At 44.5% G+C, this 71,134-nt stretch overlaps 1 protein-coding gene, 1 long non-coding RNA gene and 2 pseudogenes across 3 annotated transcripts; 3 read left to right on the top strand and 1 right to left on the bottom strand.

Moving 5' to 3' along the window:
- Positions 1 to 33,342: 33,342 nt before the first annotated feature.
- On the top strand, positions 33,343 to 37,178 carry LOC110203127 (class I histocompatibility antigen, Gogo-OKO alpha chain-like; annotated as a pseudogene). The gene is made up of 8 exons (XR_013484137.1): positions 33,343 to 33,406; positions 34,392 to 34,661; positions 34,826 to 35,076; positions 35,274 to 35,533; positions 35,666 to 35,767; positions 36,288 to 36,320; positions 36,500 to 36,544; positions 36,719 to 37,178. The product of XR_013484137.1 is annotated as a class I histocompatibility antigen, Gogo-OKO alpha chain-like (transcript).
- On the bottom strand, positions 37,179 to 57,259 carry LOC110203130 (uncharacterized). Its single transcript, XR_013484138.1, has 3 exons — positions 56,925 to 57,259; positions 42,967 to 43,044; positions 37,179 to 39,748 (listed from the first exon to the last, which is right to left on the bottom strand). It is a non-coding gene; the product is annotated as an uncharacterized LOC110203130 (long non-coding RNA).
- On the top strand, positions 55,522 to 60,048 carry LOC110203128 (class I histocompatibility antigen, Gogo-OKO alpha chain). The gene is made up of 8 exons (XM_020979607.2): positions 55,522 to 55,627; positions 57,259 to 57,537; positions 57,705 to 57,983; positions 58,180 to 58,455; positions 58,604 to 58,696; positions 59,176 to 59,208; positions 59,396 to 59,440; positions 59,623 to 60,048. The coding sequence occupies exons 1-8, from the start codon at positions 55,564 to 55,566 to the stop codon at positions 59,625 to 59,627; spliced, it is 1,074 nt and encodes a 357-aa protein (XP_020835266.1). The 5' UTR covers positions 55,522 to 55,563; the 3' UTR covers positions 59,628 to 60,048.
- Positions 60,049 to 64,090: 4,042 nt separating this feature from the next.
- On the top strand, positions 64,091 to 64,825 carry LOC110203129 (large ribosomal subunit protein eL37-like; annotated as a pseudogene).
- Positions 64,826 to 71,134: the final 6,309 nt, after the last annotated feature.

Raw genomic sequence — 71,134 nt, 5'->3', positions numbered from 1 at the left:
GACATGGAGTATCTTGTTAGTGGAAGAACCAGGAGGAAGCCGGGGACTGAAAAGTATGTGACAGGGAGTAAGGTGCAAGATTAGACAGGTAGGAGCTGTCTAGGTTACAGAGGGCTTTGAATGCCAAATACAGGATTTTGTACTTGATCCTGGAGTTTACTGAGAATGGGGGTGACATAGTAGGATCTGTGCTTTAGGAAAATCTCTTTAGTGGCTGAATGAAGGCTGGACTGGAGTGGGAAGAGAGTTGAAGCAGGAAGACTCACCAGAAAACTATTACAGTGATTGAGGCATGAGGTGACGAGGTTCTGTACCAGGGTGCCGAGATGAAACAAAGGTAAAATCAACAGGCTTTGCCAACAGAGTGAGAGGTAGTGAGGAGTCAAAGACAACATCTAGGTTGAGAGTCCAAGAGAATGGGAGGATGCTGGGGAGAGTGTTTACAGGGGAAAGATAATGAATTTTGATTTGGACATGTGGAATTAAAGATCCAATATGAGATGTCTGAAAGACAGTTGGAGATACGAGATTAGAGGTCAGTAGGTAGGGGGGGACAGACTAGTTTGATTGGTTTGATAGTTGAATCCATTGGAACTGATCAGATCACCAAGAAAAGTGTAGAGGAAGAAGACAAGAGGACCCAGGACAGAGCTGAGTGGAACACCTACAGTTAGAGGGCATGGTCTGGATGAGGATCCAGTGAAGAGAATGAGGATGAGTGGTCAAACAGGTAGGAGAACCAAGACAGGATGGTATCCCAAAAGCCTAGGGAGAAGAGAGTATCAATGAGGCAAGGGCAATTAATAATCAAGGGCTGCAGAGTAGTTGAGGAGAATGAGTGAGGATTGAGAAAAAAAACCATTGGATTTGGAAATTAAGAAATCATTAGTAACTGTGGAGAGAGCAGTTTTAATGGAACAATGAGATCAGAAGTCAAGTTGTAAAGGGCCAGGAAGAGAGTGAAAGGAAAGTGGAGGTAGCTACTGTACTTGGCTTTTTCAAGGAGTTTAGACACAAAGAGCAGAAGGACATAGGATAATAGTTTATCAGTGACAAAAGGACCAAATCAGCATTTTTTTTTTAGGATGGGGGAGACCCGGGCTTGTTTGTAGTCAGAAGAGACAAAGAAAGATTGAAGGTAAGTGAGAGAGTGGGGTTGACTAAAGGGACAATCTGTTGGAGGAGACAGGATGGAACAGGATCACTTGAGTAGGTAAGGGATTTGCTTTGGCAAGGAGTAAGATCATCTCATCATGTGAGATAGGAGTTAAGGAAAAGATAGTGACAGAGGGAATCTGAGTAACAGGAGATGAGTGAAGAGGAGAGGAGAGGCAGCTCATGGTGAATACCCACATTTCTTCCCCTATAAAATATGAGGCAAAGTTCTCAGCTGGGGGGAGGGGGGAAGGAAAGTCATGGAAGGCTTGAGGAGGGATGGGAAGTTTGGAAGAACAGCTGTAAAGATTGGGATAGTGAGTTGATAGACAAGTATAGAAGGATTGCCTGGCAGCATAATGAGGACACTGTGTAACATTAATTTGCAGTGGATCCAGTCGTAATGCTTGAGGGACTTTTTCCACCTTTGTTTAAACATCAAATGTGTAGGAGTGTAGGTGGTGAATAGTTGGAGTGGTCCAAGGCTGAGGCTTGGCAGGGCATAATCAGTGAAATGATAAGAAGTCTAGGAATTTTTTTTTCTTGGCTGGGCGATGGGGTTAAGTGACTTGCCCACGGTCACACAGAGAGTGTGTGTTATGTGTCTGAGTCTGGATTTGAACTCAGGTCCTCCTGACTCCAGGGCCCATGCTATATTCACTGCACCACCTAGCTGAGTCTAGAGATTTAAAAGAAAAGGACAGAGTACAGTTGAATTATGTCATGAAAGGGTCAAGATGGGGAAAAAAGGAAAGTGGCTAGTACAGAGGAGATTGCCTGGGAAAGAACAGAGGGGTCAATGGATTGGAAGTCACAGTGTGGATGAAGACTTGGATATTGTAAGAGAAGGCAGAGGGAGAGGAGAAAAGCTAATAGATAACAGTCAGATAAAGGGATTTTGGAATTCTTGAACATGGAGGTGGTACATTTTTGGGTGATGGAGAGATCAAGAGTATGACCATCTTTGTGTGTGGTTGAGGGGGGATGGAGAAGTAGGTTAAGGAACTAAGTGGTTAGGGTATTTGAGAGAGAGAGTCAATATGTGTGTTGAGGTCCCCAGTACGAGAGCAGGAATTGGGGAGGAGATGAAAATTGTGAGCTAAGTAGAGGTCCCTAGACAACAGCTACCGAGATTTTGATAAGGTAGAGATAAACAGTGTGAACCTCAAAAGAAGAGAGATTACTGGGTGATGGAGGTAAAGGGATAACTTGGAAGGGGTAACATGGATTAAGGAATATTCCAACTCCCCCACCTTCACCAGTGAACCAAGAAGAATAAGTGAAGGAGAAGCAAGCAATGAAAAGGATGGCCAGGTGGGGAGCCACATTTCAGTAGTAGGAGATGGAAGGAGCAGAAGAGGGAAAGACTAAGTATGAAGGGAACAGGAATTCTGGAGGGCACAGTGGAAGGGGTGGGTGATGTCTCAGAAATCAGATGTAGAACCCTAAGGGGAATGAAAGATGTCAAATCTGAGCCCTTCCTCAAAATGGCGTTTCTAGGAGAAACTCACCGATAGAAGAAGGTGCCATCAGGGAAGCAAGAAGTTTCCTTTTCAATAAGTTTTTTTTAAAAATTTGCCATTTTTTGCACTTCTTTCCAAAAAAGGATTTCTCTCACTTTTCATTACCCATCTTCTCTTTCCATTAATTCTAGACCTTCACTCTCTGCTTCATGACCCCTAAAATTATTTGGTTTCTCTTTCTTTTCTCTGTATTTTTCTTAAATTTCCAAGGTATTCATTTTAGCCTCTTCCATCTAGGCATTTTCTGCCATTACCTTGTAGGACTCACCTCATGGATTCCCCTTTCCCACAGCGCCTCATTCCCAGAAAAAATGTCAGTTATTACAAGTGTCGGAAAGGATACTGCCCCATAGTAGCACTCTTCCCTGCAACTCTGATCTATACTTTCTCTTGTTGATCTTTATTCCTTATATTTTCCTGGAAATCTTCCTGTGTCCATGTTCTCCCAGTTGCCCCAAGAGATTCTAACTCCCCTCCCTCCCAGGACAAGTAGTCTTTTCAAGCACCAAATCCTCCAGGCTATAGACAATATAAGGTTCTTATTTCCCTTCATCCATGGGTGCATTCATCCTTGGAATGACTTCCCACCACCAAAATAAGGCATCCTTCCTTTCCTGACCCCTTTTCATTCTTTCTTCCCTCCTCCTCACTCTCTCCCCTGTAGACTCTTCTCTTTCCAAGATAACAGAGGTCACCATCCCCTCATTGCTAGCCTTTGATTTGACCCTGGTGCATCACACAATCCTATCTATCCCCCTACTCCCCTCATCCCATTTTATGCACCCTCTTATGCTGTAAAGTAATCCCACAAAAGACATATTGATTCACTGTAGGCAGGGTATTGCTGAGTTCTGTCCAAAATGATCCCTGTCCACCTTTTCACTGTTACATCTATCAGATTTCTGCCTTCACCCATCTTTCTGTGAACATTTAGAAATTTACAAGCCTTTCTGTTGTCACTCTGTTGCCATCCTTGCCTGCTGTATTTCTTTTGTTTGGAGTGTTTGAGAAGTAAATCTCCTCAGTTCTGATTTTCTTTCTGAACATGTTTCAAACTTTTCATTATTGAACCTACTGAGCACCATCGTTCTTCAGAACACATTCCATTCCCTCCTTTTTTTTTTCCTAGTGGGTTTGAAATAGTCTTGCCTTATTAAAGTGTTTTTTCCTTTGTATTTGAAGTTTTTTTCCTCATGGCTTTAGAAACCAGTTGTTTATAAATTCAGTTGTTAAGTTTAGCCATTATGTGTCTTAAAGTTTACCTGAGTGATGCCTAGCCCCACACATACATGGTGTGCTGTCCTGCTGACCCATCCCACTCCCTGTATTCCTCATTTCTCTGCCCCAGTACCAATTCAGAATCTACTTTCTCTAGCATTAGCATCTCAGAAGTTTGCAGCGCTGGGGCTTAGTGATTGCATGGGCCTTGACTGCCAACTTGGTCACAGATCTTTAGAAGCAAAAGCCCGGAAGGAGCTGCCAACTTCTGCAGCCTGGAGCCAGGGTCTCTAGGGCACTAGAAAGAGGGAAGGGCAGTGGTGTGTAAGGGTGGATTTTAACATAAGCCTTTGTTATATCTTGGATCTTCTAGTGCAACCATGCTACTAGAAATATGGGAGGTGGAGTAGGGGCATTGAGTGAGCTCAGGGTCAGTAAGCATCAGTGCCTGAGTCTGGGTTTTTTATTTTTCTTTGTATTCTGGGTACCCTAGATCATTGGAGACACCTGAAATAGTTCTATCTTTGCTACATAATTTCTATTTTGGAGAGGTTTGAGACCTATAGGGAATCAGAAAAAATGTCTAGTCTGCCATCTTGCTGTTCATGTGACCCCAAAGAAGGAAGTTTCAGGGCAAAAAATCAGGTGGGACATGGTGACCAAGTCTAGAAAGTAAGAAGTAGAGCCAATGGAGGAAGAGCCACACAAGCAAATGGTACAAAGCCACATGTAACGTGAGCTCAGGAGAGCCCCTAATTGGGAAGTTGCAGGCAGGAGAGAGATCACTAACTTCTGGAACCAGAGAACCAGTTCTTTATCACTTCTCCCATCTCCAGTCATGGCACACATCTTGTTGGTCACATGATCTAGAAGACCTTGTAATGGCTTTCTAATTGGCCTTCCTCCCTTCTTTCCAGTTGAGGGAATTTTCCACACAACTGTCAAATGGATTTTCCTGGGACTCAAGTCATGTTACTCCCTGGCCACAAGCCATCAATGACTTCCTATTGTCTATTTTAAAAATTCTAAGGTTGTCATTCAAGGCCCTCTTTGTTTTCATATACTCCCATGCTAAATACAAACACAAAGATTAGTTGTTCCTCATCTTGGCCTGCTCTCCTCTACCCATCAGTCCTCTGGGTCTGGAACATCAATCTTCTTTCATTGCACTCTTCCTTTTTGAACAAATTGCTGCTAGAAGCCACTCCTCCATGAAAATTTCCCTGATCTGACCATCCAAAGCAGCTCAAAGTGAAGTCATCTCCCTCAGCTTTCCCATACACTTTGTATCTCTGCTTTGAGCCATTCATAACACATTTTAGTTCATAATTTTCTATGCCTCTGCCATAAGCTCCTGTTACATCCTTCGATGTCAGGGACAAGGTTGTCACCCATTTTTCTCAAGCCTAGCACACAACGGGTACATAACTAATTCATAACTAATTATAATAGAATAATAAAAAAGAGGATAGAATTAGGATTTCAATAGGTAAATTAGGGAGGAGAGGGGTAGAGGACTGGGATGGGTGGTCCACTTGGCATAGAGATGGGAGAAAGCAGGATAAGACCTGAGAAAGTGAACAGTCTAGTCTAGCTAGAAAAAAAAATATCTCATTTAATGAACCAAAATTGCTGGTAGGAAAACCAGAAGAATGACGGTAAAAGGGTGGAGATGATAGTGCAAGGAGCATTCCAAGAGCCCTAGATATAGACAACTTGTGCTCACCTAGAAATATCATAGGTCTAGTCAATTGCTGGTGGCAGATAGCTTTCCCCATCTGATGGGAATGGGAGACCCAGATGCCATTTGAGATTTACTGAATTGTCCAGGGAGCTTGTCCAGGGACTCCATCATGAAGATAATTGTAACCTCTAACCCCATGTTTAGATAAAATGGAGTGGCTTCATTTTAGTGATCCAGTTCTATTTTAAATGTACTTGCTTTGGAAATGTGAGCACAGATTTATTTTGATTCCTTAGTAATTCAAAGCCTTCATTATTGGGCCTAGCTTAGCCCTAATCTTATCCTGAACTTGTGTCCGTGAATATTCGAGGCCAACCATACAGCCAGATCCATTGACTGACTGAGTATCCTATCACCCTCCGAGTGAAGAAGGTGACCAGGAGGAGAGTCTTTCAAAACTTTCTTTTTAACGTGTAGAATTTTTAAAGCATTAATATTTTAATTTTTCCCAATTACACGTGAAAACAATTCTAACATTCTTTTAAAAAAATCTTTTGGGTTCCAAATTCTCTCCCTCCTTCTCATCCCCACCCTCATTGAGAAGGCAAGCAATTTGTTCTAGATGGGAACAATTTGTTCCAATGACCATGAAGGCGGCTGAAGCAGGCACTGGGAAACACTTAGAGCTTGGTCAGACATCAAAGAAGCCAGCGTCACCGCTGCCTTCCAGGCTGTTGGCAGCGATCCTGACTTCTGTCTCGCCCCTGGACTTCAGTGACTCTGGAAACAGTGAGGCTGATGACTTTGTGCAACTTTGCCTCACTTAAATCCAATTCCCAGGTCATCTTCAGAAATGAAGGACAAACAACAGCAACGACAAACCACTGACCCCAAGGACGTCTGACACATTTAGAGAATCAAGAACGTCCCAGACTAAGCCTCCTGATCTCGGCAGATGCAAGTTCAGTTACCAGAACATCCGGCAGGAGTGACCCCTTCCCATCTCCAAAAGCCTCACCATGGCAAAGGCCACCCACATCCAGACAAAGGCCTGTGGAGTCTGAATGCAGATGGAAGCGGACTGTTTGCTTGCCTTTTCTTTGGTTGTTTTGTTTTATTGCTTCTTTCTCATGATTCCTCCCATTAGTTCTAATTCTTCTACACATCATGACTAATGTGAAAATATGCTTAACATGAATGTATATGTAGAGCCTATATCAGACTGCATGCTGTCTTGGGGAGAGGGGAGGGGAAGGAGGGGAGAAAATTTAAAACTCAAAATCTTAGGGAAGTGATCGTTGAAAACTAAAAATAAATTAATTAAAAAATTTAAGTAAAATATTAGCAAAGTTAAAAAAAACAAAGGAGTAACTCCTTCAGTGTCATCACTTCTATAAGGTTATTAAGGATCTCATTTTTTAAGGCAACAGTGCTGTAGCTCCTTGACTCAGCTCCACTTGAACTTATATACCATACCCTCGTCCAATGTGATGGGAATATCTTTCCCCACCCCCTCAACAGTGTATTCTTCTTCCTCTCTTTCCACTCTCTTCTCAAGATCATCAGGACATAACAGAACCCTGTAAGAAATGTGCTGATGTTTGGCTTCCACAGGATGGTGAAACAGGGGGCCCCGGAGGAAAGGGGAAGCTTGCCCCAGCCAATCAGATCTTGAAGCAAGAAGCTAGTTTAACCACAAAGTTCTTGTTAGAGGGGCCCAGACCCTAAAGCAGCTCATACCAGGTGGGGTCACAGACCAGGCACCAGCTTTTTGCAAGTGTACATGCTTAATAAGCCTCATACATATTATCTTTCACACCCTGAGGGCAGACTGCCACCATTTTCGAACATGGGACACATGATCTGGGTGGGGTAACATGTGAAGGAGCAACATGGGATGGGTGTATAAGGAAGATTGTAACCCAGAAGGGCTAGGACCAATTCCAGCTCTGATGGGAGGAGCAGGACCATACTAACAGCAGAAAAGCTCGCTCTTGCTTTTGTCAAGTGTGCCTCTCCCACCTGCTTCTTGCAAGAGTCATAATGAAGGATTCTTCTTTCACCCTGGACTTCATTTTGTTACTGAGAGCGAGATTCCACCCAGCATTGCAACTGGGATAGCAGTGGGCTGCAGCAGCTCGTCCAGGCTACCTTCCCAACCCTGCTGAGGGGGTCCGAGGGGCTCTTTTTGTAACAACCTTTCCAAGATATGTCCAATTAGTCTCTCTCAGTGCCTCCTAATGATAGGGTTCAGTTGGATAGAAACATTTTAATGCTTTATTAAAAAGCCTTACTTTATTTCTTTCAGGAAGTCTAGTTCATTGTGCCCAAGCTAGGTTTTTCTGAAGCTGTGCCTTTTTTTTTTAAGTAATCTTCTTTGAGGTTTTATGTTTTGAGTGTTCTTAACTCTTTATGTTGGGATTTTTTGTTTGCTTATTCTTCCAGTCTACTTCCTAATTTCTAATCTGATGTTAGAACCAGGCTCTGTGCACTTTTGGAGGTAATTTCCGGGCAGTTTCCATTGCTGCTTTCTTGGAATATGGAGTCTTGTTTTTGTAGGATCTCAGGGACAGCTCAGACTGGGGACCTGCAAGCTTTCAGAGCCTCTAAAGTCATCTGACCCAGGGCAAAGTCTGATTGCTGCCCCTTCTTCCTGAGCTCTGAAAATTCTTAACTTGGGTTTAGGTCCTGAGCAACAGTAGAATGCAGCTTGACTCAGCTACTATTAAAGTACTGAACTCTATGTGCTGAACTCCATTTTGGTTTCTGACCTCCACCTTGTATGTCCTTCTTCACAGAAGTAGGAGTTCCCGCCTTAGAAAACCCGCCAAGAAAGATATCTGCCAAGAAAGATACCCGCCCCCTATCTATTTCATGTCCCAAAGGCAGGATTAACCAATCGCTTGTTTGGCTTCTGTAACTTCCCCCTTATGCAACCCCTGACCATTTCCTCTGTGTCCTCTGCCTTTATAAACTCAAGCTCTACCCCTGATTGGGGCTACTCGATCTGGGTGTGTACCCCTTGCAGCCTCTCGCTAATAAATCCACATTTCAAATTATGTCTGGGTCTCGCTCACTGATTTCTCGGTACAACACCATCAGCCACCTGGGAAGCTCTGCTGGTTCAGACAAACAGAATGGTAGGCTCCCTTTAGGTTGAGGAATCCTGCCCTTGCTATTCCTCTGCAGGCTTCAGACTGGAGTAGAAGCTGGAAATGGGAATCCACCAGGTCTGAGCTACACGGCTTCTTGCTGAGGGCCTGTGACCAAATGCCACGCTTGGGTTCAGGTCCCTTTGTCAATCTGCCCTGGATCTGTTAACTCAGAACTTGGTAGTGGGAGACCCAGCTGCAAGTTGGCACCTGTTACCTCACCCTGAATGTGGTACTGTTGAGGTTCAGGGAACTGTATGTTGAGGTTTAGGGGTTATGGGACCCCAAAATAGCAACATGTGGGTCCTGCCCAAATGAATTTGACCCAAGCCTTCTTTGAGCCAAAGACAAGGTTTCTTAAAGATCCACCATGTTGGCCAGACTCTTAAGGAATCTGAACATTTATGATGCTTGTATTGACAAGCTGGCTAGAGTGAATCTCAGCCATTGGCTACACAAGAGTCTAAGAAAAGAATCTGAGCACCTTAACAGAGACAAGATGGACCTTATATACAGAAAGACTGTGGGAGAGATCTAGGAGTGGTCAAGTAGTCTGGGGTCACTGGAGGAGGGGTCTAGGGAGGATCTTGATGGGAATGACTGGGAGGTTGAAAATGGGGTCTAGAAAGGAACAAGGGTGGGAAGTAGCTGGGGGATCATTGGGAAGTAATAGATAATGGAGGGCTAGGCTAGGTTAAGGGTAACAGAGAATTGGGAGATTGGGCATAGGTGATAATGAAAGGCTAGTTGATAGGATTACAGCTTCAGGTGAATGCTAGAGGCTTCCTTGACCAAGTGGGAAAGTTCAAGGAGAGGTCAAGGTGGGGTTTTTCTAGGGCCAGTAGACAAATGGAACCCAAATCCTTTTTGGGGTAAGGGGCAAAGCTTGGGCCCATACCCCTTCAATACCTCAGTATGTGTCTGGAATCTTCTCTTTTTTAAAATATAAATTTATGTATTTAAATATTCACTTCCACAAGTTTTTGAGTTCCAAATTTCTCACCCCAACTCCTACCCCAAGATGGCATGCATTCTGAATACCCCTTCCCCTGGTCTGCCTTCTCTTCTATCTCTCCCCCCTCCCTTCTCTTATCCCCTTCCCCTTCTATTTTCCTGTAGAGCAGGATAGACTTCTGTACCCCATTTCCTGTATTTCTTATTTCCCAGTTGCATGTGAAAACACTTTTTTAAAACATGTGTTTTCAAAACTTTGAGTTCCAAATTTTCTCCCTTCCTCCCTCCCCACCCACCCTCACTGAAAAGGCAAGCAACTCAATATAGGTTGTACATGTGCAGTTATGCAAAACACTTCCATAGTAGACATGTTGTGAAAAACTAACTCTATTTCCCTTAATCCTATCCTGCCCTCCCATTTATTCTATTCTTTCTTTTGACCCTGTGCCTCCTCAGAAGTATTTGCTTCTGATGACCCTCTTTCCCAATCTACCCTCCTCTCCCTGCTCTCTTGTCCCCTTCTCCCCCTATTTTCCTGTAGGGTAAGACAGATTTCCATACCCAATTGAATGTGTATATTATTCTCTCCTTAAGCCAAATCCTATGAGAATAAGATTCCCTCATTCCCTCTCACCTTCCCCTGTTTCCCCTCCACTGTGAGAGACTTTTCCTTTTTTTGTGAGATAATTTACCCCATTCTACCTCTCTCTTTCTTCTTCTCTGAGTATAATCTTCTCTCATCCCTTAATTTTATTCTCCAGATATGACCCCTTAATCTTCAACTCACCCTGTGCCCTCTATCTATCTATCTATATATACATACGTATAATTTTTTTCCTTCAACTACCCTAATACTGACAAAGTTCTCATGAGTTACACATATCCTCTTTCCATGCAGGAATGTAAACAGTTCAATCTTAATAAGTCTATTATGATTTCTCTTTCCTGTTTACCTCTTCATGCTCCACTGGAGTCCTGTATTTGAAAGTCAAATTTTCTATTTAGCTCTGGTCTTTTCATCAGGAATGCTTGAAAGTCCTCTATTTCACTGAATGACCATTTCCCCCCCCTGAAGGATTATACTCAGTTTTGCTGGGTAGGTGATTCTTGGTTGTAATCCTATCTCCTTTGCCCTCCGGAATATTATATTCCATGCCCTGCGTCCTTTAATGTAGAAGCTGCTAAATCTTGTGTTATCCTGATTGTGTTTCCACAGTACTTGAATTGTTTCCTTCTGGCAGCTTGTAATATTTTCTCCTTGACCTGGGAACTCTGGAATTTGGCTACAATATTCCTAGGAGTTTTCCTTTGGGGATCTCTTTCAGGAGGAGATCTGTGGATTCTTTCAATTTCTATTTTGCCCTCTGGTTCTAATATTCAGGGCAGTTTTCCTTGATAATTTCTTGAAAGATGATGTCTAGGCTCTTTTTTTGATCATGGCTTTCAGATAGTCCAATAATTTTTAAATTCTCTCTCCTGGATCTATTTTCCAGGTCAGTTTTTTTCCAATGAGATATTTCACATTGTTTTCTAATTTTTCATTCTTTTGGATTTGTTTTACAGTGTCTTGATTTCTCATAAAGTCACTATCTTCCAATTGCTCTATTCTAATTTTTAAGGAAGTATTTTCTTCAGTAATCTTTTGGACTTCCTTTTCCATTTGGCCAATTTTTCTTTTTAGGGCATTCTTTCTCCTCATTGGCTTTTTGGACCTCTTTTGCCATTTGGGTTAGGCTATTTTTTAAGGTGTTATTTTCTTCAGTATTTTTTTGGGTCTCCTTTAGCAAGCTGTTGACTTGTTTTTCATGATTTTCTTGCATCACTCTCATTTCTCTTCAGTTTTTCCTCTACTTCCCTTACTTGCTTCTCAAATCCCTTTTGAGCTCTTCCAAGGCCTGGGACTGATTCATATTTTTCTTGGAGGCTTTGGATGTAGGAGCTTTGATTTTGTCGTCTTCTTCTGGTTGTGTATTTTGATCTTCTTTTTCACCAAAGTAAGATAATATAGTCTGACTCTTTTTGTGCTGCTTGCTCATGATCCCGGCCAATTACTTGAGTTTTAAACTCTTTGTTAAGGTAAGAGTCTGCTTCCAATGTGGAATGTACTGTCCCAAGCTTCAGGGGTTTGTAGCTGTTTTCAGAGATACTTGTAGGGACCTGTAAATTTTCAGTTCTTCCAAGGTGGTATGATAAGGGGCGAGGTGTTTACTCCTTTCCTGGTCTGTGACCACAAGTATTCCTTTCTGTCCCGTAACTGTGAGGAGGGGTTTCTCTCCACAGCCACTACAAGCTCCACCACGCCAGCGTTCCTCCTCACCCCAGCACCACCACCCAGAACTATGACCCAGATCCACATATGGGCAAAGCAAGAGATTCCTGCCTCAGCACTGGCAAAGAGATCCTTGCAATCCCTCTCTGATCAGCCACTGGATTCCCCCTCAGTCTGTGGGCCAGAAGCTTGGGAAGCAGCTGCCCCCCCAGCCTGGAATCTTCTCTTGCCTGTGTGCACAGCCTCTTCCTAGGTGCTGGAGTGGCCATCACAGCCAAAGCTGTACCCCCATTGTCAGTGTCCACAAACCTTTGTCTACCTATCCTACCTGGACTGGACAAATGACTCACTGTGACTTTTAAGTTGGATTACCCCATCAGGATTTGGTTTAATGGAGTTTTCCGATCTTTTTGAAGTTTTGTGAGATTATAGGGTAGAGTGTATTGTATTTCTCACTGCTCTACTATCTTGGCTCCCTGTCTCATTCTTGATCATTCTGGGATAGCATTGTTTGGTTTGTTGACTTTCTCCTTCTGAATCATTGACTCCAAATGGGTACTGGTAGCTTGTTCTTGAAAGCTCAAAGCTCATCTCTTCTGTTAAGTTCCACTGGCTCTTGTGCAGAAGCTGGTTGTTAATACTGGGACCAGTCCCCAGAAACAAGGTTAGGTTGTTTAGGAGCATATGATAAGAACATGCTAATCTATTTTGTAAATCCTAGCTGGCCAGGGAAGGTCGGCTGAAGAAGTTTGCAGCTACAGGTTGATAGAACATTGTGTATCCACAGGGGATAGGGCTGGTGCTGGGAGGCTGTCAGTGAGGATGGAACAGTGTATCCAGCAGGGCTAGCAGGAACCAGGAGGATGCAAAGCCCAGAACCCTGGCCACTGTGTCTGGTCTGTTCCAGGCCAAGGCCAACAGGGATCCATTAGGCCGCTCACCTCAGAACTAGGGCCCAGCTGTGGACCATCACCTTCACCACTGAAGCAAACTTCATGTTAACTCCCACCTGAGAGGGCACACCCACACCCCTCCAGGCCTGTGTCTCTACAATAGTGCTGGGCAGCATTGGGGGCTTCATACATGTATGCAGGCCAGTGCCCAAAGGTCTCTGCTCACATAGGAATGATGGAGTGATGTGACTTGGACCTCTAAAGGAAAAGATTGTCTCTGGAAACAACCCAGTCCTCAGATAAAAGACCATGCCTCTGGCAAAACTTTTTATAAATTTCCCCATACATTAAAGCAGCCCAGATCACTGGTGCCTCAACCCAAGGCAACTGGCCCACCCACCCACCTAGATCACCTAATTAGCCTATTTGACTTTCTTGGCCCATGACTATTTGCATATACTGACCATTCCTTAATCCCATCTACATCACACAATTAGCTTCCTTGATATTCCTTACCTTGGTGCACCTGGCTCACTCCAGACTACTTAACACTCCCTAATCCTATCCTGATCCTTTCACTGTCCTTTTTGTATAAAAGCATCTGTTTCACCTCCATTAAGTTGCAGGCTCACTAGTAATCTTGCCTGCTTCTATCTGGTTTACAATAAACCTTGGCACTTGACTGGAAGACAGTTTGAGGTGTCAGAAGGATTCTCTGGTTCTATGCACCCCCTTCTCGTTCTGAGCAATAGCAGATCTAAAATGAGACATGGGTTTTGGGTCCCTGCCAGCTGGTTCTCTTTGGAGGGATCAGGACACTTCAGCAGAGGTTTTTCAGAAAGCAGTTCAGGAACAAAGGAAGAAGAGCACCCACAGATAAGCTGATTCCAATTCTGATGTATGCATTTACAGCTCCTATAACCACTGGGCTGGAAGCAGCCCAGAGGGCAGAATCGAGCTCATTGGACCAGAACTGGCTCACCCCAATGTCTATCCTCTAAGTAAAAAGTCTGCCTCATGACATCACTGTGAAGAGGCAGAGAGGGGGCATGGAGACCAGACTCCAAGGGATTAACTTGCTTTGCCCAAGGTTGTAAAGATGAGATGCATCAGAGATGGATCTGAACTCTCTGGAGCCCGATTCCAGGATTCCTTCCACTTTACAATACTGCTGCACTTCCCACCCCCAAACCTCAACTTCTGTGTACGTATCTACATAGTTATCTATATGTCTATACAGATATCAATGTATATACACATGTCTTTTTTCCCTCTTTAAGAGCAAATCATGTGGAAAAAAAATCATAGTAAGGATCTAGAGGGAAAAAACCCCCAATAACTTCTAAAATATTGCAAAGAAAGCTGAAATAATTTTACATTTTAATTCACACTGGGCTAGTACCTGTGAAATGGAACTTTAGAAAAAATTCTTTCAGTTTGAAGAAACTCAAACTCTTTCTTCCTTTTCTATTAAAAGAAGAAATCAGAGGATCAGGCATCTTAAACCTCTTCCCCCATTCTACATCACATATTTTGAGGAAGGCTGGGAATGATGCTGGGGGAAGGATGCTTCTAGGCTCTTAGTTCCTAATTGTTCCTGGGGATAGGAAGGTGGGCAGGCAGAATTTGCAGGTGTAGCTCAAGTCTACCTGTTCTGTGCCAATCTTTTTGCTGACTCCAGTCTTCCATCTCCAACTGCCTTTCAGACATCTCAAAATGGATGTCCAGTAGACATCTGAAACTCAATATGCCCCAAACGGAACTCTCTCCTCACACCTACCTTCCCTGTTACTGTAGAGGGCCTCACTATCCTCCCAGTCCCTTGGACCCACAACAGTCATCCTGGACTCCTCACTATCTCTCACCTGCCCACGTCCAATCTTGCCAAGACCTATCAATTTCACCTTTCCACAGCTCTGGAAGACCTCCCCTTCTCTCCCCTGACCTTGCCACCACTCTAGTGTGGTCATCATCACCTCACCCTTGGCCTATTGTAATAGCCTGCTTGACGGTGGGGTGGCCGGAGGAGGCAGGCACTACATACTGGAAAATAGGGCAACTCAAGAAAAGAGCGTTAATTTACCTCCTGCGAGGAGAAAAGCTACAGTCAAAATGATCTGATTACTCACATTCATAATTCAGCAGAATTCCATCCGCTCAGTTCTACATATTTTAAAAGCTATTTTGAAGGTAAGTGTGTTAACCTTGAAGTAGCTTATAAATCTTGGCCACTAGAGGAAAAAAAAATTCTCTTCAAAGGAAGGCAGAGACTGAAACCTCTTAGCTCAAACTCATCAGGCTCATCAACCTCAGGATCAACATTTTCTAGGAGATGAGCCCATCTCCTAGATCTGTTCAGTCACAGAGGGACCCCCACTCAGGAATGTTGACTACCCTACCAGTGAAAACCCTTGATAACAAAGTTGAAGAATTTGATCAAGGAGCTTACACGGATCTTTGGGCTAGGAAGAGGACTGAATATCCTTCATAGGAGGGAGAAGAGTAGACCCAGGGGACATGAAAACTGTTTTTAAATATTTGAAAGGCTGGTCATATGGAAGAGGAATTAGACTTCTTTCTCTTGGCCCCAGGGAGCAGAACTAGGAGCAGTGTATGGAAATAACAGGAAAATCTGAAAGCCCTGTAGAAGTATGAGTCATATATAACTAGATAATGACAAAATCAGAGTTGAAAGACACCTCAGGGGCCAGCAAATCTAACCCAAACCTGCCAGTCTATCAGTCAAAAAGCATTTATTAGGCATATCCCAGGCACTGAGCTAAGTGCTGGAGATATAAAGAAAGGCAAAAACCAGTCCCTTCTTTCAAGGAGCGCTCAGTCTAATGGGAGAGACACGTGCATGTGACCTTGTACCAATGAGCTACATACAGCATACATAGGAAATAACTGATAAAGGAAAGGTGTTAACAGTAAGGAAGGCAGGGAAGGCTTCTACAGGAAAGGTAAATGATGGGACTTTAAGGAAGCCTGGCAAGCCAGGAGGTGGAGATGAGGAAGAAGAGTACTCCAGGCATGGGAAACAACTAGCATGGGTCACAGTGGAGGAGTAAGGTATAAGAAGACTGGAAAGGTAGAAGGGAGCAAGGTGTGAAGGGCTTTGAATGTCAAAGGATTTTATATTTGATCCTGGTCATAATGGGGAACTATTGGAGCTGATTGAATAGAGGGTGATGTTGTCACATCTGAACTTTAAGAAGATTAATTTGAGAGTCAAGTGAAGGATACATTAAAGTGAGGAGAAACTTGAGGCAGGGAGATCCAACTTCAGTCTACTGCCGTAGTCCCGGGTGTGAGGTGATGAGTGCCTAGACTAGAGTGGTGGCAATGTTAGAGGAGAGAAGGGGGAATATTGGAGAGGTATTAGAAAATGAAAAGCCACAGGATTTGGCACCAGAGTGGGAGACAGAATGTGAGGAGTCAAAGATGATACTTAGCTTGTGAGCCTGGCTGACTGAGAGGAAAGATATAACGAAAATGTTTGTTTCCATAAGATTGAAACAACCACTAGAAAAGTAACTAAGTAAAACAGGATACAGCTGGTCTTGTTTTGCTGTTAGAAGTCAGTAAGTAGGACAAAGGGAAAGCTTTGCTTAGAGTGTGCATGCTTAATAGGCTGACGAATACTAACTTTACCTCTGAGCAGGGCTAAAACACCATTTTCTGAACATGCGGATGTATGGTGAAGGAGAGAGGACATGTCAAAGTGTAGATGTGTAATAGGCCTGCTGGAAAATTTTACACACCAGAGCACTCAGCAATGATGAAACAGAGGAGGGACTTTTTGGCCAAGATTAGAGATAAATAGTGAAGTCCTGCTTTGGTACAGTGTGTCCTAGTGTATAGGACACCCTCAGTTGCAACTGCTTAATAAACTGAACTTTTAACTTCACCCCTCCTGAGTCCAAACAATTCCTTTGGGAATTCATCCAGGATCCAAGCCTCGACATGGAGAGGCGATCATCACCACAGGGCAAGGAGGCACGCCCCGATGAATGTTTAAGGGCATTGAGGATTGAAGGTGAACTCCCTTACCATCTGACTGTGGAGACCCGAGACAAATTGAAAAGGAATAGTGAACTGAAAAGTGGAAAACAGGCACAAAGAACCATGGCTATTGTGTAAGCTTGTATACAGGACAAGGTAAGAAAATTTGGATTATTAAGTATTACCTTCTCAGTGGGGGAATTATCCTACAGGGATCAGAGACTGAGAGTGTGAGGCGTACTTTGGAAGTATGGGAATGCAGGGCTTACTCTGCAGGTGCCAGCTTAGACTTACAAACCTAAACCTCTAGTTAAGAGGTGGGAATTTGACACTCAAGATGTGGGATGGCAACGTAAAAGCAGTGACTTGCTTGAGCTCTCCCCTAAACCCCTCCAAATACCTGTAAAAAATGGCTTTCAACAAATTCTAGAGCAGCAGAACCCACAAAAAGATAGAGTGAAACAAATTTCCAGCCCAAGACAACCTAGATGGTTGATTAGAAAGATCTATCGTGCCAGGCTGGGAAAGGAAAGCAGTTCAGTGTGGGCACACAGGCAAAGACCAGGCCTCAGCAAACCTGGAGGTCTCAGGGGACTGAATCATGGGCGTGGCAGTTTCCAGACTTCTCAATCCACAAATGCCAAAGATAACTTAGAAGGTCAGTAGGAAAGGTCTGTTGGACCTGGGTGAGAGAGAAACTTGGTTCCAGCCCCAGTCCCTGTGCAGCCCTGAGGCAGTGGTTTCTTCTGAAGCTCTTGTCCCACAGACTGAAGAGGAATTGAGTGGCTGATCAGAGGGGGATTGCAGGGATCTCTTTGCTGGGTACCAAGGCAGGAATCTCTTGCTTTGCCCTTGGCTGGATCTGGGTCACAGTTCTAGGAGGCGATCCTGGTCGAGGAGGAGCGCTGGCATGATGGAGCTTGTAGTGGTGGTAGAGAGGGAATCCTCCTCACAGTTCCAAGGCAGAAAAGAGTCCTTGTGGTCACTCATAGACCAGAGCACAGGCCAGGAAAAGAGTAAACACCTCACCCCTTATCATACCACCTTGGAAGAACTGTGTTTATTTACAGGTCCCTAGAAGTATCTCTGAAAACAGCTGCATAAAACCCCTGAAGCTTGGGACAGTATATTCTCCACACTGGAAGCAGACCCCTACCTTAACAAAGAGTTCACGTGTATGACATATGCTATATCAATTGCTTTATTTATTTATGCTTTGTCAATATGCTAAGTATTATCATTGTCCTAATGTGTACATCTAACTTTTCTTGTTGCTTAATCTTACTGTTATTCTCTGTTGTGTTCTTCCCCTTTCTATTCCTTTCAAAAAGACTGGAAAAGGCTCAGTGTTGATACTAAATTGTATGGTGAAGTAGGGCAAACTTAATATCACTTAATAGTTCTTGGGCCTCATGGGTATTGCATGTGTCATCCCACATACCAAGGAGGACCCAACTCATGAGAGTTTGTCCATCAGAGGGGGATTCTCTCCCACAACCTAGATCTAGTTATGCTCCACCCTTGACAGGAAGCTTTGCAGTTGTAGCTTTAGCTCAGTTAACTTGTGTCCCCCTAATAAGAAGATACTAGAATGGACAAACCCCAGCTCCATGATTTTCACTCTCCTAGGAAGTCACCAAATTTTGTTTAAGGTCAAAAACTCCCAGGGAGTGTGAGAGCACACTGACCCAAGCTGCCTGTGTTACTGTCAGTATGCCACTACCATCTTTCTCTCTCTTTCTTTCTTTCTTTCTTTCTTTCTTTCTTTCTTTCTTTCTTTCTTTCTTTCTTTCTTTCTTCTTTTTCACGGCAATTGGGATTAAGTGACTTGCCCAGGGTCACACAGCTAATGTCAAGTGTTTGGTCTGAGGTCGGATTTGAACTCGGGTTCTCCTGACTTCAGGGCCGGTGCTCTATCCACTGCGCCACCTAGCCACCCCCCCATCTTTTTCTTTATGTATTACCCAGGACCATGGCCTCTACTGTTGTTCTTATAGTAACCCCTGACTTTGGCAAAATAACCAATTGCATCCCTAACATGACCTTCCCTGATATAACTAGGAGAGATCTCTTCATCTGTGTCAGAACTTGCCCCTATAACAACTGCGCAGATCATGAGCCCAAGTGTGTTTCCTTAGCAAACCTTGCCAGAAGTGGCCTAGATTGGATTAGATGTGCCAATACTTTTGCTGCACAAAGGTTAGGTCCCACCAGATTTTCTTTTCTTTTTTTTTGGTGAGGCAATCAGTGTTAAGTGACTTGCCCAGGGTCACACAGCTAGTAAGTATTAAGTGTCTGAGGGTGGATTTGAACTTAGATCTTCTTGACTCCAAGGCCAGAGCTCTATCTGCTGTGCCACCTAGCTGCCCCCTGCCCCCCCCAATTTTACATGAAGTTTAGGATTCTCAGGACAGTTCTTCATATGTGGAGGCAAGGCTCATGCCTCTCTTCCCTCAGCTTGGTTTGGAATTTGAGGGATCACCTATTTACCCTGTCCCAGTCTGTTTAATCACACCAATAATTGATTATTAACTGATTATTCTGACCATTAACTGGTTGGAAGAAGTGCTACTAGAAATCTGGGTGGATAGTGGCATTGCCATGAAAAAAGGAGAAATAACTAGTGAGTAACCTTGTGAATGGAAATAAGTTAGGGATGAAGATCCTCTGGTCCCTATTCCCATCCATAGAAGTGGCAACGTTAGAGTGGGCTCCTAGAAACCTCTCACTGGAAATTGAGAAATTTGCCCAGGCCACAAGTAAATCCATTTTCTCCCTTCAAATTGAGGTGGATTCCATGGCACAGTTGGTCTACAAAAGCATTATTAAATTATTAAAGCATCACAAGGAGGGACCTTTATGATAATCAATCTCTTTATTCTTATACTCACTGGTCAGGGAAATTGTGATAACCCTTAATGAAATTCAACAGGTTACAGCAGAAAAACAACTACTTAAACAAAATGACCTATGGTGGAATCTTTCATGAGTCACTTGGCTGCTTTCCTATTTCATTTAGTTGCAGGGTAATGGGTTATTAGCCGTCACAGGCAAATGTGCTTTTTTATTCTTTGTGTATGGCTTTTATTTTTGGCCTCTGTAGTAACTGTTGCCCTAAACTTGGGAAAGGGTGACACCTGGTGGTGTTTTCTTGGTAGCAATTGTGATTCTGGTTATGAAGCTGTAATAAAACTGACAGATTTGGCTTATAGATAATTAATTAATGGAGGAATGGCTTGGCTCCTCCCCATTAAGCAAAGGGGGAAATTGACAAGCTAACATGAAAGTCAATTACAAAATGGAGTTAGTTTGGTGTGGGAAGAGAACCAATCATGAACACTGGTTCTGTCTGATGCTGCCACATGTATTATCTTCCATATTGATTTTCTGCAAATCATCCATGGTAAACTAGAAGGTATAACTCATCTCCTTTTGAAATGCTTTTCGGCCATCCTCCCATTAAGACAAGAACTTTCCCCCTGGATCGTTATTAGGAGGAGATATTTCTGTTGTCTCATATACAGAAACTACAATCAATTCCTCTACTTGGGATACCTGCCCGTGAGACTGGCTTGCAGCATTTTAAATTTTTTTTAATTTAATTTTTTTAATATAAATTTATTTATTTTTAGTTTGCAATATTTACTTCCACAAGATTTTGAATTCCGAATTTTCACCCCATCTTGCCCCTCCCCCACCCCAAGATGGCATGCATTCTGAATACCCCTTCCCCTAGTCTGCCGTCCCTTCTATCTCTCCTCCCCCTTCTCTTATCCCCTTCCCCTTCTATTTTCCTGTAGGGCAGGATGGATTTCTGTACCTCATTTCCTGTATTTCTTATTTCCCAGTTGCATGTGGAAACACTTTTTTTTAAACATGTGCTTTTAAAACTTTGGGTTCCAAATTTTCTCCCTTCCTCCCACCCCACCCACCCTCATTGAAAAGGCAGGCAAGTCAATACAGGCCATACATGTGCAGTTATGCAAAACATTTCCATAGTAGACATGTTGTGAAAAACTAACTCTATTTCCCTTAATCCTATCCTGCCTCCCCATTTACTGTATTCTTGCTTTTGACCCTGTCCCTCCTCAGAAGTACTTCCTTCTTATTACCCCTTTCCCAATCTGCCCTTCTCTCTATCATCCCCCTGCTCTCTTGTCCCCTTCCTCCCCTATTTTCCTGTAGGGTAAGACAGATTTCCATACCCAATTGAGTGTGTATGTCATTCCCTCCTTAAGCCAAATACTATGAGAATAAGATTCCCTCATTTCCTCTCACCTTCCCCTGTTTCCCCTCCACTGTAAGAACCTTTTCTTGTCTGTTTTGTGCAAGATAATGTACCCCATTCCACCTCTCCCTTTCTCCTTCTCCTAGTATAATCCCTCTCACCCCTTAATTTTATTCTCCAGATATCACCCCTTCATCTTCAACTTATCCTGTGCCCTCTATCTATCTATCTATCTATCTATCTATCTATCTATCTATCTATCTAATTTTTTCCCCTCCCACTACCCTAATACTGACAAAGGTCTCATGAGTTATAAATAGCATCTTTCCCTGCAGGAATGTAAACAGTTCAGCCTTAATAAGTCTCTTATGATTTCTCTTTCCTGTTTACCTCTTCATGTTCCACTTGAGTCTTGTATCTGAAAGTCAAAATTTCTATTGAGCTCTGGTCTTTTCATCAAGAACGCTTGAAAGTCCTCTGTTTCACTGAATGACCATTTTTTCCTCTGAAGGGGGTAGGTGATTCTTGGTTGTAATCCTATCTCCTTTGCCCTCTGGAATATTTTATTCCATGCCCTTCGGTCCCTTAATGTAGAAGCTGGAGATCGGTGGATTCTTTCAATTTCTATTTTGCCCTCTGGTTCTAAAATATCAGGGCAGTTTTCCTTGATGATTTCTTGAAAGATGATGTCTAGGCTCTTTTTTTGATCATGGCTTTCAGATAGTCCAATAATTTTTAAATTCTCTGTCCTGGATCTATTTTCCAGGTCAGTTGTTTTTCCAATGGGATATTTCACATTGTCTTCTATTTTTTCATTCTTTTGGATTTGTTCTACTGTGTCATGATTTCTCATAAAGTCACTAGCTTCCAATTCCTCTTTTCTAATTTTTAAGGAAGTATGTTCTTTTTTTAAAAATTTATTTTATTTCTTTTTAATTTTTTTTCCATATGCTTTTGAGTTGAAAATTTTTTCTCCCTTTTTCTCCCCCCCCACCTTTCCCAAGACGGCGCACAATCTGACATAGGCTTTACATTTACATACCCATTAAACATATTTTCACATTAGTGAAGTTGTAAGTAAAAATTAAAACCAATAGGAGGAACCATCAGAAAGATGAAACAAAACGCAACTGAAGGTAAAAATAAGTGAGAGCGATTCGATTTCCATAGTTCTTTCTTTGGATGTGGACAGCATTTTCCATCCCGATGCCTCTGGAGATGTCTTAGATCCTCGTAATGCTGAGAAGGGTTCAGTTTAACATTCTTAGTCATTGCATAACGTGGCTGCTATTGTATACAAAGTCCTCTTGGTTCTGTTTACTTCACTCAGCATCAGACCATATAAGTCTTCCCAGGTTTTTCTGAAGTCAGCCTGTTCATCATTTCTTATAGAACAATAGTATTCCATTACATTCATATACCACAACTTGCTCAGCCATTCCCCAATGGATGGGCATCCTCTCAATTTCCAATTCTTTGCCACCACAAAAAGAGCTGCTATGAATATTTTTGTACATGTGGGTCCTTTTCCCATTTGTTTGATCTCCTTCGGATACAGCCCTAGAAGTGCTATTGCTGGATCAAAGGGTATGCACATTTTTGTAGCCCTTTGGGCATAGTTCCAAATTGTTCTCCAAAATGGTTGGATCATTTCACAACTTAAGGAAGTATATTCTTCAGTAATCTTTTGGACTTCCTTTTCCATTTGGCAAATTTTTCTTTTTAGGGCATTCTTCTCCTCATTGGCTTTTTGGACCTCTTTTGCCATTTGGGTTAGGCTATTTTTTAAGGTGTTATTTTCTTCAGTATTTTTTTGGGTCTCCTTTAGCAAGCTGTTGACTTATTTTTCATGATTTTCTTGCATCACTTTCATTTATCTTCCCAGTTTTTCCTCTACTTCTCTTACTTGCTTCTCAAAAATCCCTTTTGAGCTCTTCCGGGGCCTGGAATGGATTCATATTTTTCTTGGAGGCTTTGGATGTGGGAGCTTTGACTTTGCTGTCTTCTTCTGGTTATATGTTTTGATCTTCTTTATCACCAAAGTAAGATAATATAGTCTGATTCTTTTTGCACTGCTTGCTCATAATCCCAGTCAATTACTTGAGTTTTAAACTCTTTGTTAAGGTAAAAGTCTGCTTCCAATGTGGAGAATTTACTGTCCCAAGTTTTGGGGGTTTGTATAGTTGTTTTCAGAGATCCTTCTAGGGACCTGTAAATTTTTAGTTCTTCCAAGGTGGTAGATAAGGGTCGAGGTGTTTACTCTTTTCCTGGCCTGTGCTCTGGTCTTTGAGTGACTGGCCACAAGCAGTCTTTTCTCTCTTGGAACTGTGAGGAGGGTTTCCTCTCCACTGCGCCAGCGCTCCTCCTCACCCCAGCACCGCCACCCAGAACTGTGACCCAGATACAAGGACGGGCAAAGCAAGAGATTCCTGCCTCAGCACCAGCAAAGAGATCCCTGCAGTCCCCCTCTGATCAGCCACTTGATTCCCCCTCAGTCTGTGGGCTGAAAGCTCAGGATGCCTGCCCTCTGAGCTCTGGAACTGGTTGTGACCTAACTCTTCTCTCACCAAAAAAAACAGCCTTTTCCCACTGACTTTCTAAGTTGTCTTTGGCATTCATGGATTTAGGAGTCTGGAATTGCCACAGCTTTCCGCAATTCATTCCTCTGAAGCCTGCTCCAGGTTCCCTGTGGCCTCCGCCAAACTGCACTCCTGTCCCTGTCCAGTGCGATATGCCTTTCTGATCAACCATCCAGGCTGTCTTGGGGTGGAAATTTGTTTTATTCTGTCTTTTCTGCTGCTTTCGAATTTTTTTAGAGCCATTTTTTTATGGGTAATTGGAGAGGTTTGGGGGAGAGCTAGGAAAGGTGGCTTAGCTGTACCAGATTTTAAATTGTATTATAAAGCAGCAATAATCAAAACTGCTTGGTACTGGCTAAGAAATAGAGTGGTGGATCAGTGGAATAGGTGAAGTATGCAAGACCCTACAGTCAATGACTACAGTAATCTACTATTTGATAAACCCAAAGACTCCACCTTCTGGGATAAGAACTCACTATTTAAGAAAAACTGCTGGGAAAACTGGAAAAGAGTGTGGCAGAAACTAGGTATAGACTAACATCTTACACCATATACCAAGATAAAGTCACCATGGATACATGATTTAGATATAAAGGCTGGTAGTATAAGCAAACTAGGACAGCAAGGAATAGTTTATGTGTCAGATTTATGGAGAATGGAAGATTTTATGACCAAACAAGAGATAGAGAACATTATGAAATGCAAAATGGATACTTTCAATTACACTAAATTGAAAAGTTTTTGCACAAACAAAACCAATGCAACCAAGATTAGGAGGGAAGCAGAAAACTGGAAAAGAATTTTCACAACCACTGTCTCTGATAAGGGCCTCATTTTCAAAATATATATAGAGGGGAGTTAGGTGGCACAGTGGAAAGAGCACCGGCCCTGAAGTCAGGAGGACCTGAGTTCAAATGTGACCTCAAACCAAACATTTAATACTTACTGGCTGTGGGACCCTGGGCAAGTCACTTAACCACAATTGCCTAATAAATAAATAAATAAACAAATAAATAAATAAAATTAAAAATAAACACCTAAAATATAGAGAGAACTAAGTCAAATTAGGGTTAGGGTTACAAGTCATTCTCCAATTGAGAAATGGTCAAAAGATATGAACAGGAAGTTTTCAGATGAAGAAATTAAAACTATCTATAGTCATATGAAAAAATGCTCTAAATCACTAGTGATTAGAGAAATGCAAATCAAAATGACTTTGAGGTACCACATCACATCTATCAGGTTGGCTAACATGACAAAACAGGAAAATGATAAGTGTTGGAGAAGATGTGGGAAAATTGGAACACTAATGCATTGCTGGGGGAGTTGTGAATGGATCCAACCATTCTGGAGAGCAATTTGGAACTATGACCAAAGGGCTATAAAACTGTACATACCCTTTGTCCCAGCAATACCACTTCTAGGTCTGTATCCCAAAGAGATCATAAAAATGGGAAAAGGACTCACATGAACAAAAAATATTGATAGCAGCTTTTTTGTGGTGGCAAAGAATTGGAAATTGAGGGGATGCCCATCAATTGTAGAATGGCTGAATAAGTTGTGGTATATGAGTGTAATGGAATATTATTGTTCAATAAGAAATAATGAGCAGGTAGACTTCAGAAAAGCCTGGAAAGACTTATATGAACTGATGCTGAGTGAAGTGAGCAGAACCAGAATATTGTACACAGTAACAGGAATATTGTGTGATAACTAACTTTGATAGACTTAGTTCTTCTCAACAACGTAAAGATCTAAGAAAATTCTAAAAGACCTATGATGGAGACTATGGAGTCTGAATGCAGATTGAAGCATATTATTTGCTCTCTCTCTCTTCTTTTTTCCTTCTTTCTTGTGGTTCTTCTCACTGGTTCTAATTCTTCTTTATAACATAACTAATGTGAAAATATGCTTAATATGAATGTATATGTAGAGTCTGTATCAGATTGCACACTGTCTTGGGGACAGAAGAGGGAAGGTAGGGGGAGAAAATTTAGAATTCAAAATCTTATGGAAGTGAATGCTGAAAAGTAATAATTAATTAATTGATTAAAAAGTAAAGAATTTCTTAAAAATTAGAATAGAGCAAATGGAAGCCAATGACTTTATGAGAAATCAAGAAACAATAAAACAAAACCAAAAAATGAGAAAGAAGAAGACAATGTGAAATATCTCATTGGAAAAACAATGGACCTGCAAAATAGATCCAAGAGAGGTAATTTAAAAATTATTGGAGTACCTGAAAGTCATGATCAAAAAAAGAGCCTAGACATCATCTTTCAAGAAATTATCAAGGAAAACTACCCTGATATTCTAGAACTGGAGGGTAAAATAGAAATGGAAAGAATCCACCAATCACCTCCTGAAAGAGATCCCAAAATGAAAACTGCCAGGAATATTATAGCCAAATTCCAGAGTTCCCAAGTCAAGGAAAAAATATTGCAAGCAGCTAAAGAGAAACAATTCAAGTATCATGGAGCTACAGTCAGGATAACAAGATTTAGCAGCTTCTGCTTTAAAGGACTGGAGGGCTTTTAATATGATATTCTGGAGGGCAGAGGAGCTAGGATTAAAACCAAGAATCACATACGAAGCAAAACTGAGTATAGTCCTTCAGGGGAAAAATGAATATTCAATGAAATAGAGGACTTTCAAGTATTCTTGATGAAAAGATGAGAGCTAAAGAGAAAATCTGATTTTCAAATGCAAGACTCCAGAGAAGCATGAAAAGGTAAACAGGAAAGGGAAATCACAAAGGACCTAATAAGGTTAAAGTGCTTACATTCCTACATGAGAAGATGATATTTGTAACTCATAAGACCTTTCTCATTATTAGGGTAGTTAGGAGGAGTATATATAGACAGAGGGAACAGGTGTAAGTTGATGATGGAGCGCTGATATCTAAAACATAAAATTAATGGTTGAGAGGGAAATGTACTGGGAGAAGGAGAAAGGGAGAAGTAGAAGGGGGTAAATTATCTCACATAAAAGAGGCAAGAAAAAGCTTTTACAGTGGAAGGGAAAAGGGAGGAGGTGAGCGGGAGTGAGTGAACCTTACTTTCATCAGAATTGGCTCAAAGAGGGAATAACATACACACAATTGGGTATAGAAATCTATCTTACCCTACAGGAAAGTAGAAGGGGAAGGAGATAAAAGAATGGGGGATGTGATGGAAGGGAGGGCAGATTGGGGGAGGGGGTAGTCAGAAACAAAACACTTTTGAGGAGGGATAGAGTGAAAGGAGAGAGAGAATAGTAAATAGGGGGAATAGGATGGAGGGAAGTACAGTTATCAGTAACTGAAAAAAATTTTGAAGCAACTTTCTCTGATAAAGGCCTCATTTCTCAAACATAGAGAGAACTGAATCAAATTTATTAAAAAAAAGAGCCATTCCTCAATTAATAAATGATCAAAAGATATGATCACTTTTTAGATGAAGTAATCAAAGCTATCTATAGCTACATGAAAAAATAGTCTATTGATTGGAGAAATGCAAATTAAAACAGTTCTGAGGTACTACCTCATACCTATTAGATTGGCTAATAGGACAGAAAAGTAAATGAGAAGTGTTGGAGGAGATGTGGGAAAAATGAGACATTAATGCACTATTGATGGAGTTGTGAACTGATTCAGTCATTCTGTGGTGCAATTTAGAAGTATGCCCAAAGGGCTATAAAACCATGATACCCTTTGACCTAGCAATACCATTACTAGGTCTATATTCCACAAAAACAACAGTACCTGTGAAAAAAATTTGGAATCAAGTTTCTCTGAAAAAATCAAATTTATAAAAAAAAATAAGAGCCATTCCCCAATTAATAAATGATCAAACTATATGAACAATTTTCAAATGAAGTAACTATCTACAGCCATATGAAAAAATGCTCTAACTTACTATTGATTGGATAGACACAAATTAAAGCAATTCTGGGCTACTACTTTATACGTATTACATTGGCTAATAGGACAGAAAAGGAAAATGAGAAATGGTGGAGGGGATGTAGGAAAAATGAGGCATTAATGCACTGTTGGAGTTATGAACTGATTTGACCATTCTGTAGAGCAATTTGGCAGTATGCCCAAAGGGCTATAAAACCATGCATACCCTTTGACCTAACAATGCCACTACTAGGTTTGTATCCCAAAGTAAAATACTAACTGTGAAAAAAAAAATTGAATCAAGTTTCTCTGATAAAGGCCTCATTTCTCAAACATATAGAAGACTGAGTCAAATTTATAAAAAATAAGAGCCATTCCCCAATTGATAAATGATCAAAATATATGAAGTTTTCAAATAAAGTAACTATCTACAGCCATATTTAAAAAAATGTTCTAACTCACTATTGATTGGAGAAATGCAAATTAAAACAATTCTGAGGTACTACTTTATACATATTACGTTGGCTAATAGGACAGAAAAGGAAAATGAGAAATGGTGGAGAGGATGTGGGAAAAATGGGGCATTAATGTACTGTTGGTGGAGTTATGAACTGATTCAACCATCATAAAACCATGCATACCCTTTGACCTAATAATATCACTACTACTTCTGTATCCCAAAAGATATTTTAAAAAAAGGAAAGGAAAAGGCCGTATATGTACAAAATATTTATACTAGCTCTTTTCCTGTGACAAAGAATTATTATAGTATGTGATTATGATAAAATCCTATTGTGTTATGGGAAATGATGGGTGAGATGCTCTTGGAAAAGCCTGGAGAGATTTGCATGAGCTGATGCAAAGTGCAATGAACTGTGTACAAAGTAAAGCAATACAATACAAAGATCCAAGACAACTCTGAAGGACTTATGATGAAAAATGCTATCCATGTCTAGAGAAAGAACTGATGGTGTCTGAATAAAGACTGAAACATGCTTTTTTAAAACTTTCTTTATTTTTCTTGAATTTTTTTGATCTATTTTCTTTTACAACATGACTATTATGGAAATATTTTGCATGATTACACATGTATAACCTATATCAAATTGTTGGCCTTCTCAATGAGGTGGTGGTAGAGGGAGGAAAGGAGATAATTTAGAATTCAAAATTTTACAAATTAAAGTTAAAAATTTGTTTTACTATGTAACTGAGGAAAATAAAATACTAAATAGTTTTTTTAAAAAATAAAAATTTTGCATCAATATCCATTAGGGAAATTGGTCTACAATTTTCTTTCTCTGTTTTAGCTCTTCCTGGTTTGGGTATCAGCACCATATCCATGTTCTAAAAGGAATTTTGTAAAACTCCTTCTTAGCCCATTTTCTTTCTTTCTTCCTTTCTTTCTTTCTTTCTTTCTTTCTTTCTTTCTTTTCTTTCTTTCTTTCTTTCTCTTTTGATTTATCAATAATCACTTCCACATGCTTTTGAGTTTAAAATTTTTCTCCCCCTTCCTCCCCACCACCCTACTCAAGATGGCACATAATATGATATAGGCTATACATTTACTTTCCTCTTAAACATATTTTCACGAGTGATGTTGTAAGTAAAAATTAAAACCAATAAGAGGAACCATCAGAAAGAGCAAACAAAACTCAACAGAAGAGAAAAAATAGCAATTCAACTTCCATAGTTCTTTCTTTGGATGTGGATAGCATTTTCTATCACGAGCTCCTCTGGAGATGTCTTAGATCCTGCTGGGATTTTGCTGGGAAGGGTTAAGTTTATCAATATTAGTCATCACACATGTTAGCCCATTTTTTCCCCAAATAGTTTACATAGTATTGGGATTAATTGTTCTTTAAATGTTTGGTAGAATTTGCTTATGAATTCATCTGGTCCTTGGGATTTTTTCTTAGGAAATGAATTGATGGCTTGTTAAATCCTTTTTTCTAAGATTGGGTTATTTATTTTATTTCTTCTTTTCTTAATCTGGGTAATTTAAGTTTTTGTAGGTACTCATTCATTTCATTTAGATTGTCAAATTTATTGGCATGTAATTGGGCAAAATAGCTCCTAATAATTGTCCTAATTTCCTCTTCATTGGAGGTGAGTTCACCCTTTCATTTTTCATACTAGTAATTTTGTTTTCTTCTTTCCTTTTTTAAATCAAATTAACCAATGATTTATCTATTTTACTGGTTTCTTTTTCATAAAACCAGCTCATTTTATTTATTAGTTCAATGGTTTTCTTGCTTTCAATTTTATTAATCTCTCCTTCGGTTTTTAGGATTTCTAAATTGGTATTTATTTGGGAATTTTTAATTTGTTTTTTTTCTAGCTTTTTAAAATTGCATGCCTAATTCATTGATCTGTTTTTTTTCTCTATCTTATTGATATAGGCAATTAGAGATATAAATATTCCCCTAAGTACCACTTTGGCTGCATCCCACAAATTTTGGTATGTTGTCTCATTATTTCATTTTCTTTAATTAAATTATGAATTGTTTCAATGATTTGTTCTTTGATCCACTTATTTTTTAGGATTATGTTAATTTTAATTTCTTTCCATTGCCCATTACTGAATGTTAATTTTTATTGCATTATGATCTGAAAAGGATGCATTTACTATTTCTGATTTTCTGTATTTGGTTGTGTGGTTTTTATGTCCTAATATATGATCAATTTTCCTCTTTCTTTGATCCCTTTGGGGTAGTGACCTAGAAGTAGTCCTGCTGGGTAAAAGGACATCACACATAATAGAATCACTTTGGAGGCACAATCCCAAACCGCTTCCCTTGATGACTGGGCCAATTCACAGACTCACCCAAAGGGCACCAATGGGCCTGTCTCCCTGCAGCCTCTCAACATTGGTTGTTTTCTTTTCTGGACAGTCTAGAATTCTTAGCACATTAGCCTGGTCCTTCTCTTCCCTAAACCCTGTAGATGGCACCAGAGAGCAGCCTTTCCTGCTAATTATCAGCTGCTGGAGGTTGGCCAAGTAATTTCTCTAATCTCAGATGCCTCTTTTAGGTTCCCTTTTAACTCTGTCCCTGAAGTCCTTTTCTTTAGAGCCAAATCAATGACTAGCCCGGGCTTCCTTCCTTAGGCAGCTGTTGCACTCCATGTCAGAAGGCTTTGGCTCTCCCTCTCCTCTCTCCCCATCTCCGTATCTCTCTCATCTCTCTCCATTCCTCCCTCTACCTCTCTCTGCCTCTGTCTTCCTCTCTCTCCCACCCTGTCTCTGTCTCCTTCCCTTCCTCCCCCCTACCCTTTCTGTCTGAGTCTGTCTCTGTGTCCTTCTCTCTGTCTCTCTCCCTCCCTCCTGTCTCTCTCTGTCTCTGTCTCTCCTTCCCTTTCTCTCTCAGCACTTGCTGGACTCTGCTTCTTAGTGCTTTCTTTTGGGAAGCACCACCTCTAGGGCCCTGGGCCTACAGTGCCTAGAATGGTTCCCTGCATCCCTCCAATTGACATAGCCAAGGTCACTTACCCCAAAACCTGAAGACTTAGCACTATATTAAAACTCATATTAAACAAGGGGAATATATATGCTTTGGGTCCTTTTCTCCTTCTTTCTCCCTCTCCTATTTGAATGACTGAGGAGAGAAAATGGCCTTTTCAGTTGCAGGCATGGATGCTGATGGTTTGGGTTAACTCAGAATCAGAGATTAAGAGTTCTCAAGTACCTTAGGTATCTACTCCAGTTCCCATCTGAGCAATAATCCCTTTTATATCTTAACTATGTGGTCACTTGAGTCTCTGTCTGATGACCTCCAAGAAACGTGAAGCTATGACTTCCAGGGGAGTGTCACTGCACTTCTAGACAGACCTAATCCCTAGGTGAAATCAGCCTCTCTGCAATGTTCACTCAGGTCCTATCTGTGCCCTCTTGCATTCACCGAACAGTCCTTCAAATAGTTGAAGACAACCATCTTTTCCCCTCAGTATCTTCTCTTCTCCTAGGGAAACAACCCTAAGTCCTTCACCCAGTCCTCCATAGCAAGTCTCTGGTCCCCTCACCATTCAGGTCCTTGTCTTCTGGACACACTGTCTACACCTTTTCTAAAATGTGATGCCTCAGACCGAATGTAATCCTCCAGATGGGGCCTGACCAAAGCGGGGTTTTGCAGAACTACTGCTTAAAGGAGTCTGGGGTGCAGGGGAGGGAGAGAACACTGAAGATTCTGAGAGAGGACAGTGTTAGCAGCTGAGGGAGAGAAGGGCTGAGGAGGCTGCACCCTAGTTTTTCACAGAGATGTCACTGAAAGGATTAAAAAATCTCAAGACTTGTCTACATTTTCCCTATAAAAATGGCACAGCACACAGCTGTGCTGTGCAGAAGGGAAGCACAGTGGAAAATGACAAGAGTTGGGAGGTTTTAGGAGGAATTTTTTTAAGCTCCATTGAGATGAAAAGAAGAAAGATGGGAGAGAACTTGGTCTGAAGGGTCTGGTAGCAGAAAATGATAAAGAATGAAATTATTCCTCTCTTTCCTTGCCTTTCCACATAGTGCTGACTCCAACATGCTTTGAAGGGTTCGGGTGTCCTTCACTAGAGGAGGCTCATTCAGGACTGTCTTTAGACCAGCCTGGGGTTGGGGAAAGAGGATTGAGTTTGCAATGATAGAATGGAGGTGCAAATCTCAATTTTGCTACTTCTTTTCTTTATGAGCTTGGAAAAACCTCTCAACATCATTGGCCTTCAGTTTCCTGCTCTGTAAAATGAAGGAGATTATCTCTAAGATCCTTTCAGGGGTAACTTTATACTCTTTAAAATTTGGAGTTTAATAGTTTCCTAGATCAGGTGATGAGACAAGAAAGAGAGAAAACCCAACCAAATATGCCCAGGTTCCTTGTTTGTGAAAAAATGGTCACTGGGGATTCACACCTTCATATTTCAGGCAGTTCAGAACCAACCTTAGGCTGAAAATGTATCCTGCCCATTTTAATAATTAAGCTCTTTCCTTTTGTTGTTACTGTGTCTGACTCTTTGTGACATCATTTGGGATTTTCTTATCAAAGAAACTGGAGTGGTTTGCCATTTCCTTCTCCAGATCATTTTTCAGATGAGGAAACTGAGGCAAACTGACTCAGTGACTAGGCCTAGATCGTAACTCGGGTCTTCCTGTCTCCAAGCCCTGGGATCCATCCACTGGGGCACATACCTGCTGCTTTTAAGTGAGACAAAGACTTCTACTCCGATTCCAAATTCCATTTACTGGACTCTGATTTAGTCTTTATTCTTAGGTCTCTTGCTCACTTATCTACACAGCTACTAAGACTTCCCTGAGTCACAGATGAGATGGAGGTCATTAAAAGGAGGTGGCAACACACCCCTCCACAAATCAGCCTGCAGATTTCTTCAGTCCTCAGACAGCCTCAATTTTGGGTGGGGACAGTGTCTTCCTCACTTCAAGGAGGGGAAAGGGCCACACTGAGGAGGGCTGGGGGTCGGAAGGCCAGCAGAGAAGGGCTAAAGGCTGGGACCTTTTTTTCTCTGGTTCAAGCTGGGAGCACAAAAGCCTCGTGCTCCTGGAGGGCAGAAGGCTCGGGGGCTCCATAGATTCAGAGGCTGTTCTGGGGATGACACAGAAAGAGGGAAGGTCTGCAAAACTGGGGATTTCCTCCGAGTCAGTTTCAGTTTTGGTCTCCTAACCTGTGAGAGCTCATTCTGCCCAGCCACCAATGACGTTTTTAGTCTTTCGTTTGCTATTGGCCGGCGGAGCCTCCGTGAAGCCAACCACAAGTTAGGGATTCGCCCCTCTACAAATCCGGCGCAGACTGGTCTCAGTTCTCTCTGTGGACCATGGAGCCTTAAGTGCGTTGTCTCTTTTTGTTGGGGACCCTGGCCCTGAAGGAGACCTGGGCAGGCAAGTAGAGAATCGAATTAAACGGCCGCCTGGAGACTGGACATGTGGGTGGGATGGGGTTTCCTAAAGAAGGCTCCTCCGGCACCAGCCCAGGGTGGGTTTCCAGGAAACCAGGTCCTTAATGTCAGGTGAAGTCAGGGTGGTGCTGAAAGGAAGAAGGGCGCGCGCGCGCCCGCGCGCGTGTGTGTGTGTGTGTGTGTGTGTGTGTGTGTGAGTGACTCGGGGACGAGTCCCTTAGCTGGGCTTTGGCAGAGGGGGGAGGGGGTGTTGGTGTCGGTCCCTTAGTTTGGGGGGAGTGGATTGGTGGGTGGGGGTGAGGACGAGTGGCATTGAGCAGAGGAGCCAGGAGGGAGAATGGGTGCGACAGTTCTGGGGGGGGCGTTAAGGAGCAGAGGTGTCCGGGAGCCCCGCCCCCCATCCAAGGGCGAGGACAGAGAACCAGGAGCAGCTCTGTTAAAGAGCTTCACGGAGGATCGTGGTGGGGGGGGGATGAGGCCGGGGGCAAAGGAGGACTCTAGGTGGTGGCTGGGGGTGAGGAGCGTGAGAGACCCAGGAGCCGGACCAGAGGTTGGGACCGGGGGACGGGGCAAGGTCCTTGCGAAGGGGCACTAGGACCTGCCAAGGCCGTCAGTGAAGGCGTTTTGCAGATCTCCAAGCGGGATCGTCTCGAGAGTTATTACTTCCCGGCGCCGTGCGCCATCAGTGTCGGGGGCAGAGGGGCTGGGATGCCGGGCGGCGGGGTGAGGAGTCCGGGGTCACACCCCGGGCGTGGCGGGGTCAAGGGTCACAGTTTTTTTTGCGACGGCGCCAAGGTCGCGCCCCGAGTTGGCACGGGCTCACACCTCCGTTGCGACCGGGTCAAGGGTCACGACCCCTGATTGGTCCAGGGTCGAGGGTCACCCCGGCCTTGGCCTCAGACACGGGGCCTCCGGGGCCGGGTCTACGCGGTTACCTCCCTGACCCCAGCCCGGGTCCCTACGTCCAGGCTCTCGCTCCCTGAGGTACTTCGACGCCGCCATGGCCTCGCCCGAGCTCGTGGAGCCGCGGTTCCTCGCCGTGGGCTACGTGGACGATCAGCAGTTCGTGCGCTTCGACAGCGCCCGCGCGAGCCCGAGGATGGAGCCGCGGGCGGTGTGGATAGAGCAGGAGGACCCCGATTACTGGGAGGGGCAGACGCGGATCGTCAGGGCGAACGCACAGAGTTACCGCGTGGACCTGCAGACCGCCCTCGGCTACTTCAATCAGAGCGAGGCTGGTGCGTGACGTGGGCGGGAGCGGAGTGGTGAGGGGCGGGGCCGAGCCGGCCCAAGGTCACGGAGGCTCCCACGGGGGGGGATCCCAGGGCTGGAGGACCCGCGTGGGGGCGGGGCAGGGGATGGGCCAGAGTCTGGCTGCTAACCCGGGCCGGGGGCGGGGCAGGGGTCCACACCCTCCAGCGCATGTTCGGCTGCGAGGTCTCCCCCCCCCCAGCTCACCTTTAAGCGCGGGTTTGGTCAACACGCCTACGACCTCCACGTGGACGGTGGCGGTGCCTCAGGCCGTGAACACGAAGCGCAAGTGGGAGGCAGAAAAGAGCATCGCGGAGGGAGTTAAAGCCTACCTGGAGGAGACGTGCGTGCTGTGGCTGAAGAAGCACCTGGAGATGGGGAAGGAGATGCTGAAGAGGACAGGTACCCCGTGCGTGGCACTCAAGGCCCCCGCCACCCTTCTCCCTCCCCTGCAGACTCAGCCCCCGGGCTCCTGACCCCCGGGCACTCCTTCTACCCCAGGGCCCGGATTGCGGGGTGTCCCCCTGCCCCCACACATCCTTGTGCTTCTGGAGGGAAAGGAAGGAGAGCCTGGCCATGCCGCTGACCTTTGCCTCCAGACCCGCCCTCTGCCCGAGTGACCCGCCACACTGCCCCCCACGGGGAGGTGACCCTGCGGTGCTGGGCCCAGGACTTCTACCCTGAGGACATCTCCCTGACCTGAGGGATGGGGAGGAACAACTCCAGGATACAGAGTTCATTGAGACCAGGCCCATGGGACGGGACCTTCCAGAAGTGGGCAGGTGTGGAGTGACCTCAGGCCTGGAAGGGAAATATACTTGCCACAAGGGACTGCCTGAGCCCCTCACCCTGAAGTGGGGTAAGGACCGTGAGGAGGGGCTGGGGAAGGCCATCCCCCACACCCCCAAAAGACCTGGGGGAGGTGGGGGAGGGGTTAGTGACTCTGAGGCCCCAGAGGGATCAGGCCTCTCATTGTGCTTTTCCATTTCAGAGCCAGAGTCCTCCTCTATCTGGTACATTGTGGGGGGCATTGCTGTCCTCCTCCTCACCATTGCAGTCATCGCTGGATTTGTGATCTGGAGGAAGACTTCAGGTGGGCAGGACTAGGTGGGGGTCCTTAGGGAGCAGGCTCTGTGGAGATCCTGGCTTCCCCTGACCCGCAGCTTGTCTTTCTGTCCCCAAGTCCTCTTTTCCATCTAAGGGACTCTCAGATGGGTCCTAAGACTCCAGCTGAACAAATCCCTCACTAGAAGCCATTTATCTGGAGGATGCCTGGCAGGGGTATAACAGGCTGGCCTAGTGGGGAATCTCCTTCAGACTCAGATCAGAAATGCATGTGGGGATCTCTGCCAGAGGGCCTGGGTGTCCCCCAGCTGGGAGCTGTAGACCAGCCTTGGGAACCCCTGGAGGCAGGTCTGGAGGTGGGGAAGTGCCCACGTGGGGGGGCCTCTTTTTTCTCTTCCTGTTGGATCCAGAGGCTAGACTGGAGTGGGGGATGGGGGTGCAGTCTCAGTTGTAATTTGTTGTGTCTCCAAGAGAAACCAGTGAACTCCTGAGACCTTAATGTGGTCTGCTCTCCCGGATTCCTCACTGGAAATATTTTTGTTTTCCAGGTGGAAAAGGAGGGGAGTGTGTTCAGGCTGCAGGTAAGTGAAGGGTTGATGTGGAGGGTAGAAAGAAGCCTATGGTATCTCAGGGACCTGAGCAATGAGAAGGCAGAGGAGAGGCTTAGCCAAGTAGCCTTTCCTTGTGTCTCCTTCTCTTCCCATATCCTGGTTCTAGAATGTATGTCCATGACTGGGTCATTTCCCTCCTTTGTCTCCAGGCAGTGACAGTGTACAGGGGTCAGATGTCTCCCTTCCAGCCAAAGGTGGGCCTGGAAGGATAGAAGGGCTGGGGTAAAGGGGGCCAAGCAAAAAGGAGGGTGGGTGAGAGGTTGGGCTGAGAGTTGGATGGGTGGTGAGGCAGGCCCTTCAGAATGATGAGAGGCTGGAGGCCAGAAGGGACTTGGAGGGTCTCCCTGAATCTGTCTTTCCTTCTTCAGCTTGAGAGAAGTGCTGGTATGGACCTGAGGAAGAAAACAAGTCTCCAGTCCCTGTGTTGTTCCTGTGGACCCCTGGCTTTTCTCCCCAGCACTGGCCCCTGGGATCGTCTTTGGACTCTACTGGCCCAAGTCCAGGGAAGCATCATTAGGGCCCTCACCCTGTTCTCTAAGGCCTCCCTCCCCTACCTTGTTTCTAGGTATCTCACTCTGCAGAGACAACCAGCAGTGAGGGCCAGGGGGTTTTGGCAACGAGCCCTCCTTCACATTGGACGTTGCGCTGACCTCTGGGATCTTTTTCTGACTGCACAAACAGCCCAGTGAATTATTGCTCTTGAAATTTCAGGTTTTCTCCACAATCTCAGCGAAGCTTTACATTTGGGTGGGGGATTTTGGGGGACAGGATGACAATGTGGAGATGTTCTGGCCACATGACAGGAAAATAAAAGAAAGTTTGGAGACATCTGGGAATCCTTTTATTTGCTCTGCTGAGTCTGTGAGTGCAGGTGGGGGCTGGGGCTGAGAAGGGAAGCAGCCTGGGGGAGGGCCAGTGTATTGTACATGGTGAGGGTGCAGATGCTTCTCTTTGATTTGTACTGCTGGGGTGCACTTGTGGACATGGTATATTGCGACTTGTTCCAGAGCTTCTCCTTCTGCATTCTCCTCCTGGAACTGGAATAATGCCCAAGCAGGCTGTGGGCCCATAGGCCACTGTCAGCATGGACTTTTAGGGAGTTCCAGTTATATTTTGTTGGCATTTTCCTCCCCCCTTGTGTGTGTGTCCCTGCTTTTATTTCACTGCAGGGGCTTTTCCCTAAGGGCTTCTGTGGTCTCTGCTCAGGGCCCTTCCAGGACCTTGGGGCTCCATCTCTGTTGGTAATAGCCACTGCAGGGAGTGACTGCCTGGTCCCCCTTTTAGACTGTCCCAGAGTGGGGCTCTTCTTCCCCTATGAGGAAAGGAAGGGCTTCCGTTTGGAGTTAATGAAGGAGGGAATATCTAGTTTCTAAATAGAAAGAAGCCCCTGCCCCCTCTCTACCCCCTGGAGTTCCGATCCTGTACGTGGTTAGAGCCAGTTGATTGATCTCCACGTATGACTTCCCTCCTCCCCTGCTTTCCTTTCTCCTTTGGAATGATCCACGCTGCTGGGAACATTTGCCTTTCCCTGTTTTGTTCTGCCCTAGCATTTGTTTCCAAAAAAGAAGAATGTTTTAAGTATTTATATTTCTCTCCCATCATATAATCACCATCTCAGCTTAGCACCAGACAATTAACTTTTCCTTGTCCGTGGCCACCCAAGTTTTGCTCCCTTGTTCTAAAATCCCTGTGTGAGAGTTTCCCATTACTATTATTAATTGATCTAAGGAAGGTAGTCTCAAAGTGGTAGAAGCAGCAGAGACTTAGGCCCTACTGTCTCTTAGCTGATAATGTGATAATTAAGAGAGAACATTTGCTACAAATATGTCAGGTCAGATCCTGGGTCATGCGGACATGTGTTGCTTGTACCACACTCTAAGTGGCTAGGATATAGCTTTACAGCAGAAGGTTCCCAGCCTCTCTCTGGGCCTCTTCATCTAAGAAGGCAGGGGATTTTGTGATAATAAGTGGATGGACGATCTCCCCTGGGCTCTAAGCCATCTTATCCCTTGGCCAGACATGATTTAGGGGCCCTGGGGTTGAAGTAGGAAAAGAGCTTCAAGGGGGTGGAGCTATCTTCTTCTTTGAGGCCTGAAGCTTCCTCTTGCCTTGGTCATCCAGTTGTGGAGGGTTGTACATGGGGGACTTGTCTTTTCTCACAAGACTTCTGTCCCCATGTGGCTTACAAGGAGCAGGACAAAAATACTGCTTTTACTTCTCTAATGAATAATTAGTTCACTGAAATATGAAACATCTCCCATAGAAATGGAGTTGCTCTTCTGACCTTGACCTCCAAACTCTGTGACCCCCCTAGAGTCCAGCTTTCCAAATCCCCTTCTTAACCATCACAGGTGTCCATAAGCAGGAGGGGCTGCTCCAGGAGGCCCAGCCTTGGAGGGACTGAGTGACGCACCCTTGTGGGCTTTGTTAGTGTGAGGATTCCATGCAGGGGTAGGTTTGACCAGAGGGCTCAAATGCACAGCCTGCTGCCTGGCTGCAGTGTGGTGAAATGCTTTGGGAAGCAGGTTAGAGTAGTTGGGAGATATTTAACAAAGACATGAAAACACAATAAAGCAGATTACCTTTCATTTTAAACTAAGTCAGTATATGGCCTGTAGTGATCCTTAAGTATAGACACATGGCTCCCCCATCTATTTGGGGGCAGCCAGGTGGTGCAGTGGATGGAGTGCAAGGTTGCAGCATGAAGATTCATGTTCCTGTGTTCAAATCTGGCCTCAGACATTTAGTACCTGTGTGACCCTGGGCAAGTTACTTCACTGTTTGCCTCATCTGTAAAATGAGATGGAGAGGGGGCGGAGCCAAGATGGCTGAGTGAAAGCAGTGATTTGCTTGAGCTCTCGTCCAAACCTTTCCAAATACTTTCAAAAAATGGCTCTAAACAAATTCTGAAGCAGCAGAACCCACAAAAAGACAGAGTGAAACAAATTTCCAGCCCAAGACAACCTGGATGATTGATCAGAAAGGTGTATCGCGCCAGGCTGGGAGTGCAGCGCGGCAGGCTGCAGCAAACCTGGAGCAGGTCTCAGAGGACTGAATCTCGGGCAGCTGTGGAGGTTTCCAGACTCCTCAATCCACCAACACCAAAGACAACTTAGAAGGTCAGTGGGAAAAGTCTGTTTCTTTCGGTGCTGAGAAAGGAAGGCAGGGTTTCAGCTCCATTCCCCAAGAGCGTGGCACTGGGGGGGCAGCTGCTTTCCGAGCTTCTGGCCCACAGACTGAGGGGGAATCCAGTGGCTGATCAGAGAGGGACTGAAGGGATCTCTTTGCCAGTGCTGAGGCAGGAATCTCTTGCTTTGCCCGTGTGTGGATCTGGGTCACAGTTCTGGGCAGTGGTGCTGGGGTGAGGAGGAGTGCTGGCATGGTGGAGCTTGTAGTCACTGTGGAGAAGAACCCCTCCTCACAGTTACAGAACAGAAAGGAGTACCTGTGGTTACAGGCCAGGAAAGGAGTAAACACCTCGCTCCTTATCATACCACCTTGGAAGAACTGAAAATTTACAGGTCCCTACAAGTATCTCTGAAAACAGCTATACAAACCCCCGAAGCTTGGCACAGTACATTGTCCACATTGGAGGCAGATTCTTACCTTAACAAAGAGTTTAAAACTCAAGTAATTGGCCGGGATCATGAGCAAGCAGCACAAAAAGAGTCAGACTATATTATCTTACTTTGGTGAAAAAGAAGATCAAAATATACAACCAGAAGAAGACAACAAAGTCAAAGCTCCTACATCCAAAGCCTCCAAGAAAAATATGAATCAGTCCCAGGCCTTGGAAGAGCTCAAAAGGGATCTTGAGAAGCAAGTAAGGGAAGTAGAGGAAAAACTGAGATGATGCAAGAAAATCATGAAAAACAAGTCAACAGCTTGCTAAAGGAGACCCAAAAAAATACTGAAGAAAATAACACCTTAAAAATAGCCTAACCCAAATGGCAAAAGAGGTCCAAAAAGCCAATGAGGAGAAATGCCCTAAAAAGCAAAATTGGCCAAATGGAAAAGGAAGTCCAAAAGATTACTGAAGAAAATACTTCCTTAAAAATTAGAATAGAGCAATTGGAAGATAGTGACTTTAGAGAAATCATGACACAGTAGAACAAATCCAAAAGAATGAAAAATTAGAAAACAATGTGAAATATCTCATTGGAAAAACAACTGACCTGGAAAATAGATCCAGGAGAGAGAATTTAAAAATTATTGGACTATCTGAAAGCCATGATCAAAAAAAGAGCCTAGACATCATCTTTCAAGAAATTATCAAGGAAAACTGCCCTGATATATTAGAACCAAAGGGCAAAATAGAAATTGAAAGAATCCACAGATCTCCTCCTGAAAGAGATCCCCAAAGGAAAACTCCTAGGAATATTATAGCCAAATTCCAGAGTTCCCAGGTCAAGGAGAAAATATTACAAGCTGCCAGAAGGAAACAATTCAAGTACTGTGGAAACACAATCAGGATAACACAAGATTTAGCAGCTTCTACATTAAAGGACGCAGGGCATGGAATATAATATTCCGGAGGGCAAAGGAGATAGGATTACAACCAAGAATCACCTACCCAGCAAAACTGAGTATAATCCTTCAGGGGAAAAAATGGTCATTCAGTGAAATAGAGGACTTTCAAGCATTCTGATGAAAAGACCAGAGCTGAATAGAAAATTTGACTTTCAAATACAGGACTCCAGTGGAACATGAAGAGGTAAACAGGAAAGAGAAATCATAAGAGACTTATTAAGATTGAACTGTTTACATTCCTGCATGGAAAGATATTTATAACTCATGAGACCTTTGTCAGTATTAGGGTAGTTGGAGGAAAAAAATTATATGTATGTATATGTAGATAGATAGAGGGCACAGGGTGAGTTGAAAATTAAGGGGTCATATCTGGAGAATAAAGTTAAGGGATGAGAGAGGATTATACTCGGAGAAGAAGAAAGGGAGAGGTAGAATGGGGTAAATTATCTCACAAAAAAAAGAAAAGAAAAGTCTCTCACAGTGGAGGGGAAACAGGGGAAGGTGAGAGGGAATGAGTGAATCTTATTCTCACAGGATTTGGCTTAATGAGGAATAACATACATATTCAATTGGGTATGGAAGTGTGTCTTACCCTACAGGAAAATAGGGGGAGAAGAGGACAAGAGAGCAGGGGGATGATAGAGAGGAGGGCATATTGGGAAAGGGGTAATCAGAAGTAAATACTTCTGAGGAGGGACAGGGTCAAAAGAAAGAATAGAATAAATGGGAGATATCCTGCCCTACAGGAAAACAGAAGGGGAAGGGGATAAGAGAAGGGGAGAGAGATAGAAGAGAGGACAGACTAGGGGAAGGGATATTCAGAATGCATGCCATCTTGGGGTGGGGGGAGTGGGGAGATGGGGTGAAAATTTGGAACTCAAAAACTTGTGGAAGTGAATGTTGAAAACTAAAAATAAATAAATTTATATTAAAAAAAATTAAATGAGATAGAGAAGGAAATGGCAAAGTGCTCCAGTATCTTTGGCAAGAAAACCCAAATGGGGTCACAGAGTGTTGGACATGACTGAAAATGACTGAATAACAACAATAACAATCATTTCTGTTTGAGTTTGACATCACTGGTTAGACTAGGTGACCTCTGAGGGCCCAAAGGACTTTCAAATTTTGTGATGTTGATTTTCCCCACAGTTATGGTTGATTCATATCAAGGAGTTACTCAATACACATTGATGTTGACACTGTCCATTGGGAGTAATTGTTGGGTCAACATCCTTTTAGAATCCCATATATTTGGGCTAGGGTCAGGTCTGGCAAAGGCCTTTCGATCTGAAAGCTCAGTTTGCCCTATAAGGACCTTGGCTTTGCCTTCTTCCTTTCCTGACGGTCTCCCTGTAGTTCATAAGTATAAAACAAGATATCTGGCTTCTTAGTAGCCTTAGTATCACTGACAATGAAATGTTATTCTCATCTTATTGATGAAGAAACAGAGGTACAGACAGGATCAGTGAGGTGCTCAGAGCCACACACCCAATGAATGCCAGTTAGGACTTGACCTCGTCTTCCACTCCACCATGGGGCCTCTCAAGCCCAACACTCCAAATCCTAGAAGGAGACCTGGATGAAGCCTGGCCTGGATAGACCTGAGGAGGGCCTCTAGTCCATTTGAGGAAGAACTGAGTTAAGTGACTTGGCAAGGTCACACAACTAGTAAGTGTCTGAGACCAGATTTGAACTCATGAAGACTAACTAGTGTTCCTGACTCCAAGCCCAGTGTTGTATCCATTGTGCTAATTAGCTACCTCTGTGAAGGGGATAGGGAGACAGGAAGCCTGAGTCCTGATAGGAAGGCTGAAACAGGACTTCCAGATTCCTATGGGTAAAGTCTGAAGTCTGGAAAAGTATTACCCAATGGTAAATCTGGAGAGAGTGAGCCATAAAGTTTGGGAAGTGATTGGGAGTCTGGAAAAAGATTTAGGGGTGGGGAGCTCATTCAGTAGCCAGGGAAGGTGTGCACCTGGCAGACCTGGAGGACACTCACCAATGAGGTCAGATGAGGAGAATGAAACCCAAGGCAAGGGCAGCCAGCAGAAGTCAGGAAATTTGGGGAGCTCTGGCTCAGACCTACCTGGGACTTGCACGCACGCAGCTGTCTTCCAGAAGGCTGAGCGATGTCAGCTTCAGGGAATTCAGGGAGATCTCAGCTCTAAAGGAAGGAAGAACAATCTCAGCCACATGAGAAGGGAGAGATTTCATCTCCAAGAGAAGGCAGATAGATCTCAACTTCTGGGAAGATGGAGTGATCTCAGCTCCAAGGCGAGGCAGAGCTATCCCTGCTCTAAGGGAAGAAATCAGAGATCTGAGCTCTAGGGAAGGCAGAGCAGTCTCAGTTCAAAGCCTTCCTCCTTCTGGCCAGCACACTCTAGGAAGGTTTTCCTATTCCAAAGAGCACCACCATGTCCAGCCCTTGAGGCCCTGAGGTAGTTGGGCCCTTTCCTCCAATCACACCCAGGGCCAGGACTCGGGGACCCAGACTGCCTCTCCTCCCTAACCCTTGTCCTTCATCACATGGAATGCCTTCTCCACTGCAATGATCCCATCTTCCACCCTAAATCCTCTCAGGGCTCTAAACTCCACCCTGCCCCCAACTGAAACACCACTATCCTGGTCATCTCTGTAAGCTTCTCCCCTCCAGCGCCTCCACCACCTCCTTCCCTCCCTCCCTTCCAGACTCACCCCCTCCTCCTTCTGAGCAGAAAGACTGCCAGGATAAAACTTCAACATCAGACTAACTGAAAGCAATATACTCTGTACTTTGAGGAGCTGAAAGCAAATGGCTCTTTGGAAAATTGGGATGCTGTATGCCATCTGTAAATCCACATTGGATTGGACTGAATTCTCCCATTGTAACTGTGATGTTTGACCCTCTACAAGTGGACCAGACGTTAAGGCAAAACAGACTTAAAATTGGACATTAGGAACTGTGATTAAAGGTAATTGGATCAGAATAACTCTATCTTATTAGGGTATACCATGTTTCCAGGGAAGACTAGTACCTCTGGTATGGGGGCTGCTGAGTCCTTTCCAGGACTGCTTTCTACCTTTGGTGTTTATTGGATCCACACAATCTCACCTGTGGCTCCAAGAAGCTACAGTTTAGCGACCACACCCTGGTAAACTGTTTTGGCAGACAGTTAAACCATATTGAGGGCAACCAAGGGGTGTCAAACCCATTGGTGAGTTAGGGGGGTGTCTACTCCAAGCATGTGAAGACTTCCCCTGGTGGAATAGGTGGATGAGAACAATTTGTTCCAACCGCCATAGAGCTTGGTTAGATATCAAAGACACCAAAGTCATCCAGTGAATCTCGAATCATCACTAGTCATCTTGACTGTCCTGCCATTGGACTGTGACATCTATGGAAGAGAAAGTGAGGCCTATGACTTCAAGCAACTTTGTCTCACTTAAATCCAATTTGTGTGTGAGTCAAAAGACATCTCCTGTACCATTTTACCATTACCCATCTCAGAGTCCTGTGGCGACAGACAAGTGATGAAGCAGCAGGTGTGGATACACTGGAAGCCACAGTCACAACCCCACACACAGGTGGCCCAGGCCCAGGGTCATCTACTCACTGGAAGCACCAGTGGGATTTGGCAGCCCCCTGGGTGTCTGAGGAGCCTTTTAAGGACCGCACTGCTCACTTCCTGGTGTGAGGAAGCGGCCAGAAGAGGCGACCTAAAAATTATCTGCTTACTTAACCCTGGCCTGTTTACCATGGCAGGATCCCACCTTGTGGTCAAAATACACACACACACACACACACACACACACACACACACAGCACAAAAACTTCTGCAAATATGATTCCACTATCAGTACATGGAATGCATGTACAGTTATGGACAACAAAATGCAGTAGACCTGGCAGATGAAAAGCTATTGTTGCAAGAGAATTCAGCAGGTATCATATACAAATAGCAGCCCTTTGTGAAACAAGGCTAGCAAACGAAGGCTGGCTTACTCAAGTTGGAGCTGGATACACATTTTTCTGGAGTGCCGGCAGTGAAGGGGAGCGCTGTGAACCGGCGCAGGGTTTGCAGTCAGAATCTAGTGAACAAGCTCATACACTTATCAAAAGGAGTGAATGAAAAGCTCATGACAGTATGATTGCCACTCGCAGGAAAGCACCCCACCACCCTCATCAGTGCCTGTGCTCCCGCCATGACAAACCCTGACGAGGTCAAAGAAAAATGTTACGAGGACCTAGAGACACTTATCACCAATGTGCCACAAGAGGACAGGCTGATATAACTCTGGGTGACTTTAATGCTAGACTAGGCTCTGACCAACGCCAGGGAGTCCTTGGGAGGAGCAGAACGGGAAACAGCAACAGCAACGATCGCTTACTGTGGAAGACTTGTGCGTCTCGTGACCTTCTCATCACCAACACCGTCTTCCGTTTCCCTATATACGATGAAACTTCATGGATGCACCCTCGCAGCAAACACTGGCATGTTAATAGACTAGGTGATTGTAAGGAGAAGAGACAGACAGGATGTGAGAGTGACTAAGTCAGTGTGTGGCACAGAGTGCTGGTCTGATCACAGACTTAGCCTCTCCAAGCTGTATATTGGCATTCGACAAAAGCAGTAGCCCCAAGACAAGATGACTACCAGAAGACTTAATGTCAACGGATTAGAGGAACAGTTTGTTGCTCGCTTGGAGAGAAAGTTGAGCCAACACACAGTTGACAACAGTGGAACAGAAAAGAGCGGGCAGCTTTCAGACATTTGGTGTATAGCACAGCATGTAATTATCCGAGTGAGAACATTCAAAAACATCAAGGCTGGCTTGATGGGGGTAGTTAGGTGGTGCAGTGGATACAGCACTGGCCCTGAAGTCAGGAGGACCTGAGCTCAAATCCAGCCTCAGACCAAGCACTTGATACATACTAGCTGTGTGAACCTGGGCAAGTCACTTAAGCCCAGTTGCCTAAAAAAAAAAAAAAGACCAGTTTGACAAAAATGATGGGGAAATTCAAAAGCTGCTAAATGAGAAACGAGAACTCCTTAGTGTTTACCAGCAGCATAGTTCATCCATCTCTAAGAAGGCAGCCTTTAACTCCATCAAAAGTAAAGAACAAGCAAAGCTTAGAGAGATACACAATTCTTGGCTCAGTAAGAAGGCAGGTGAAATTCAGTTTTACTTTGACAGTGATAATCCAAAGTGCTTTCATGATGTCCTGAATGCTATTTATGGGCCAAAGATGTATAGTGTCTCTCAATTACTCAGTACTGATAGAGCCATCTTGATTACTGACAAGGACATGGAGAGAAAAGCTAAATACTTCCATGGTATTCTCAACAGACCATCATCAATCAGAGATATTACTCTTTCCTGAACACATTTTATGCCCAGGGAAAATCTGGGTAAAACAGAAAAAGATGAGGGACCATGAAGAAAGGGAGAGAAATCCTTGTTGGAAAGGAGAAGAAAAATGGATGAAATTCAAAGAGTAATGAACAGGACTAGCTGAAGGGGAAGAGAGGAAGAGAAATCTATGAGTAGCTGAGAGGAAAAAAGGAGAGGGAAGAAATGTAGAATGAGGTGAAAGCAGAGAGACAATAAAATTTCTGGAGAAATTAAAGTTAAAAGACATGGCATCTTCTAAATAGGATAACAAAGGAATATGCATATTTCTTTGCAGCTAGGGCACAGAGATACTTTAAACAAATGTCAAAAGACAGAATTAAGCAACACATCCTTTCATTCCATAATGAAATAAGAAGGGAAATAGGTTCAGGGACCACAAACAAAAATACACAAACCCAAATGGAAACTTAGCAATCACATATCAAAGGACAACCGAGTCAAAGAACAAAATACAGAAATGATAACTTTGTAAAAGAAGATGATAATGATGAAACAACAAGCCAAAATTTCTGGGATTCAGCTAAAGCAGTCCTCACGGGGACAACATGGCTTTACAATCATACCTTAAGAATATAGAAAAAGGGAAGACTGACTATGTACTTTAAAAATTAGGAAAAACAAATGAACCTAAGATAAGCATAAAAGAAAAGATATAAAAAATAGAAGAGAAATAGATAAATTGGAAACAAAAAATAGAAATGGCAAATAAAACTAAAAATGGGTTCTTTGAAATGACTAATAAAGTTGATAAAAACTCATAGCTAATCTGATTAAAGAGAGCAGAAGATCAAATCAATAAAAGAGCCAATGACAAAGGTAAAATCATAGCAAAATCAGAATAAATAAAAAGGATAATCACAACATAGTATGTAGTTTTATGATAAAGAAACTGAGTTTTATGCAAAAAATGGAGTAATACCTCGAAAACCAGGAAATGCTCCAATTATCAGAAGACCAGACAGATATATTAAATAGCCTGATCTCAGAAAGGGAAATAGGCTTAGATGTAAATGAACCAAAAAACAAAACAAAACAAAACAAAACAAAAACCCAAAACCAAACTACCAAACCTTCAAGTTCAGATAGATTCATAGGAAAATTCAATCAAATTTGGAAAGAACTGATTTCCTAAATTTCACAAATGATTCCCTAAAATAGGAAAGTATCCTACCAAGAGAAATATAGACCTAATCTCTAAACCTGGGAAAGTCAAAACACAGAAAGTAAACCCCAAGCCAATACCATGAATGAACATTGCTCTCAAAACTTTAAATCCAATCCTTTCAAAGTGACACGTGTGTGTGTGTGTGTGTGTGTGTGTGTGTGTGTGTGTGTGTGTGTGTGTGTAAGAGGTCACTGGTGTCCATCCCCTACTCACGAACATGGAGTATGTTGCCCTCTGAGTGGATACAAAAATGGACAATGCACCTGCCTGGCTACAAACTCCGCTGCCTTATTTGGGCTGTTGCTAGCAAGGACCCTGACAATTTTTAAACAGGATCAAATGAGAGAAAACGTATAAGGTGCACAAAGTGACACATAGTAAGTACATATAACCAGCCTCAGACCCCCTTCTAGTTTTCTTATTATGCCCCCCCACCCCAGCCCCTGCCACTTACCCTCTGACCCAGGGCCACTGGCCTCTTGACTGATCCTTGGTCAAGTTCCTCTATCTACTGACTGTCTTTCCAGTGGTTGCCTCCTATGCTTAAGATAGTCTCTTTCCTCACCTCAGCTTCCTGCCTTCAGTCCTCTCAGCCAACATCTCACCTTCTGAACATTTTTCTTCCTGGTACCTAAAATTTTGAGAGATTTCTCTCTGAGAGTCCTAGACTTCTTCTTACATAGATTCCTCCTAGGCCTCCAAACTCCACCCCAGGGCTTGAATTCCACCTGGCCACTATTTGCTAACCTGGTCATCCCTGAAAACTCTGCCTCCCCCATTGTAGCAGACGCCTGCGTCCACTACGACGTTTAATCTCCAGTGAGGTGAAAAAGAGAGAAAGAAAGAGAGAGAGAGAGAAAGAGAGAGAGAGAGAGAGAGAGAGAGAGAGAGAGAGAGAGAGAGAGAGAGAGAGAGAGAGAGAGAGAAGAGAGAGAGAGAGAGAGAGAAGAGAGGAGAGAGAGAGGAGAGAGAGAGGGAGGGAGGGAAGGAGAAAGAAATCATGCGGACCAGGGGGTAGGAAGTCATGAACAAGCTCTGTTTATTGATCTGAGGGTTAGGGTTATTATACCCCATTCATGGGAACAGAACCCAGAGCAGAAAAAGCCAAGTATCAACAATTAATTTTTCTCATGGTAACAGTAACTGGGGGGGGGGTTTCCCCCCAGAGTCGTCTCCTCACTTCCCGATTATCCGATTATCTTTCAAGGTTTCTTTAAAATCTTTCATCCTCTCAAGGGACAGACAGCGCCTGGAAGAGGTCGGAGAGCCTACGTTCTGACCTAGATGGTGCTTAGATAATGGACAGGAACAGGAACATCCCAATGTGACCTATATCCTCAAACCCATCAGTGCAAGCCCTCAACACCCCATCCCTCCACCACCTCCTTTACTCTCCCTGCTTTGGGACTCAGATCCCCCTCCTTCTGGGCTGGGGGATAGCCAGGATAAAACTCAGGCAGCAGACTAACTGAAATTAGTGGGCTCTGTAATTTAAAGTGCTGACAGCAAATGGCCCTTAAGGAAATTAAGATTTATAACTAATTTACAACCAAATCCAGATTTGGTAGGACTGAGTTTATCCTAAACTATGTGATATCGTTTTAAAGTCACATGTGTGTTACTATTTGGATAACTATGATATTTTACCTAGTATAGGTAGGATAGACCTGAATGCAAAATATACATAAAATTTCATAAGGGTGATCTATTTAGAAGTGTCAGTATAAGTAATAAAAATGTAATTGGATCTAAAGTCTGCTACACTGGTCACTGAATGCAATCAGTCTAGGATGTCAAATTGATAGATGCATGAAGTAATTTTCTATGTAACATAATTTGGAAATACATTCAACTGAATCAATGTCATTTGACTGTCAATAATTTAATTCCATATTATAAATCCATAGTATCATGTATTATCTTTTAAATTTTTGTTTTTGGATTTTGGGAAACTACAGTGCATGAAATCTTGCTAATGAAAAAAAAATAATTTCTAGAGGGTGATGCAATTATACCCTTACTAAATTGACTTCTTTTTAGAAAGGTTGACTAAAGCTATTCAAGATTGGGGTTACAATGCTTAACAACTTAATTATTTAATTGTGCATGCTTTGTTTTAAAATAAATAATGATAATTTACTGTTTGGAAAAAGTACAAAAAAACCTTGTAAATTCTCCTTATCTGGGAAGTCCTTGAGGACTTAACAGGTGCCTTGCAACCTTCTCTTTGGAAAAGATCATAAAATCTTATCAGCCCTGGGGAAGAAGTTGCTGAAAGAAGGTGTCCAATTCTGACTAAGTAAGACCTCTTGGTATTCAAGGGGCTGGTGCTGTTTAAAATTTATTTCTAGTATAGAAATGATTTTTGTCTGGTAGATTGACCACTAATGATGAAAATTATAAAACTGAACCTTGAAGAGTATGTATAGAAGTTATACCTTTGAGTCACCTTCGTCTCTGCAGACCTTGTCTTTGATTCCACATGGGACTGCTTCCCTGAGCAGAGTTGATGTGGTCACCTGGCAGTTGACAGGATCAAATTTGACAGGATTATGTAGCTGTACTAACCTTTGAAACACACTATTGGCAGAATTTTTCTAGGAGTATGTTCTACATATAGGTATGACCTGAATAACATCCCTTATCAATATGCATGTGGGTTAAGGGATCAGATGTGGTAGATAGAATGCCTGAAGAGCTATGGAAAGATGTCTGCAATATTGTGTAGGAGGCAGCAACATAAACATTCCAAAGAAAAAGAAGAGCAAGAAAGCAAAATGGCTATCTGATGAGGTTCAACTGCTGAGGAAAGAAGGAAAGTGAAAAGAAAAGGGGAAAGGGAAAAGATATACCATCTGAATGCAGAATTCCAAAGAATAGCAAGGAGATATAAGGTTTGGGTAAAAGAGAAATGCAAAGAAATAGAAGAAAACGATAGAATGGGAAAGACAAGAGATCTCTTCAAGAAAATTAGACATACCATTTCACATGCTAGTGAAGTTATGCTTAAGATTCTGCAAGAGAGGCATCTGCAATGTGTGCACTGAGAATTACCAGAAGAGCAGGCTGGTTTTCAAAGACACAGAAGAACTAGAGACCAAACTGCCAACATTCTTCAGATTATGGAGGAAGCAAGAGAGTTCTAGGAAAAAAAACATCTGCTTCTGCTTCATTGACTCCACTAAAGCCTTTGGCTGTGTGGATCACAACAAAATGCGGTAAGTCCTCAAAGAGGTGAGAGTAACAAATTTACTTGTCTCCTATGGAAACTGTATGAGGGCCAAGAGGCAGCAAGTAGAACGGAACATGGAAGAACTGATTGGTTTCAGATCGGAAAAAGGGTATGTCACCTTTTTCATTTAACTTAACATCATGTGAAGTGCCAGGCTGGAGGAATCAAAAGCTGGAATTAAGGTTGCCAGGAGAAATATCAACACTCTCAGATATGCAGATGGTACCACTCTGATGGCAGAAAGTGAAGAGAAATTAAGAAGCCTCTGGCTGAGGGTGAAAGAGGAGAGTGTAGAAGCTAGTTTGCTACCTGTGATATCAGAAAAAAATATAAGGAAATCATTAAAGAAGAATTTTAAGGTGCTGCTTAAGGACAAATTGTTTACTTCCGATATGTGAAAATGTTATTAAAATGAGTAATTATTAATAATAGTGTTCTTAAAACTGCTGTCATTACTAACATAGTTTTATAGCAAGCCTGTGACTGACTTGTGTATGATGGGGTGATTCTAAAAAACAAAATTGTGCAGGAAAAGCTAAAAAGGAGCAATTATGTCATAGAAATGGGGCACAGAAGGAAGAACTAATACAGAGGAAACAGGTGGTGGTGAAGGGCTAGCAATGTCAGAACTTGACTCTCGTCTGGGTTGAAGAAGAAACAATATATACATCCGGAGAGGTTTAGAAGTCTACTGAACTTCTAGAAAAGTGAGAAAACTGGGGGATATGGTGGGAGACGGATTTTTGCAAGTGTGTATAGAGTAAGATTAGGAGAGTAGGGGGAGAAGATAAGGGAGGGGATTTTAGAAGGGTGGGTGAAATAAGAAACAAGTGGGTAAAAGGAAAAGATAAGGTAGCAAGGATAGGGTTAAAAAAAACAGGCTGAGAAGGAAAATAGTAAAAATAAGATAGAGGGAAATTCACAAATTGCAATTATAACTATGTCAAATCTATAAGTATATGAGTCATTCCCCATTTGGTAAATCAATACAGGATAGGAACAGGCAGTTGACCAAAGAAGAAATCAAAACAATTTATAGTCATATAAAAATACTCTAAATCATTATTGATTAGAGAAAGATTAAAACAACCTTGAGATATCATTTTATACCTACCAGATTTGACAAAATGATAAAAGAGCAAAATGACAAATGTTGAAAATGTGGAAAAATTGTGAAACTAATTTATTGTTAGTGGAATTGAAAAATTGTCCAAACATTGGAGCATATTGATGATATTGGGCCCCAAAATTTGAAATCTTGGAAGTTAATGGCCTTTTTGGAAGTTGCTCTCTTTGTGGTGGCAAAGAATTGGAAATTGAGGGGATGCCCATCCATTGGGGAATGGCTGAACAAGTTGTGGTGTATGAATGTAATGGAATACTATTGTGCTATAAGAAATGATGAGCAGGCAGACTTCAGGAAAACCTTGGAAAGACTTGTCTGGACTGATGTTGAGTGAAGTGAGCAGAACCAGGGAACACTGTACATATACAGTAACAGTCACATTGTTCAATGACTAACTTTGACTAACTTTGATAGATTTAGCCCTTCTCAGCAATGCAAGGATCTAAGACATCTCCTAAAGTCTCATGATGGAAAAAGCTATCCACACCCAGAGAAAGAACTATGTGGTTTGAATGCAGATCAAAGTATACTATTTGCTCTTTTCTTTTCCTTCTATTTTGTTTTGTTTTCTGTCTAGTGATTTCTCCTATTGGTTCTAATTCATTCTTACAACATGACTAATATGAAAATATGTTTAATGGGACTGTGTATGTAAAGCCTATATTTATAAGAATACAATTCATTCCCCAATTGATAAATGGTCAAAGGATATGAACAGGCAGTTTTCAGATGAACAAATTAAAGTCATCTACAGTCATATGAAAAAATGCTCTAAATCACTATTGATTAGAGAAATGTAAATCAAAACAACTCTGAGGTACCACATCACACCTATCAGATTGGCTAACATGACAAAACAGGAAAATGATAAATGTTGGAGAAGATGTGGGAAAACTGGAACACTAATGCATTGTTGGTGGAGTTGTGGAATGATCTAACCATTCTGGAGAACAATTTGGAACTATACCCAAAGGGCTATAAAACTGTGCATACCCTTTGACTCAGCAATACCACTACTAAATACTCTATCCTAAAGAGATCATACAAATGGGAAAAGGACCCACATGTACAAAAATATTAGAAATGAGGCCCTTATCAGAGACACTTGTGAAAATTCTCTCCCAGTTTTCTGCTTCCCTCCTAGTCTTGGTTGCATTGGCTTTGTTTGTGCAAAAACTCCTTAATTTAATGTAATCAAAATTACCCATTTTGAATTTCATAACGTTCTCTATTTCTTGTTTGGTCATGAATTCCCAGCAGTTTTTGTCAAATAGTGAGTTCTTATCCCAGAAGCTGGGGTTGTTGGGTTTATCAAAGTATAGTCATTGATTACTGTGTTTTATGTACCTAACCTATTCCACTGATCCAGTACTCTATTTCTTAGGCGGTACCAAGTGGTTTCGATGATTGCTGCTTTATAATACAATTGAACATCTGGTGTGGCTTGTTCACCTTCCCTAGCATTTCTTTTCATTAGTTCCCTTGATATTCTGGACCTTTTGTTCTTCTAAATGAATCTTGTTATTATTTTTTCTAGCTCTATGAAAAAATTTTTTGGTAGTTTGATGGTATGGCACTGAATAAGTAAAGTAGCTTAGGTAGAATTGTCATTTTTATTATATCACCTCAGCCTACCCATGAGCAACTGATGTTTTTCCAATTATTTAGATCTGACTTTCTTTGTGTGAAAAGTGTTTTATAATTGTGTTCATATAGTTCCTGGGTTTGTTTTGGTAGGTACACTTTTAAATGTTTTATAATGTCTACAGTAACTTTAAATGGAATTTATCTCTTGCTGGGGAAGTTTAGATTTTTTTTTTTTTGGCTAGGCAATAGGGTTAAGTGACTTGCCCAGGGTCACACAGCTAGGGAGTGTTAGGCATCTGACTCTGGATTTGAACTCAGATCCTTCCGACTCTAGGGCCAGTGCTCTATCCACTGCACCACCTAGCTGCTCTGGAAGTTGAGATTTTTTAAAAAAAATTATTCAACTATATTTCATTTAGGTGAATTCAGAGTTAAATTAGTATAATAAGGATTTCTGTTCATTTGTAACCATTAGGAAATTACAGACTAAACATTTTAAATTATTATTACAAATAGGCATAAGCAACTTTCAAGACACGTGGCATGTGGCAGGCACTACACAAACTATTATGATTAGCATGAAAACACTGGGTAACAAAATCAATGACTTTCTATGAATTGATGTGTTTGAAAGGTATTTACATCATTATCACATGACTGGTGATGTTTGAAATACAAGAAGGCTAAGTTGTCAAAGCAAATTTCTTCCTCTTTTCAATCTGAATACTGTTACATTACAAATACATCTATTATATGATTATTATAGTATATTTTATGTAAAAAACCCAGAAAATAATAATAATAATAATAATAATAATAATAATAATAATAATATAAAAATAAAATGATTTGCTGTTGGGAGAGAATCAGGGTAAAATCCTCTTAGGATATATTTGTCTGTGAGCTTCCCTGAGAAGAGCGTTGCTGACAAAGTGCTGTGAAATGCTGCATCACTGCGGAACTACGGCCTCTCCCACCCAAAGTGGAAAAAGGAAGCTTTTGAATAGTAAGCTGTTGAGGGCCAGAACTGGAAAGTCTAAATACGGGATTAGGAATTTAGGTTAGAGCTTGCCTCTTCCCTTTTCCTACCGTAAGGGCTTAATTATTCAGACCATCTGGCTCACCAACTTTCTCCCGCCTAAAAGGCTAGAATACTCTGACCCTTAGACCTTGAAGGTAAGCAGGTGTGAACAATTAAGGATGCGCATAAGGGCTGGGGTTAGTCAGGTAAGAACCAATCTTAGGCTGAACTAGTACTCCTTCCCATTTTATTAAGCTCTCTCCTTTTATTGTTATTGAGTTGTGTCTGACTTTTTGTGACCTCATTTGGGGTTTTCTTATCAAAGAAATTGGAGTGGTTTGCCATTTCTTTCTCCAGCTCATTTTTCAGAAAAGGAAATTGAGGCAAACAGGGTTAAGTGACTTGCCCAGAGTCACACAGCTATTAACATCTGAGGCTGGATTAGAACTAAGGCTTTCCTTACTCTGGGCCCTGAGCTCTAACCACTGGGGACCTAGCTGTCCCTTTTACGGTAGTGAGACCAAGTCTACTGTGATTCCAAATTCCAGTTATTGCACTCTAATTCAGTCATTATTCTTGGATCCCTTGCTTGCTTATCCACACAGCCTGGGAAGGTTACAAGACTTGCCGGAGTCACAGCTGGGATGGAGGACATTAAAAGGAGGTGGCAGTACAGCCCTCCACCAATCAGTCTGCAGATTTCTCCAGTCCTCAGACGCCCTCAATTTTGGGTAGGGACATTGTTTTCCTCACTTCTAAGGAGGGGAAAGGGTCACACTGAGGCGGGCTGGGGGTTGGAAGGCCAGCAGGTTGAGGGCTGGGGCCTTTTTTTCCTCTGGTTCAAGCTGGGAGCACAAGAGCCGGTGTTCCTGGAGTGATGATGGGAAGGAGGGAGACTCGGGGGCTCCATAGATTCAGAGGCTGTCCTGGGAATGACGCAGAAAGAGGGAAGGTCTGCAAAGCTGGGGATTTCCTCCGAGTCAGTTTCAGTTTCGGTCGGTCTCCTAATCTGTGAGCGCTCATTCTGCCCAGTCACCAATGACGTTTTTAGAATTTCGTTTGCTATTGGCCGGCGGAGCCTCGGTGAAGCCAACCACAAGTTAGGGATTCGCCCCTCTATAAACCCAGCGCGACTGGTCTCAGTTCTCTCTGTGGACCATGGAGCCTTATGTGCGTTGTCTCTTTTTGTTGGGGACCTTGGCCCTGAAGGAGACCTGGGCAGGCAAGTAGAGAATAGACTTAAGCGGCCGCCTGGAGACTGGACACAGCGTCCAGGGGTGGACGTGTGGGTGGGAGGGGATTTCCTAGAGAAAGCTCCTCCGGCAGTGGCCCAGGGTAGGTTTCCAGGGAACCAGCGCCTTAATGTCAGGTGAAGTCGGGGTGTTGGTGTGTAATGCAGAACGTTATTTTACCATTTAGGTAATAGAACCCTTTAGGCCATGGAAAACTCCAAATTCCTTAGCAAGACCCTTATCTGGCTGCTCAGGCCACAGCCCTCAGATCATATCTCTGGAAGCCTCCATTGTGAGAAAGTTTGCACAGCATTATCATATCTACACAGAGGGAGAAGGGTGTCCTTGACCAGCCAGACTTCAAAGATCCATCCCCCTCCCTGTCCTGTATACTCCCTATATATAACCCTAGCTCAACCCCTGATGGGGGCTGCTTGATTTGGATGTGAATATCCCTGGCAGCCGCGCGCTAATAAAGTCCACAAATTGGGTGGTCAACTCGCTCATTTCTCGGTATAACAGTGAAAGGAAGAATCAATCTCTCTCTCTCTCTCTCTCTCTCTCTCTCTCTCTCTCTCTCTCTCTCTCTCTCTCTCTCTCTCTCTCTCTCTCTCTCTCTCAGACTCGGAGACCAGTCCCTTAGCTGGACTTTGGCAGGAGGGGGAGGGAGGAGGGGCTGTTGGTGTCGGTCACTTAGTTTGCGGGTGGTGGTCAGAGGATTGGTGGGTGGGGGGTGAGGACGAGGAGCGTTGAGGCAGAGGAGCCAGGAGGGAGAATGGGTGCGACAGTCCTGGGGGGGTTAAGGAACAGAGGTGTCCGGGAACCCCCCACCCCCAAAGTCGAGGACAGAACCAGGAGCAGCTTTGTTAAAGAGCTTCACTGAGGATAGTGGGGGGCGGGGGGATGAGGCCGGGGGCAGGGGAGGAGGTCTGAGGTGGGGTCTGAGGGTGAGGAGTGTGAAGGACTTGGGACCTGGACCAGAGGTCCAGTGGGGGGTCAAGGTCCTGGTGAAGGGGCACTAGGACCTGCCCAGGCTGTCAGTGAAGGCGTTTTGCCGATCTCAAAGCGCGGTAGTCTCGAGAATTATTACCTCCCGGCAGGGGCGCTAGGTGGCGCAGTGGATAGAGCACCAGCCGTGGATTCAGGAGGACTTGAGTTCGAATTCGGCCTCAGACACATAACACTTTCTAGCTGTGTGACCCTAGGCAAGTCACTTAACCCCACTGCCTAGCCAAAAAGCAAAAACAAGAACAAAAAAACCCAAAAAACAAAAAAGAGAATTATTACCTCCTGGCGCCATCAGTGTCGAAGGCGGAGGGACCAGAATGCCGGCGGTGGGGAGGGAGCCCTCTCCAGGAGGCAGGGTTAGGTGTCTGGGGTAATATCCCGGGCGTGGCGGGGTTAAGGGTCACACGCAGGTCGCGAAGGGGTCAAGGGTTACACATCTGCTGCGACGGCGCAAAGGTCGCGCCCCAGTTGGCACGGGTCAAGGGTCACGCCGCTGGAGGGTACGGGGTCAAAGGTTGCGCCACAGCCTTGGCCTCAGACCCGGGACCCCCGGGGCCGGGGGTACTTGGTCACCGTCCTGATCCCTGACCCGCCCCCGGTCCCCACGTCTCAGGCTCTCACTCCATGAGGTACTTCGATGCCGCCATGGCCTCCCCTGAGCTCGAGGAGCCGCGGTTCCTCACCGTGGGCTACGTGGACGATCAGCAGTTCATGCGCTTCGACAGCGCCAGCGCGAGTCCGAGGGAGGAGCCGCGGGCGGCGTGGATGGAGCGGGTGGAGCAGGAGGAGCCGGGCTACTGGGAGCAGGAGACGGGGAAGCATAAGGCGAACGCACAGACTACCCGAGTGAACCTGCAGACTGCTCTCGGCTACTTCAACCAGAGCGAGGGCGGTACGTGACGTGGGTGGGAGCGGGGCGGGGAAGGGTCGGGTCCGAGCTGCCCCACGGTCACTACGGCTCGGGGTGGGGGGGGCTCCTGGGGCTGGAGGATCCGCGTGGGGGCAGGGCACGGGGGCAGCCGGAGTCCGTCCGCACTGACCCGGGCCGGGGCGGGGCAGGGGTCCACACCATCCAGCGCATGTACGGCTGCGAGGTCTCCCCCGAGCTCACCTTCAAGCGCGGGTTTGAACAACACGCCTACGACGGTCAAGACTACATTGCCCTGGACATGGAGACCTCCACGTGGACGGCGGCGGTGCCGCAGGCTCTGAACACCAAGCGCAAGTGGGAGGCAGAAAAGAGCATCGCGGAGGGAGTTAAAGCCTACCTGGAGGAGACGTGCGTGCTGTGGCTGAAGAAGTACCTGGAGATGGGGAAGGAGACGCTGAAGAGGACAGGTACCCCGTGCGTGGCACTCAAGGCCCCCGCCACCCTTCTCCCTCCCCTGCAGCCCTAGGCCCGCGCTCCCGACCCCCGGGCACCCCTTGTACCCCAGGGCCCGGATTGCGGGGTCTCCCCCTTCCCCCACCCATCCTTGTGCCCCTGGAGAGGAAGGAAGGAGAGCCTGGTCATGCCGCTGACCTTTGCCCCCAGACCCGCCCTCCGCCCAAGTGACCCGCCACACTGCCCCCCAAGGGGAGGTGACCCTGCGGTGCCGGGCCCAGGATTTCTACCCCGAGGACATCTCCCTGACGTGGCTGAGGAATGGGGAGGAGCAGCTCCAGGACACGGAGTTCATTGAGACCAGGCCCGCGGGGGACGGGACCTTCCAGAAATGGGCAGGTGTGGATGTGACCTCGGGCCAGGAAGGGAAATATACCTGCCGAGTTCAGCACGAAGGACTGCCTGAGCCCCTCACCCTGAAGTGGGGTAAGGACCGTGAGGAGGGGCTGGGAAAGGCCATCCCCCACACCCCAAAAGACCAGAGGGAGGTAGAGTGACTGGTGGGAGGTGGGGGAGGGGTTGTGACTCTCAGCCCCAGAGGGATCAGGGGTCTCACTGCCTTTTTCCATTTCAGAGCCAGAGTCCTCCTCCACCTGGTACATTGTGGGGGTCCTTCTCCTCACCATTGCAGTCGTCGCTGGATTTGTGATCTGGAGAAACACTTCAGGTGGGCAGGACTATGAGGGGTCCTTAGGGAGCAGGCTCAATGGAGATCCTGGCTTTCCCTGACCCACAGCTTGTCTTTCTGTCCCTAAGTCCTCTCTTTTCCATCTAAGGGACTCTCAGATGGTCCCTAAGACTCCAGATGAACAAAATCCCCAACTAGAAACCATTTGTCTCGAGGATGCCTGGCAGGAGTATAACAGGCTGGCCTAGTGGGGAATCTGCTTCAGACTCAGAGGGCCTGGGTGTCCCCCAGTTGGAGGCTGTAGGCCAGCCTTGGGAACCCCTGGAGGTGGGGAAGTACCCATTTGGGGGGGGCCTCTTTTCTCTTCCTCTTGGATCCAGAGGCTGGACTGGAGTGGGAGGTGGGGGTGCAGTCCCAGTTGTAATTTGTTGTGTCTCCAAGACAGTCCAGTGAACTCCTGAGACCTTAGTGTGGTCTCCTGTCCTGGATTCTTCACTGGGAATTTGTTTCTTTTCCAGGTGGAAAAGGAGGGGACTATGTTCAGGCTGCAGGTAAGTGAAGGGTAGACATGGAGGGTAGAAGGAAGGACCCAGCCCATGGTATCTTTAGGACCTGGGCAATGGGAAGGCAGAGGGGAGGCTTAACCCAGTAGCCTTCCCTTGGTGTCCCCTTCCCTTTCCATACCCTGGTTCTGGGATGTATGTCCCTGACTGGGTCATTTCCCTCCTTTGTCTCCAGGCAATGACAGTGCACAGGGGTCAGATGTCTCTCTCACAGCCAAAGGTGAGACTCTGGGGGCCTGGAAGGAGAGAGGGGCTGGGCTAAAGGGGGCCAAGCAAAGAGGAGGGTATATGAGGCTGGGCTGAGGACTGGTTGGGTGGTGAGGCAGGCCCTTCAGAATGATGAGAGGCTGGACACCAGAGGGGACTCGGAGCATCTCCCTGAAACTCTCTTTCCTTCTCCAGCTTGAGAGAATTGCCTGGTGTGGGCCTGAGGAAGAAAACGAGTCTCCAGTCCCTGTGTTGTTCCTGTGGACCCCTGGCTTCTCTCCCCAGTGCTGGCCCAAGCCCAGGGAAGCATCGTTAGGCCCTCACCCTGTTCTCTAAGGCCCCCTTCCCCCACCTTCTTTCTTTCTGCCTGTCTCACTCTGCAGGGAGACAACCAGCAGTGAGGGCCAGAGCGCTCTGGGAATGAGCCCTTCTTCACATTTGACGATGCAGTGACCTCTGGGAGCTTTGTCTGACTGCACGCAACCTGATGAATTGTTGTTCTTGAGTCCTCAGCTTTTCTCCACAATCTCCATCTGCGTGGGGGTCTTTGGGGGACAGGATGACAATGTGGAGATGTTACGGCTGTATGAAAGGGAAATAAAGCTGGGAGACGCCTGGGAATCCTTTTATTTGCTCTGCTGAGTCTGTGAGTGCAGGTGGGGGCTGGGGCCAGGAGGGGAAGGAGCCTGGTGGAGGGCTGGTGTATGGTGCATGGTGAGGGTGCAGATGCTTGTCTTTGCTTTGTACTGCTTGGGTGCACTTGTGGACGTGGTATATTCAGACTTGTTCCGGGGCTTCAGACAGAGCCCAGGCTGCGTACTCCTCCTGGAACTGGAATGATGCACAAACAGGCTGTTGGCCCATAGGCGGCCCCTCAGTGTGGACTTTCAGGGAGTTCCAGTTCTCTCTATTTTGTTGCCATTTTCCTCCCCCCTTGTGTGTGTGTCCCTGCTTTTCTTTCATTGCAGGGGCCTCCCTAAGGGCTTCAGTGGCCTCTGCTCAGGGCCCATTCCAGGACCCCTGGGGCTGTGTCTCTGTTGGTGATGGCAGCTGCGGGGAGTGACCGCCTTGTCTTCTTTTTAGACTGGCCCAGACTGGGGGCTTTTCTTCCCACCTGTTAACTTTGGAGTTAATGAAGGAAGGAATATCTCGTTTCTAAACAGAAAGAACCCTGGAGTCCCTACCCTGTACATGGTTAGAGCCAGTTGATTGATCTGCACCTATAACTTCCCCCCTCCTCCAATCTCCTTTCCCCTTTGGAATGATCCACGCTGATGGGAACATTCACCTTTCCCTCTTTTGTTCTGCCCTTAGTATTTCTTTCCCCAAAAGACCAATGTTTTAATTATTTATATTTCTCTCCTATCATATAATCACCATCTCAGCTTAGCATCAGACAATTGTTTTTTCCTCATCTGAGGCCATCCGAGTTTTGCTCACTTGTTTTAAAATCCCTGGTGTGGAAGTTTCCATCACTATTATTAATTGATCTAAGGCAATCAATAACAAAGTGATAGAAACTGCAGAGACTTAGGCCCTACTGTCTCCTAGCTGATATGCGATAATTAAGAGAAAACATTCACTACAGGTATGTCAGGTCAGATCCTGGGTCATGTTGGACATTTGTTGCTCATACCACACTGAGTAGCTGGGACATAGTTTTTTTCCCAGAAGGTTCAAGGCCTCTTTCTGAGCCTCTTCGTCTAACAAGGCTGGGGATTTTGTGATAAGTGGACGATTTCCCTTGGGGTGTAAGCCATCTTATCCCATGGCCAGACATGATTTGGGGACCCTGGGGTTGAAGTAGGGAAAGAGCTTCAAGGGAGTGGAACCATCTTCTTTGAGCCTAAAGCTTCCTCTTGTCTTGGTCATCCAGTTGTGGAGGGTTGTACACGGGGGACTTGTCTTTTCTCACAAGACTTCTGTCCCCATGTGGCTTACAAGGAGCAGGACAAAAATACTGCTTTTACGTCTCGATGAATAATTAGTTCACTGAAATATGAAACATCTCCCATAGAAATGGAGTTGCTTTTGTGACCCTGATCTCCAAACTCTGTGACCCTCAGAGTCCAGCTTTCCAAATCCCCTTCTTAACCATCACAGGTGTCCATAAGCAGGAGGGGCTGCTCCAGGAGGCCTGGCCTTGGAGGGACTGAGTGATGCACCATTGTGGGCTTTGTTAGAGTGTAGATTCCATGCAGGTGTAGGTGTGACCAGAGGGGTCAAATATGCAGCCTGCTGCCTGGCTGTAGTGTGCTGGAATGCTTTGGAAGCAAGTTAAAGAGTAGGGAGATATTTAACAAAGACATGAAAATACAATAAAGCAGATAACATTTCATTTTAAACTAAGTCAGTGTTTGGCCGGCAGTGATCCTTAAGTGCCTTCCAGGCCTATTTGGGGGCAGCCAGGTGGTGCGGTGGATGGAGTGCAGGGACCAGAGTCAGGAAGATTCATCTTGTGTTCAAATCTGGCATCAGACACTTACTAGCTGTGTGACCCTGGACAAGTCACTTCGCCCTGTTTGCCTTAGTTCCCTCATCTGTAAAATGAGCTGGAGAAGGAAATGGCAAAGTGCTCCAGTATCTTTGGCAAGAAAACCCCAAATGGGGTCACAGAGTGTTGGACATGACTGAAAATGAGTGAATGACAACAACAATTAATTTCTGTTTGAGTTTGACATCACTGGTTAGACCAGCTGACATTGAAGTGACCCAAAGGACTCCCAAATTCTGTGATGCTGATTTTCCCTACACTTATGGTTGCTTCATATCAAGGAGTTCCCTGGCCCTTTGCTACTAGCCACTCAACACACATAGGACCATGGAAGGATGTTGAGAGTGCCCATTGGGAACAATTGTTGGGTCAACATCCTTTTTAGAGTCCTATATATTTGGGCTGGGATCAGGTCTGGCAAATGCCTTCCCATCCCAAACCTTAGCTCGCTCTATAAGAACCTTGGCTTTGCCTTCTCCCTTTCCTAACAGTCTCCCCTGTAGCTCATAGATTGAAAGCAAGAGATCTGGCTTCTTATTAGCCTTAGTATCACTGACAATGCAAATGTTATTCTCATTTTACTGGTGAAGAAAGTGAGGTACAGAGAGACTCAGTGAGGTGCTCAGAGCCACACACCCAATGAAAGCCAGAGTTAGGACCTGACCTCAGGTCTTCCACTCCACCATGGTGCCTCCCAAGTCCAACACTCCAAATCCTAACAGCAGCCCTGGGTGAAGCCTGACATGGATAGACCTGTGGAGGTCTGCCTCTGAAACCTTCCTTCTGTGTCTCCATCGAATCCCTTAAATGTGGGTACCTCATTCAGTGGCTCCCCTTCTCCTGAATGCCCAGTTTGTAGCAGGGATCTCCCCTGGAATCTGTAAATCTCTCTGGAACCTTCAGACAAAGGCATAAGCAGGATGGGAGGGGAGAGGAGGCGTCCCTGAGTGTCACAGCCGTGTGCTTCCAGCTGCTGTGTTGGCAGCCCTTGGGCCTCAATGGCATGCCTGAAAGCAACCCACCTGGCCCTGTCCAAGGTTAGGGAAATATTAAACTAGCAGATGAATTGCATTTTCTTTGGCATCCACGTGAGATGAAATTAGGGCTCACATTCCTCATTTGCAGCAGAATGTGGGTCTAAATTTCAAGGTAGTGAGGTGGCTCGGTTAGTACAGTCTCTGACTTAGAGTCAGGGAGACCTGAGTTCAAATCCCATCTCAGACGCTTAATAGCTTTGTGACCCTGAGCGGGTCACTTACCCTCTCACCTCATGTTTCTTGAGATCGGGCTCATAATAGCACTTCTTTCCCAGGGTGGGTGTGAAGGTTATATGAGATCATATTTAGAAAATGGTTTTGCAAAGCTTGTTATAGAAATGCACAGTTATTATTATTGTCTTCAAGCGATAATTCCTATGATTCTGCCGATTCTAAACAGTCATTCAATCATCATGATATTCATTGAAATGATGACTTTCATCCCATTCCTTCACAACCCTATGAATTCCTCCCAGTGTGAAGGAGGCATTGGTCATTTATCTCTTAAGCAGGGACCCTCTTTCCACCCAGTGGATATCCATGGTATTATAGGATAATAGGATATAGAATTATAAGGTGTGAGGAGAGCACAGTCCTCTGACAAACCCGCACCTGAAGCCTTCAGACTTCCTAGTGAGCTTGAGGACTTCACAGGATCATCAGTCTAGAGTCTGAGGGGGCCCAGCAGGCCATCTGCCCCAGCTGCCTAGAACAGCACCTAGTCCATAGCAGACTCAATGAATGCTGTTGGCCTGGCTGACTCCATTCGCCCAATCCATTCCTTTGATCTCTAGAACTTTTTATGAAAGTAAAATCTGCTTGACAATGACTAAAAACTTGCTTATTCAGTAGAACAGTGAGAAATAACAAGTTATTGAAGGAAGATCCGGTTCCTAGAGGGCCCTTCAGCTGCTTTCTGGGTCACTGAGGAATAAATTGCCCAGAAATTGAACAATTGTAAAAAACACAGGGTCGTGATTAGATGCAGCTTGTGAAGTCCAGGCTTGGTCAGCCGCAGCCTTTCAGAAACGCTAGTCTGGGATACCCCAGAAAGTTTTCAGGGGGTCTGGGAATTTGGTTGGGAAAAAATACATCTTTATTTTGACTAGCTTCTAATTGAAAGGCAATCATTCCTTTGACTATCAAATTTTCAAAAACCACAATAGCCTTCTTTTTGCTCCCAGCAGCAAGAGGAAGATGACGAAGCAGATGTCTTCATTTAGTAAGCACTGGAATAAGATGCACACTTTGTGCCGTCGTTATGGCTCTAAGGCATACCATCTTCAGGAGTCAACATGTGGCAGGCAAATGTGGGTATCCTGCTAAATGAAAGAGAAAGTATAATTGGAGTACTGGTCGAATGAGGCACCTAAAAATTGTCTATCGTCGATTCAGGAATGGATTCCGTGAAGGAAGAACACCTAAACCCCAGAGAGCAGCTGTTGCAGCATCTAGTTCATCTTGAGGATTCAACTGTTTGTTAAAATAAATGTCCTGAATGAAAAAAGTAAGACAAAAAACCCCAAAGAAAACCACAGTAGCATTCTTAGAAGGCATTTATTAAAAGCTTCAACAGATGACACATAATTTAAGATAAAATACAGAGGTATGAATCTTTTAGACCATAACAATAATTAGAAGTAGACTTGTTTCCTTGTATCAGAACGATGAAGGAAATACAACTGTGTTAGGTGCCCTCAGGCATTTTCCGTGTGTGTGTGTGTGTGTGTGTGTGTACATACACAAGGGCATATGTATGGGAGATAATAGCTACTAACCGATCAACCAATTCATCGAGAAATATTTCTCAATAACCTTCTATGCCAGTCACTGTCCTAGGTGCTGGGGATGGAAAGGCTCACATGGATCAGCCCTGCCTTGAAGGCACTTTCATCCTGCCAGGGTTTATCCAGGACCAGTTTTCTGTCACTGCCTGTGATCAAAACACTGCTGTTTTCACTTTGTGTTATTATGAACTTGACAAACATGGTCTTTCCCTATACAAAGAGTAGAAAAATGGATTGTATTTGGAGTTGTCAACCGATTTTCATGTGATGAATTTGTATAGCATTAAACACCATTGTTCCCAAAGTGACCCATTTTGTCTGTCTGTAAACTTCTTTCTCCTTTCTTCTGTGTATTTTATGTGCTTCTTTGATGATGTTGTCTTTCTTTTTTTTTTTAATGTCACTATTATTACCAGCTCCCAAATTGCCCCATTCCCTAAACCCAAAGCCCTTATAACAAAGAAGCAAATGGGGGCAGCTAGGTGGCTCAGTGGATAGAGTACCGGCCCTGGATTCAGGAGGACCTGAGTTCAAATCCGGCCTCAGACACATAGCACTTACTAGCTGTGTGACCCTGGGCAAGTCACTTAACCCCATTGCCAAAACAAAACAAAACAAAGAAGCAAATGACAACCAATGCACTGATTTGCTCAGTCTGAGCCTGTACATCTCATTCTATATCTTTAGTCCATCCTCTCTCTTTTGCAAGGTGGAAAATCATTGTTGGTCTTTGGGAATTGTGAGTGGTGATTGCACTGATCACAACTTTTAAGACTTTCAAAATTGCATTGCAAATACCCTAACTGGCTACAAAGGACCTGTGAAGGAAGAGGCCATATGCATCCGGAGAAAAATTGGCAAATAGCAGTATGTAGAGAATGATTTTATACACACACACACACACACACACTACACATACATACACATACATTTGTGTCTAATGGTATCCATCTCTGGGGCTGGGGGAGGGGAAGAACAAAAGAGAAAAAAGAAAGTTACATGAAAACTTTATTATATATTTAATAGCAATAGAAAGTTGTATGTAATAGATTTGCAGTTTCATGTGCAATCACCTTTTTTTATTCTACTATGTTATAAAAATGCTTGTTTTATATCGCAAGTTCAAAATAAAATACATAAAAATTACCAAAAAAAAAAAACGCTACAACTGGCTCCTGTCAGCTGCAGGCTGGGCATCAGTGACTAAACCAGGTTGGGTTGTTCATCTTGTCCAGACCCCAGTTTACTAGGAACACTCTGAGGGAGGACAAAGGGAGGAGATGATGGGAGAAGGAGGTCATAGGGAAAAGAAATGGGCTAAGAGTCCTGTCTTTGCATCCTTTCCAGTGATGCCCTGCACTCTCCTGGGTCCTTATTTTTTTTTTTTTTTAGGCAATTGGGGTTAGGTGACTTGCCCAAGGTCACACAGCTACTAAGTGTCAAGTGTTTGGTGTGAGGCCGGATTTGTACTCAGGTCCTCCTGACTTCAGGGCCGGTGCTCTATCCACTGCGCCACCTAGCTGCCCCCTGGGTCCTTATTCTTCCCAAGGATATTCAGGGTCCGGTCCCCTCCTCTTGTTAGGGACATGCTTAACAACAACTGCTAGCTGATAGTTCAGGTTCAAGGTTGGGATGAAATGAGGCCCTCACGAGTCATTGAACACAAAGAAAGGAGGCTGACTTTGTCCTGACCCAGTGAGGGTGTGCACCAAGGACCCAGTGACACTTTTCTGGAGAGGGCTCCTCTATCTGGTCAGCAGGGCAGGGCAGGGTGACTCCAAAGAAGCCACCATGCTGGAGGAGCCACAACTCCCTGTGGATGGGACTTTAGGTGCCCTTAGGTCACCAGGAAGCTACCTTAAGGGAGACAAGGGCCAATCAAATCCTAGGGACTGCTTCATTGCCTTTTAGTGAAAACTAATCCTTGTTTTGGGGAAACCAGAAGCTCCTGTCACACACCATGCCCAAAGACCCACAGATCTTCTAGAAGGCTTTCTGCCATTTCCTAATTTTCAGGATTTGATTGGACAATTGTCCTGGCCTAGGGAATACAAGAACTGAAGAAAAAATACTTTGCCTCACCAAAGAGTAACCAAAAGGAAAAGGAAAAAAAAAGATAAGGAGGATGAAAAAAGCCAGAAATTCCAGATTTTCTCTTTCTCTTTTGGATGAACTGAGCCTCAGATCTTAGTGATCTAGACTTGGTGTCAAATACTTATGGAGCCATATTAAAATGTCATTGAAAAGTATTTTACAAAATAAAGATATAATAAAGCATAAATAATGTTACTATGTGGTTTTCTCAGAGATCCTTACCTACAGAGCCTGGCAGGTAGCAAGTGCTTGTTAATTAAATGAATGATTGTTTACAGTGTCACTAGTCAGGGAGCTGACTGTGAAAATGCTAAACAAGAAATGTTTCTTGGCTCCCCTAGAAGAGACTAGATGACACTTGCTGCACACTTCCAGATGGGGGAGGGGGATAGCAGTCAGACCCTGGGCCTAGAGGCAAAGAGGAGGGAAGTGAGAAGGGCAGTTTAAAAAGAATGAAGATCTTTAGGTAAGGACGTTGTGACCAGGAAGAAGATACTCCTGAGAGACAAAGGCAGACAAAGAGATGCTGCTTCCACTCCCCAGATTTTCTTCCTTCTATGAGTTGTCCCTATTATGATTCAAGCTGACTGTGGTGAAGGCTTCACTGCTGAGCTCCAGAGGACCAGCTCATGTTGTGTGGTCCCAATGACTTGCTCTGCACTTTGTCCAACTGAGTACTCATCATCCTGATCTGGCAGCAGCCTGCCCTCCCAGCCTTATTTCCCACCAGTGCCCCTCAAGCCCTCTTGACTTCAGCCAAACTGTCTTATTCATCATCCAGCACCAAAAAGCAGAGGACTGAGGGATGAATTTCCTTATGCTACTGATGTTAGGACATGGGCAAGATCCCATCACTTCCTAACCTCATCTGCTTAATTATAAAGAAGGGTTTTTATCTCTAAGGTTCAGTTAACAGGTTCAGTGTCCTGTATGATCCACAGGACACTGTGGGTAGAGGAATGGGAAGATTTCTAAAAGAGTCAACCTCTCCCTCGTGCTAAATGAGGGCAAGGGGCAGAGATCCCTTTCACTGAAGAAAAGAATTGCCCCTATAGGCAGGAAAGTGCATTATTTCCCCTTTAGACAAGTCCTCAAGTCTGCATAGGTTCCCTCCATCTAAATTGTCAGTAAATGAGGAATATTTCCCACTCCCATGGAAAAAAAAATCAATCTTCATCCCATCAGTCCATATGCTGTACTTTCCTACCTCTGTACCTTTGTCCATATCATTCCCTATGCCCACAATGCCCTTCTATCATTAAATCAGTAAAAATCCTCTTCATCCTTTTAGACCTCGCTCAATAAATGTCACCTCTTCCAAGATGGCTTGCCATACCACCTCATTTGGAAGTGATTATTCCATCCACAGGTCTCAAACAGCACTTTGTGGACACTTCTGTTCTTGTATGTTAGAGTGGTTGACTCTAACAAGATGGGAAGCTCCTGGGGGCAGGGCCCAGGCTGTAGTTACTTGATTATTTTTGTCACTGCCCAGGCTTTCCATAGAGTGGGGGCTCTACTGGGTTACACTGACCATGATGAGACCTCCTGTGCTTTAGGAGGAACCTCATCTTTTGGGTCCTTGGTAAGCTGCTCCTCCCCCAGCCCGTGGATGGTGGCAGTAACTGCAGACTGCTGGCAGCCACTCTGCTTCTTCTGGCTCATCTTCCCCAGGCTCTCAATCCAAGGGCTACATCTCACAGCCCCATTTGCCCTCAGAGCTGTCTGTCCCCTCACAAGAGTCTTGGGAAGCAGTCAGTGAGATGATTGATGATTCTCAGACAGATCCTCTCCCCCCACTGCATTGTAGAATCTACCTTACGTAGGACACAATTCCTGCAGACCCAGGTCCCCTTGTCCAAGCAGGATTTCTGACCAGGTGTAGTTCCCCTTCACTCTTACCCCGACCTCCTCTCCCAGCGGTCCCAACATTTCCAAGTACAGCAAAAGTGAAATGGCTTGGGAGCCTCTTCCCGTAGAAACTACTGCCCAGTCGGGACCCGCTCTCCCACACTCATCTTTCTTTCCCCCCATCCTGAGTTCAGTGGGGCAGGCGCTAGGAGGAATGGCTTTTCTTGCCGCCTCCAGGCTCTCAGGCCCAGCCAGACCCCACTTCTGAACCTCTTCCTCCATCGCTCTTTCGGCTGCTGTGCACCTCTCTTGGCTCCCAGGAAGTGCCCAGCGCGCTCACTCTGTCGCATCGTCCAGCTTCCCAGCCTGGCTCCTTGAGGCCACAGCTCTGCTCTCGGACCAGGAGCTTGGAGACCACACCAGGCAGCCCTTTCCGCCCCTACCCATCTCACCCCATTTCAGATAGGAGCGCCCCGCCCTCGCTGCGATCCGCTGAGCTCAGAGCCTGATTTGCCCAGTGGCTGGTGAACTTTAAAATCCGTGAGAGGGAAGGCAGTGGGGGTCAGAGGATATAGTCGAGAACCGAAGACACGCAGGGACTGGAGCTTGGCTCTCTTGGCTCACGTTTCAAGGACCCAGCTCAGCTTTCGGTTTCTTTTCCCAGAAACATCTCCGATTCTCGCTAGTAGAGCGGGCAGCCACAGCTTGCTTCTTGTCCTGCCCATCCCCCTCATCCTACCACTCACCCAATCCGGGACAAATTCCAGTCTCTCGCTTGGGATTCAGGCAATGCCGCCTTCAGGACCCAGATTCTTAGGAAAAGTAGGCAGAACAGACAAGAAGGAAAGTAACCTGGAAAACCCCCTGTCCCACCTGTGGTTATGGCTCCTAAACTTCTTGAATTTCTCTGCCCTCGCTGAGTCAGTTCTGAGGAACTGTGGGCGCCTCTGTTACCGCTGCTCTTGGTGCCTGCTTGCCCGACTGACGGACTGAACCAGCGAGCGAAAGAACGAACTGACGAATCCCTCCTGGTAAGGACAAGCTGCGGAGTGTTCAGAAACCAGCTGACCACACCACGTTTATGTTTTTTCATCCCAAAAGTAAAGAGACTGAACTTGGTGATTTCTGGGGACCATTTTAAGCCGGATATCCCATGATTTCAGCGAGCCGGGCGACTTTGGGTGTAAAACGTTGTATAGAATGAGGCTCTCTGGCTCTGGAGGTTGTCTTTTTGTCTCTGGGCCCGGGGACCTGGGGATCTCGTCTGCCTGGAAGTTGCCAAATTTGATAGAGTAAACTTCTGCAGCCTCCTGGGTTTGCAGGATGGAGTTTGTGGTTGGCAGCTGAAATATTCTAACACTGGGAAAAGCTAAGCCGCTCTTCAGTGTCTCAGCAGCTTGGTACCCAAGGCTAGTTAGCCAGCCCCAGCATTGACCAAAGCCCGACCTGTCCTAGCGTACTCAGGATAAAATGTCGCCCCGCCCCTCTTCTCATCTCCTCCCCCCTCCTCCAGCGGTGAGTTTATCTTTGGGTTGTTTTCTTTCCCGTCTCTCTATGTCTAGTGTACAACCGGCAGTCAAAAACATTCTGAAAGCATGACGCACCAGAATCCCAGCTGGTTGACTCTGGCCTCCAGCCCCAAGTTCTATTGAGGAAAATAAAGTGTTTTTTTTTTTCTTTTAAGGAGTAAGTTCCCTTCTCTATCTCTCAGTCTCAGGGTGTTTAAGATGAAGCCAGCTCAAGCTGATAGCCAGAAAGTCTTCTCTTTTCTCTTCTTTCTCCACCTCCTCTTGCATCAATTCCTCTTTCTCTTCCCCTTTTAACTCATCCTCCTAGTACTACTTCATTCATATGGGTCTGGTTGGCCTGGTGCTCCTCACGCTGGGGATGCTGGTGTTTCTAGACTGGCACAGATTGGGGGGCTGCCAAGACAGAACCTGGAGACCCCTGCTTGAACAACAGATGGAGTTAAAACAAAAACATTGGGTCATGAGGTGTGTGGTCTTTGTCAGTAATGGCCATGGTATGGGAGGATATCATCTGGAATCATGGAGGGTTCCTTGGAACAGGTGAGGGAGTGAAAGAATTAGTCTGTCTCTGTTCTCAGCCACTGCCAGAGGCCATCTCTTTAAAAGTACTTGGACATCACTTCTCTTAACAAAAGAAGCCTGTCTTTGAAGCTTGAGTCTTTGGATGAAAGTGCGAGAGGATATCCAGGTGGGAAGGACTGTGTGTGAGCATGGACTGCTGGGGGGGCGGGGGGGGAGCTTCTTAGAATGGGGAGAAGATCAGCCCAGCTGGAGAGGAGAGGCCAAACCTAGGGGTTTCAATGCTTAATCTTAATAGTAACCAGCTGTGTGAGGTAACAGACTCCAAAAGGTACTGTGATTTTAGGCTTAGAAGTCAGACTAGAGACAGCTTGGTAGTTGGGGTGGTGCAATGGA

This window comes from Phascolarctos cinereus, unplaced genomic scaffold, assembly GCF_003287225.1.
Source record: "Phascolarctos cinereus isolate Bilbo 61053 unplaced genomic scaffold, phaCin_HiC Scaffold_9;HRSCAF=440, whole genome shotgun sequence".
Taxonomy (NCBI): domain Eukaryota; kingdom Metazoa; phylum Chordata; class Mammalia; order Diprotodontia; family Phascolarctidae; genus Phascolarctos; species Phascolarctos cinereus.
The sequence above is the reverse complement of the archived record's forward strand: the minus strand, read 5'-3'. Positions and strand labels throughout refer to the sequence as shown.

Coding starts and splice junctions, on each gene's coding strand:
- LOC110203128 (XM_020979607.2), top strand. CDS start 55,564: ATGGAGCCTTATGTGCGTTGTCTCTTTTTGTTGGGGACCTTGGCCCTG. Junction 58,456..58,603: donor GCCCCTCACCCTGAAGTGGG/GTAAGGACCGTG, acceptor TTTCCATTTCAG/AGCCAGAGTCCTCCTCCACC. Junction 58,697..59,175: donor GATCTGGAGAAACACTTCAG/GTGGGCAGGACT, acceptor TTTCTTTTCCAG/GTGGAAAAGGAGGGGACTAT.